At 41.8% G+C, this 61,142-nt stretch overlaps 2 protein-coding genes across 2 annotated transcripts in view; one reads left to right on the top strand and one right to left on the bottom strand.

Annotated features, from left to right (window-relative positions):
* The window catches only part of LOC110576030 (fibrous sheath-interacting protein 2-like), a gene marked incomplete at its 5' end in the record, with an annotated part of 73,291 nt that extends 44,365 nt beyond the window's left edge, over positions 1 to 28,926 (top strand). The window contains 7 exons of the mRNA XM_021685107.1: positions 1 to 1,332; positions 1,390 to 3,797; positions 4,938 to 14,290; positions 17,044 to 17,541; positions 18,564 to 18,751; positions 27,962 to 28,101; positions 28,733 to 28,926. The exon at positions 1 to 1,332 is cut by the window's left edge and continues 5,078 nt beyond it. Of these exons, the coding sequence (XP_021540782.1) occupies positions 1 to 1,332; positions 1,390 to 3,797; positions 4,938 to 14,290; positions 17,044 to 17,541; positions 18,564 to 18,751; positions 27,962 to 28,101; positions 28,733 to 28,926 (14,113 nt within the window). The remainder of the gene's footprint in view (positions 1,333 to 1,389; positions 3,798 to 4,937; positions 14,291 to 17,043; positions 17,542 to 18,563; positions 18,752 to 27,961; positions 28,102 to 28,732) is intronic.
* A 9,888-nt stretch (positions 28,927 to 38,814) lies between these two features.
* RBMX2 (RNA binding motif protein X-linked 2) lies at positions 38,815 to 57,441 on the bottom strand. Its single transcript, XM_021685689.2, has 9 exons — positions 57,432 to 57,441; positions 57,066 to 57,190; positions 49,768 to 49,934; positions 48,760 to 48,993; positions 48,451 to 48,566; positions 47,283 to 47,334; positions 42,069 to 42,198; positions 40,040 to 40,217; positions 38,815 to 39,581 (listed from the first exon to the last, which is right to left on the bottom strand). Exons 1-9 carry the CDS (start codon positions 57,439 to 57,441, stop codon positions 39,091 to 39,093), a joined length of 1,503 nt encoding a protein of 500 aa, XP_021541364.2. The 3' UTR covers positions 38,815 to 39,090.
* Between the last annotated feature and the right edge of the window lie 3,701 nt (positions 57,442 to 61,142).

The raw sequence follows: 61,142 nt of genomic DNA on the forward strand, positions 1-61,142 counted from the left end.
TACATTTGCAAGAAAGGGAAGAGATGTACAGCTGAAATCAGTTTATTCTGATGATAATCAGACAACTGTACTTAAAAAACAAGATGCCAAGAACTCTGCTTCCAACCCATGTGAGGAAAATGTTCACTTTATTACTAAAGCCATTTTGAATAGATTAAAATCTTTTGCCACAGAAAGAAGAGATTTGATACTTACTCTTGATACTAAGACTACAGAAAAAACATATGTTGGCCCAGAATTTACAAGTTGTAAACAAAACAACAGTGTATTTCTTGAAGCAAACCAAACGCCATCGGATGTGAATATCCTAGAAATCTCAACAGTTAGAACCGTTCTCAGTCAAGAGGTCACAGATTACACATTTGCTAATTACAGGGGAAAACATGGACCTGCAATTAATATATCACAAGCTAGTCTTAGGGAATATGCTGACATAATTGCCAATACCATTTTGATGCTTATAAAAAATGACATAGATTCAGAAATCCAAAAGATGTATTCGTATCCAAACAATACTTCATTCCAAGAAAACATAATTGTGAGTGAAACTGTCAACAACATCTTAAAGAGTTTACATGATAAAATATCTTTGAAGGCAAGTAGGTTTTACTCACAGCAGAATCCCAGCCTGTTTACACAACTAGCTGTACAAAATGAAATATTGCCGGGTCAAAGGAAGATGGAAGACAACTCTGAACTGTCTCTTTTTTCAAAATACTCATATCAAAACCAAATTATATCAGAAGCAGAAAACCTGAGAAGGGTTTTGGAAGAAATATTTAGAAATGGAGACTTTAGACAGGAAAAAACAACTGCCTTGTTAAGGGCGGTTAAGGAAATTTTAAAGAAGGTATGTCAGAGGGTAATGGAAGACATAGACCACTGGCCTCCATTTAATGAACCCCCCCACTCTACATCTGATTCTAAAATGAAAACAGCAGCAGCTTGGAAAAAAACCTTGCAGTCACATATAAGCAGTGTTGCAAATGACATAGTTGAAAGTGTTTTCAGAAAAATGTTCTCAATAGTCATGACATCCTTATATGAAAAGAATGAGACCAGGGGAGAATTGGAAGCATCTGGCCGTGATGAATTACTGGTGACCCCATCAAGCTTTCGGGAATCAAAACAAGCAGAACGAAGTGTCCCCCCTGAACCTGTGATACTGCGAGCTTATCCTTACACAGGCAGTATCAGTGTCACTTCATTGGAAAACACCTTACTGCAATTTTCTCCATTGCGAGTGGGCGAAGAATTGGTCCAAAAGGTTCTCCAAAAGATTACGAATTTTGTTTTGCTGAATCTAGAAGAGAATTTGTCCCTGAAAGATCAGTCTGATGGAATGCAGTCTCTGAGGCCACGCAGTTTTAATGCTAGTTCCAAAGGCAGCCCTAATGTAAGTTTTAAAACAGACTTCAAAGCAAAATCAAAAGTTATCTCTTTGCCTAAATTCGGAACAAAATCACAGCTAGGACCTAGTGGTGCTAAAGCCAAAAGTACGTCCAAGTTAAGTCCTAGAGGGAAGACTTTCAGAGGCAGTCAGTCCAGTACTGCCATTGGTCTGCCATACCTGCTATCCACAGGGGATGCCAAAAACTCCTTGGTGAGAATAAAACTCCCCACTGCAGAACTAAAAATGTATGCCAAGGATATAGTAAGCAATATTCTGGAAACAATTGTGAATGAATTTCAAAAGGTGAGGCAAAATAGACTAATGGTAAATGTAAACACTTTAACTTCTGATCAAATCATGACAGCAAGTAAAATAGTTAATGCAGTTTTGCAAGGATTATATGCTACAAAGAATGACAATTTGGCCGACCAGATAAAAGACTCATACTCACATGATCTCAAACTTTCACAGAGGAATTTTAAGACAATCTCTCTTGCAAATCCAGAAGTTCGTTTCTCTTTGGAGAATGTTTCTTCCCAGCTAGAGAAAATCTTCCCTAAAGAAGGTATTTTTAGTCAAATGTTTGATAAATGGCAAACGGAATCAAATGACATGGAAAATGAAAAATATAAGCTATTGATGATAGCTGAGACTGTTTTGAATGAAATTTCAATGAAAACAAAGGAATTAGAACAATCTGTTTCACTTTTAAATTTGTCACCTCTTGAGGCTTGTGAAAGCAGGTACCATAACTTTAAAAGCGCTGCTTCTGGAGCTGAGGGTTCCCAAGCACAAATTAATATATTTGGTCAGGAAATTGTTAAAAAGCTATTAGAAAAATTAGAGGTGTACTTCATGACTCAGAAGTTCATAACAGATGGTAAAGAAATGCTAGAAAGCAAGAAAGAAACTACTGCTAGAAGTCAATGTGGCTCCTTAAGAACAAACAAACTCAACAATGTACCAATCTATAACGCAAAGCTGAAAGACAAAATACACGGGGGCTCTAGCCACCAAATTGCTCAAGAGATCGTGGAAGGGGTTCTGAACACCTTAGAATCATTTGTAGACCTACAATTTAAACATATCTCTACATACGCTTTTTCTGAAATTGTGAAAATACCTATTGAAAACTTTTTTGCTGTCCAACAGAAACCATTCATGAAAACAATATTGCCCAAGCTACAACCACTGAGTAAGTTTCCTAATGGATCTAAATCAAGTAGTATGATTTCCCAGGAGAACATGCACAATACCCTTCGACAGCTTCACTCGTTCCATTCAGAACTGCTTACTTACGCTGCTAATACTGTCAGTTACATGCTTGGTATACTTAAGAACAAGTTAGACAAAGGAAAATGCCAAATGGAACCATCTTCAACAAGCATATTTGAAAAAAACATTGTGGCAAGTCAGATTATCAGCACACTGATGGACCAGTGTACTCATTTCTATGAGTCGATGATCAAAAGCCATCCAAAGGAAAATCTGCTCCAACTAGCTGAAAATGCCTGCACTGCCAATTGGCCCAGATTTGCAACTGGGACGGGAATGTTCACTTCAAAGTCAAAGGGAGTTAGCTGCAGGGATGATCTTCCACAAATCCCTGGCTTATTTTTTTATTCAGAGGAAGATAGTAAAGTAAAGGAGAAGGCTTCATCAAATCTACCTTCATATGTCAAATACTCTGCAGGAGATACACTTAAAACCACAGAGCCATTGGAAGGGCTCGAATCAGAACTTAAACTGTTATATTCTAGAAGTGAAGCCCAAGGCCTTAGCCATTTTGATCAAGCCCCCTTTCGCTCTCTCCCATTACAAAAACCACTTCAGAAATCCGGGGACTCTGTGCAAGCAGCACCAGAGCACCCCATGTCCTTCATAGAAATGGAAGAAGGTGAAAATCCAAAAGTTCTTCACTATGAGCTCCCCAAGCCAGTTATTAAGCCAAACCAAATACAGACAACCGTTTCTCCACTCAAAATAGGTATAGCTGCAGAAAATATTGTCAATACCATGCTGTTGAGTTATGGCCTTCCAAGCCAAACCCCATATACTAATGAAAGTATAGAAACAATGAAGCCATTTTTTGTATCACAGGAAGGGCCTTTGTCTGTGATGTCTGAAGAACAAAAGGATGAGAAAAGTTTGCTTAAAATATGGGAAAAAAGAATCAGCTCTAAAATCAAAGAAGAAAACCAAAGCCTTGCAGCAAGTGGAAAAGATTTCACTTTACTGGAAAAGTGGAAAGATAAGTACCCAAAGTTAGAGAAACCAGAACCTCCTGAAGAGGCTGAAGTCACTGCTTTTGCAGATCAGGAACTGGGACCACATGAAATCCACCTAGTAGCAAGATATGTTACTACAGCTGTGGTCACACATTTCAAGAACTTTGAAACCAGAGGTGAGTGAGGGATGACTTATAAAGAGTTGGCATCATTTTAGAGAAGAAAAGTCAATGAGTTTTGGCACTCTCACATCCAAGAAGCTGTATTCATTACTTCTCTGAAAATAGCCTTGGATTTGGGGTGGCTGATTAACTATGTGCTTTTAAACTGGTCAGTATGCTAAAAGAAAAAAATGTTGAGCACATTTACCTAATTGTTATTTGAAGGAGTATTGTTCAGTTTTTGCTATCAACAGATGAAATTAAATGGGCATAATTTAAAGTGAGTTATTTTGGGTGGGCATGAGTTATGACTATGACATGATGAAACCAGTTGTCTTGCTTGGGACATACAACTGCTCTAAAGGCAATTCCCAAATTGAAGTTCAAAGAGGGTTTTCTTTTTCATGTGCTTTTTAAAAAAATGACTTCTTAAAGTATAGTCAGACTTCATACATAGTTGACTGTAATGATCCAACTTCTTTTTGAGATATACAGTTAAAGTCTTTGCAGTTATTGATGATAGAGTTTATAAGAACAATGGCATTAAATTTCTTGTTCTGTTCATATTCCAGTGTTCTGACTTAAGTTCTTTTTAAGTACAGTACTCCAAACCCATGTTTACAAATAGGATATCTGCACTCTCTTTCTATGAATGCTTACATGCATATATTGGGTTGAACCATATGAAATAACCATTTTGTGTGTCAAAAACTGTCAAACATCAGTAGTTTCATCCAGTTCAATTTACTGTATACTATATAGTCCCAAACTAGATAATTAGATAAACAGCTGAAAATATTTTCAAGAATTATATGAGGTCTGTAGTCATCACTGGAATCACTCTAGGGCTTTGCAACCAAAGCTAAAAATCATTTCTCTGCCCTAGGATTTCCAGCTTTTAATTCCTTATACAAGGAAGAAACCAGCAGTTAGAGATCTGAATTCTATTAGGCTATATTCTTAACTTCATGGCCGAAGTAAGGTTCCACAGGTGGGAAATAGAGATTTGAAGACAACTCAGTTCCGAAATTTCTTGACTAGGTTTTTCTATTTCTTGAGTTAGGTAAAATTCATGTATAAAATATTGCTAGTATTTTGAATGCTCAACATTTTCCCTTAATGCATGTTAAAAATAGTAATGTTTTCTGTTTTAAGGTCCTCTTGATGAAAAAGTATTTGTTTCCACACCGTTAAGGAAAAAATATAAATCAAAACAGCCTCTAAGAAGCATTAACTCTGATACTTCACTTTATCAATTTTGTGAATATCTCACTGAATTGGTTATTTCCTATATAATGTCAAGCATTTGTGATTGTACTGAAGATGGTGGAACAAAACAGAAATCACTGGAAAACCAAGATGCAGCTTTTAGCAAGTTTATTTTAATTCATTCACAAGTATTTGTAAGTCGGTCAGTTTCTATCAGAGGACTTGCTTTAAGCATTTCTGAAATCATTATTCGAATCCTTTTTAATAGCGACATTTTAAAGGTAGACATTACACAAGAAATGGTTTCTGTGAAAACAAAATATATTTACTGCCCAAGAGTAGCTGTGGCTGACTTCGATGATCTCTTTCAGGATCTCTTAATAGGAGTGATCCATGTCCTGTCCAAGGAAATAGGAATAAAGCATCAGCCTGACAGGAGAGGAAGAAACAAACCACTCTCCAGGCTTAAAAGTCATAGTTTGCCCATTCGCAACGAAACCAAAACTATGAAAAGACAGACAGGCTCCAGAGGTTGGAAATTATCTACTCACCGAATTAATCAACTAGTACAGAAAAATAAACTAAATTCTCTGGCATGCAAATTAGGCACTCTGGTTGGTAGCCTAAAAACTCATGAATCCAAAGAAGTAGTCAATAAAATTTCTAATACTGTTTTCAATTTGGTTTTGCCAGATGAATGCCCAAACTGGAATATGGATTCTGGTAAAATACCACGAAAAAGGTTCCTATCTTCAAATAACCAGCAAAGTCATAGAATACCTAGAAATAACCCAGGGCTCTCCCCAAAATCAGTTTTTCTTCTGAACATTGTATGTGAGAAATTTATTAAAACACTTTTGGAAGAATGTACAGCCAACAACCTCCTTACAGATGGTGCTGTTTCTGGTGAAATACCAGCAGAAGGTCAACTGCCCAACATACTTCAAAACATAGAGAATTATTGCAGGGGAACAATGGACCGTGGCTCACCATTTGAAGAATATAACATGTCAGCCCTTTTGGAAAATCTGGCAGAAATAGATCAAGAATCTGTGCTTAGTATTACTTCCCATACCTTGGTAAAATCCTTAATGGAAAAACTGTCCTGTGGTATAAACCGACCTCCCAGAAGTCCACTTTTTGCAAACAAGCATTTAATGTATAGAAGAAGACAAAGACTCCCTGGTTTCCCAAAAAGAGAAAGGCCAAAATTAAAAGAATCAAGACCGGGTAAATGCTCTGCAAGATTCATGAATTATGACAGCAAGCCTTTGAGAGAACCACTGAATAATCTCACTGTGACTCATTCCAAAATACAAGCCCCATTTGGTAAGCAGTTTTCAGGAAAATTCCCTCCTCTACCTCCTCTTCGAAGACCAGGTAAAAAGGAAGAGAATGCAACAGCTATTCTTAACATGCAATATCCAGGAGGCATGAACACAGGAGTTTACTCTGACACATTTCTGGAGGAAATAATTGCAGACATTTTCCTTAATCTCTCCACCTCTTTGCAGGGCAAAAATGTAAACATCACTGAAGCTCAGCTCAATGAGATAAATATATTAGATGTCAACTCTGTGGTGAATGAGTTTAACAATGCTCGAGTCACTGTTTTACGAGATGTTGAAGAAAGGGTATGTTTTCCACCAATTGATAAAGAAACTGTTAGAAAGATTGTTGACTCAGTTAATAGTGCTGTTTCATGGGAATATGCATTACAAGTTACTGGTGGCAGTCATCTGACACATGCTGCCACCTCAATAGCAGAACAGATAACTAACGGCATATTGAGAGAGAGTGCAGACTACCAACTCCCACTGTGCTTTGTAGGAAAGCTCATGCCTAATTCATATTACCCTCTTAAAGCTGAAAATATACTGCGGAAACTTCAAAACAACCTGAGAGAACTTAATTACCAAGGTCAACATTCAACGGGCTATACTACCATGTTATCACACTCATTTTTAGAAGATGTCATCAGGAAGTTATTATCTCAGCTCATTTCTCCACCCTGCAAGCCTTCGTGCTTGGGAAAGAAGTATTTATTGACTTCAGATTTTAATGAGGTATCCACCTGTATAATAAATAAGATTTTGTCAGCCATTTCAAAGCATAAGATTTGGCTCACTAAATATGATTGTCAACATCTATATACAGAAAAAAGCCTTCAAAATATGGTGGAGTCTGTTTATAATAATGTTTTAGAGATGTCTGACTCTCTTGTGTCAGTCCAGAAAAGTATAGTAAGCCAAAGCCCAATTATGATTGACCGAATGGCCAGTCTCATTATTCAAGAGATTATTGAAAATCATCTTCAACCCTTTTTGTGTGGAGAGGGCTTACCATGTTCAATGACTTCACTAGATGAAATATCAGATATGGTTAAAGAGGTTCTCAGTGAGGTCACAGGGTCACATAGACCCCAGAAGCCATCATCACTAGGTATGGACTTTTATCCTAATGCATTTGTAGAAGATATTGTTGCCCGGCTATTATCAAAGATCTTCAATCCAATATATAACACTGAATGTGAACTGGATAAAATGACCCAAAAAATAGTAAACTCAATAAATAACCATTTTAACAAAGCTAAAATCTGCATTCTTCGTGATGACCAAGAGCAGTCTTTCCCCACTGTAGATCTAGACACTGTGGATGAACTCGTCAGTTCAGTTTATGAGAATGTTCTGCAACAGCATGGACTAACCACTGAGGTTGATAATGAAGAACTCAAAGACAGTGATATTTTTGCAGAAAATGTTATCAATTTAATTGTAGCCACTATTTCTGATTATCTTTTTCACCCACTGTTTTCTGGGGACTTGTCATCTTCCTCCTATGCTACTTTAACAGCAGAGAACATTATTCAGAACATCTTTAGCGGCAGCAGTGAATCCACCAAACCAAGCCAGCATTTATCTCCATATAACACCTTGCTGCCATACACACTTTTAGAAGACATAATTAGAGTGCTGTTATCTAGACTCTTTCCTTCTACATATAACATGGTTCCATACAGCAAAACTCCAAAAGGTAGATCAGGAATTAATTGTGATGAAATCTCTTCAAAGCTAGTCAGTGATATTAGGATGAAAATTTCCCAACATGAAATTCGATTTTCAAAAGATGAAGAAGAAACCAAATCTATTTATTCAGAGGATGATGTTCAGCATCTCGTTGATTCTGTATTTAGAAATATGTTGCAAAACTCTGGGTCTCAAGAAGCAGTTGAGCACAATATTACAAGCAGTAACAATGTTCTTATTGATAGAATAGCAGGTTTTATCATTAAAAATATCTGTCAACAGCATCTCCATCCATTTGTGTATGGAAAGTCATTACTTCCTCCATCATATACATACTTTGATGATGTGAGAAGGCAGCATTTTTTTGCCGGTGTTTACTCCTCAGCCTTTTTGGAAGATGTAATCTCTGGGGTTTTAAGCAAAATATTCCACAGAGTGTTAGGTATTGTGCAAACAAACTCATTAAGAGATTCAGGAAAAGAACTGTTGGAAACAGCTGAAAAACTCATATATTTGATAACGGAAGAATTCTCAAAAGCTCAAGTTAGCATCCTAGAAAATGCTAAGGAACAATTATGTTTGCCACCAGTGCATACAGAAGTAGTGATCGAAATTATTGACACGGTATATAGCAAAGTTTTACAAGAATATGAACTGGAACCTGGTAAAGACTTTCTCAATGATACAAAAACATTGGCTGAAAGGGTAACTAAAATTATCCTGGCTGAAGTTTTTGATTTCCAAATTCATCCAGATTTCATAGCAAAGCTGCCTTTTAAATCATATTCAAGACTCCATGCTGATGCTTTGATAAAGAGAGTTCATTATGCTATTAGTAAATCAAGACTCCAGAGACAGACTTATACACCATATACCACCATATTATCACATACACATTTGGAAAAAATCGTCACTCAGGTTTTATCTCAGATAAATCCATTGAACTGCAGTGCAGAAGACCCAGACATTTTGCAGTCAGACTTCCACAACACAGTTGTGAGGCTGATTGATGAGATCATGTCAATAATTTCTAAACATGCAATATGCATTATTAAACATGGAAATGAAAAACAAAATGTGATTTCAGAGAAAGATATCCAGGCTATGGTTGATGCCATTTATGCTGATATTTCTCACTCAAATCTATACCAGTCTCTTAAAAAAGATAAAAAAGGCATAAGTAATATACCTATTACGAAAATAGCAAGTTATATAATAAAAGAAATATTTAACCATCATCTTGAGTCATTTTTATCTGCAGATAAAACTCTTCCTTCAGGTACAGTGGGTCAAACTTATCAACAGAGAGCAACACATCCTCAACAAAGAGAATTGTTGTTTATTGTGAATTCAGCTGTCTTTTTAGAGGATGTAATTTCTGATCTTTTATGCAGAATCCTTTATGTATTCTCACATAATGTCTTGGCTGCCGAAAACCCATGTAAAGCAAAAACCAATGTAACTAAAATTGTTACAACATTAGTAAAATCAATTGTGCTGGAATTCACCACATCAGAAATTTTAGTTGCAGATCACTTGGATGAAAATCTGTATTTTTCAGAAGGATATAAAGAAATAGTCAAAAAAACTGTCAGCCTAATTTATGAAAAACTATTAGATGATTATAAATCTCTGATTCATATTTATAGAGCTATACAAAGTGATGCTGCCAGTTTTGGGCAAAAAATATGTTATTTGCTATTAGGAGAAATTTATGATTATCAAGTGGAGTCATTAGTTTTGGGAGAATTATCAACTTCTTCCTATTCCTCCCTCCAAGATGAAAACATCATCAGAAATGTGCTTGACAGCATCAACGATGATAGCCATGTCTTGCCGTCATGCATCACTGTATTGCCACGTTCCCTTTTAGAAGATATTACTTATAAGCTTCTAGCACATATATTCCCTTCATCTGAGACTGAAACTGAACTCAGTGAGAAAGAGGTGCCACCAGATTATGAGTTTGTGAATGCAGCTTCAAAACTGACAGATGAAATTATAACAGAAATTTCTGAACATGAAATTAGACTTGCCACAGCAGGGGAGCACGTGGAAAGTATGCAATTAGAGGCAAGTGAGAACTTTGTTAACTCCATATGTAATGGTATTATGAAAAAACTTAAATTAGAAAATGAAACAAAGAGTGATACATACAAAAAGGGAGGCTTGTTCCTCAGGAAAATAGCTGGTTTCATTATGAAAGAAATTGTGGACCACCATCTGCAGCCATTTTTACATGATGAAGAATCACCTCCCTGTGACTTACCCAAAAATGACCATATCATTGAACTCTTGAATCCTGATAAAGAAAAAATACTCACAGGCTTCCCACAGGCTTCTGTGTATTCTGCTACATTTTTGGAAGATGTCATAATTGACCTTGTTCGCAAATTTTATACTCTCCCAAGTATTGCTGAAAACCCTAAGAACAAAGAGATATCAGAAAAAGACCCCATGGGCATGGCTATAAAATTTGCAAATGCCCTGGTAGGAGAATTTAGGAAAAGTAAAATTAAAGTCCTAGCAAATTCTGGAGAAAGGTTTTCTTTTCCACCAATAGATAAAGAGACAGTCAATAACATATCTGATTCTGTGTATGATGAGGTCATAGAAATGTATGGATCTAACAATGTTCAGAAAGATGATAGAAGTAACATTGTTATAGAGATGATAGCTGCTTTAGCCAAAAAGGCAATCTCTGCTTTCAAGATTCAACCACTTTTTTCAGGAGACTGGTCTTCCACCTTCTTTTCATTTCTAAATGTGGATAACATCATCCAAAGAGTTCAACACCTACCATATAATACCTTTACAAAAATAAATAAAAGCTTGAAGGAGAACCCAGTTTCTTCACTAGAACAATTACCTACACTTACTCCTCTAACCTCAGGCCTGAAAGACATAACGGACACTTTGGAAATAGGTAGAGGAGCACTTCATGGAAAAGAGAATTTCAAAAAGGAGAAGACATTTATGAAGACAGGCAGCATCCAGGAGCCAATATGTACTGCTCTAACTAGCATTGTGAAGGGCGAATTAACTACCCTAGCATCAGGTTTAGTTGGAGGTGTGGCAGATAAAAAGAAAGGGGATGAAAAGAAAAAGGAAAGGTCAATTGGAAAAGAGAATGAGAAGGCATCAAAAGTTACTTTTCCAACAACTACTGTGGAAAGTGAAGATACTCGGGGACCAGATTTGAGTATGGCACCTAAAAAGAATGAAAGCAAGAAGAAAGACACTTTGGGTATAAAAGAGGAAAAAGGGCAAGGTGATGAGGTATACCAACATCTTTCATCAGCTACTGATGATACAAAAAACAAGAAGGTTGTCCTGGAACCAGCTTTAAAAATAGATAAAAAGAAAAGTGACAAGAAAAGAGGGAGTTCATTAGAAAAAGACAATAGACCTTCTGAATTACCATCTCTGAAATCCAAAGTGAGAAATAGAAAGATCCAAGAGAAGAGGAGAGATTCTCCAGCTTATGGAGTTACAGATGACAAAAAGACCTTGCGTCTTAAACGTGTCCAAAATTTCACTGAAAGCATTTACAGAAATGTTTTAGAATTGTCTCCTTTCCAAGAACCAGTAGATGATTCAAAATCCCCAAATCCCCTAGGTGATAAAGCGGTATATGTAACTCAAGCAGATGGCAAGGGTTTTGCCCAGCCTGACTCAACAAATCCAGCTAAACACAGTGCTCCTGCAAAAGAGGAAGAGAATAAAAAAAGTAAAGATAAAGAGATTAAAAGTAAACCTAGTAAACCAGACAATCCACCAGAAAATAACCGTGGGATTTTTCCTGCTAACTTTTTAGAAGATGTTCTCTCTGAAATAGTAAACAAATTGGTTTTTGATTCCTCACTGGGTACAGATGATGCACGTCAAAATGTAACCAAAAATGTAAATCCGACTGAGCTCTATGACACAGCTATGAAACTGATTGATTCCCTGTTAAAGGAGTTTTCAGATGCTCAAATTAAAGTACTGAACCTAGGTCAGGGAAGTCAGTTCCTCCCATCTACAGATAAAGTTTCATCAGTTCACAATGTACCTCTCAGGCAAAAAGAACCATCTGTGAATAAAGCACCTCGAGAGAAAAAAACGGCAGCTGCAACTAAGATAGATTCTTTAGATGAGGCACCTTCTATGGCTAACATACCATCAAGCGATAAAATGTTGGTCAACAAGATTGTCCACTCCTCTATATGCAATATTTTGCAGGAATATAGATCTCAAGACTCCATTTATAAAGACATAAATAGTAACGGTGAAAATTTAGCAAGAAAGCTAGCTAATGCAGTGATAGAAGAAATTTTTCAGCATCAGCTAAACTTGCTACTTTATGATGAAGTTCCGGCTGCAGCATGTTTGCCTCTAGAATCTAAGGAGGTTATGAAAAAGGTCCATAAGGTAGTCCAAACAGCCTGCAAAGAATGTCAAACATCATCGCCATATACCATAATGCTACCTTATGAATTTTTAGAAAGTGTAATTTCTTTTCTTTTATCAAAAATTTTCTCAACAGTAACCAATGCTAAAACAGAAATATCCGAAGATAATTTGCACGCAGAACTGGATTTCCTTCAAATGAAGTTAGTAAGTACAATTATGACAGAGATCTCCAAAGATAAAGACATGATTGTACAGTATGTAAAATCCTTACATCCTAATGATGATGAAATTATTCAATTAGTGGCTCAGACTATTTATAATAATCTCTTGCCACAATTTGGATCTCAAGAGCGCATACAAAATTGTGTCAGCAGTGGTTGCAAAATCCTTTCAGAAACCATAGTTAATTTAGTTGTACAGGAAGTGGCTGGCAACCAGTTGCAGAACTATTTTTCTGGAGAGCTAACGTCACATCAGTGTACAGAAGTTGACAGTGTTATTGAAAGTATCCTTAAAGATGTCATCCAAACCACTGAAGTTCCCCAGCCTCAGCCATCACGGGCTTACAAACTGCCTTTTTACATAATAGAAGAAATTGCTGTAAATTTTTTGTCAAAGCTTTTATCTATGTTTCCAAAAGTGGATAAGAAACAAAACAATTCTCTAAACGCTGAAATGCAAACAATAATCTCAAAAATCCTAAATTCATTCCAAGAATATCTCTCTAAAAGTCGAATTATAGTAGTGCCACAGGCCAAAGAATCACCCACGGTATCTTTCGCAGATAGTACAACTATCGAAAAAGTAGTTACTTCTGTTTATAACAGTGTTTTAAGGTGCTCTGGCTCCCATATTTCAGTGTATAAAGATTTAATGGGTAAGAGCAATGTCCTTTCTGATATAATAGGATTTTTAATGGTGAAGGAAATTTCCAATTCAGAACTTCATCCTCAAGTAGAAGAAGAAGCATCAAGTTCAGAGTTAGTTCTGGAAGCTGTCAAAATTATGGAAAAAGTGGTTAAGATCACTGATGACCTTAAGTCAGAGAAAAAGCCTTCAACCAAAAAAGAGACTGTGTTAGATGCTAGATTTTTAGAGGAAATGCTGGCCTTGTTCTTGGCTAAACTAGTAAAGTTGCCAAGTGCCTCAAGCAGAGATGTGAAAAACTTATCAAAGTCTGAGGTAAATAAAATTGCATGTCAATTGACAAAATCTGTGACAGCTGAAATTTCCAGAAATAACATTAGTGTTGTAGCTGATAAACCTGAAGAAACATTTTTAAGTCCAGAAAGTACAGAAATTATTTCTCAGATCGTCGATTCTGTTTATAATCAGGTACTACAACAATCTGGAACTCATGAAGAACTTTATTATGACATGAAAGGTACAAACAATGTCTTCCCTAAAGAGGTAGCTTCTTTACTCATCAGTAAAATTTCCAATTGTCCATTAGAAACACTTAGCCCAAAAGATTCACAGGCTGATCTCTTTGGCGATTTGGATCTTAGTCGAATTGTTGAAAAGGTGCATGAGCATGCTGTTAAAAGAGGGCCTGAGCTAGAGCAAAAAGAATTAGGTCAAGATTTAAGTGAAGAGGAACTTCCAATTAAAATAATTCCTCACCGTGGGAAACAACCAATCAATATCGATCCAGACATTGTGGCAGATCACCTAGGAGTCATTTCTATAAAAACACAACCTCTTGAGAAACTGCAGTTGGAGTGTTTAACTAGAACCGGATGCAGCATCAAGGAACTGAGAAGAGTGTCAGTGAGTGGGAGGAGTCACTCAATGGGCACACCTGATGCAGGAAAGCAAAAGCGAGAAAGACGCATCTCATTGGATGAGGTGGGACGACTGAATGTAAAACCATTAGAGGTAAGTGCTAAACGCAGTGGTGAAAAGAAATGAGTAGTTACTGAGACCTGGTTGTCCTGTGATTTCCTTCCTCGGGGAGGTCTATGGGAATGCATTTATAAAATATGGTCAATTTCCTCTTGCCCAGCACAGTAGAATTGGGACACTATGATTCAGCCACTTCTCTGCTTTCCTGGGACTCACCCATCAGCAGTGTGGCTCAGTGTAAAAGTGGCAGGCTATTTTCCATTAGCCAGTCAGACTAAACTGCCGTTTCTTGAAGAATGGAATACCGGGAAATACCCTTACCAGCAAACAGGACTGAATGGAACTGTAGTCCTCATTTGGCAACCCGAAAGAAATGCAAGTTTTATAGTCCCCACAGTTCTTTTTAATGGATATACATTATCATAGTATTATATGGGTCCAAAAGGGCCAGTTAGAATAACAGGTCAACCTGTTAAAGATTGAAATCCTCAAACTTAAGGCTCCACAGTAGTCTTGTTTTCACTTAGCAACATTCATCAACAAACATCAGACTGCAAGCTCTTTAGAGTTCATTTGCTTCTTCTTATTTCACTTCCATTACATAATACTCTCCCAGTTCCCTATACTCTTACATACTCAGGAGGGACCCAGTTTCTTTCCTAGTCTACCCTTGTTCTAGACCCAGCTGTCTTCATACTTCTATTTTTATGAACTAGTTTTTCTACAGTCTTATATTTGGGCTTTAAATATACTTTAAAGGGGCTTGAAATGCCAAAACACTGTCCTTGGTACAACATAACAATTGAAAAAGTAGTTCTGTTTACAGATCTTAGGGCACTAGGACATAGGGATGGTCTTTCCGGGAGATGGAGTTACACTAATCCAGTCCCACATTCTCACATAATACCAAAGTCTATCTGCATAAATGAGCCTCCTGCAAGGATGATGGTGTGCACTCACACTCAGTATATAGTCTGTGATTTACAAACTGAGCAAAGTTCTATAGAACCAGCCTGCTTAGAGCACAAGCCTAGGAGCATGTTTTCCTTAGCATTATTTTCCAGCCCACTGAACTAAGTCTCAGAGCTGGTGAATACATTACGGATCTTTTTTTTTTTTTTTTTAGTCTCAAATACTGAGATTGTCGTAGGCACTGATGGAGTCTCCTTGGTCCTTAGTTTCTTGGACCAGTTGAAGGTCCTTTCCAGTTCTAAAATGTCCTTTTCTCTCTATAGAACATTACCTCTAAGTGATTACCTCTTAATCACCTGTCAGTTTTGGCTACCTGCTTTCTTCTTTTACATCCTTTATCAGTACTTTAACTATCTCTTTATAGCCCACAGAAAGTTGGAAGAGAATAGCTAATCCAAAGAAACTACTGCTGCTACTCGTAAGGGAAGCAAAAGCTATCTCAGGGAAAGCAAACAGACTTAGCTAGCTCAGTTAAGACAGATGCTTTGCAGCTAGGTGGACAGTGGTGCCGTCCATCCCCAACATGGGCATGGAGGTTTCAGAAAGAACGGGAGATCAGTTTAAGGAATCCAGGCAACTCCCAGGCTAGTCCTCAGTCAGGAATCCATAAGCAGTGCTTCATTTGCTATTCTGAGGTACCAAAGCTTCCCAACACACCAGACAAACGCCTCTCAAAGATTCCTACAGTTACACATCCTGGAGCCATAGCGACGACTCCGAGCTTTTGAACCACTATTTCCCTCCCCCAGCACAGATCATCAAGACTGATCATGTTTCAGTTTCTTAGAGGAGTTCTTCTTTCATTTTGTTTTGCACAAAAGATACTACTGTAAAGGCAGCATTTATCTGAAACTCTGGGTTGCAGTTTTACAGAGATCTAAGATTGATAACCCAAATTAATGTAAAGGTTCTGTGGCATCATCAAAGGCTACAGAAATGAAAAAGTCATTTATGACTGTCTTTTCCTTGATCTGTCTTTACCATTGCAAAATGGAAAGTAACATTTGACCAGGGAGGTGAGCAGGAATGAAAAGTTACTCTCTGAAGCTCCCTTTGGAAAATATGTTCAAGGGTTAGAATGTGGAGGGTGAAAAGTGAACATGCAAAGTCTTTCACAATCATGTTTTAAAATCCAGGTCAGCCAATACCTTGTCTTTTGTTCATGAAAATATATACATTTAGATTGCTCTTATGATTGGCTCTCTCACTAAGAAGTTTAGAAAAACATGTCCTAAGTCTGTCACAGAACTTTCCAGGTAAATGATGAAAACAGAATGTAATTACAGTATTTGTGCATTTTGCATTTCTTGGCAAGTAAAAAGTAAAATTTGAAGCAAAAACAAAACTTACTAGGGTTCCCTTCTTTGGACTGGATAACATTATTCTTTTTTTTTAAGATTTTTTATTTTTTATTAGAGAGAGAGTACAAGCAGGGGGAGCGGCAGGCAGAGGGAGAGGGAGAAGCAGGCTCCCTGCTGAGCAGGGAGCCCGATGCGGGGCTCGATCCCAGGACCCCGGGATCATGACCTTAGCCGAAGGCAGACGCTTAACCATCTGAGCCACCCAGGTGGCCCAAGGATAACATTATTCTTGAATGCAAAAAAAGAATTACTGAAATGAGCAAATATTCCTTATGATTTTTATTTATTTCTTCTTTTAAATATATCACATATTATTACTCTACCAGTAAGTGGCATTTGAGGATAATTTTACTAAATTGAAACTGAAAACCATGTGAAAATTGCTTTATTACTATAGAACCATAGGAAAAATGACTGAGGCAATAGTTTTTAATATTTTCTCTTCAATTCCAGACTGCTAGTAGGAATTCATTTCAGAACTTAATAAAGCCTGACATCACCAAAGTGGAGCTTTTAAAAGATGTCCACAGCAAAAAAGATCTTATCATTCGTTTGGTAACTCATGATATTAATCAAGAAGTTTCAGAAAATAAAGTGGAAGAGGGCTTAACTTCTGATGAAGATGAAGTTGTTTTACAAGACGTTGAGAAAGAAGAACTTCCAGAAGGCCCTTTGGAAGATCAAGTAAAAGAAAACATAAAGCCCATTATAAGCACAGTGGCTTTTCCCAAGCCACTGAAGAGCAAGAGAAATCTGAAAAAATTTTTGTCACTAGGAAAATGTTGTCATTGCAAATCCACTGCAACTACAGCAAATACTGAAGCATCACCAAATCAATGGACAGAATCTGAGGAGACACAACGAAGAATTGTTTTTAATGCTGATATGACTACCTCCAAATCCTCGACTGGCACAGATTCTTCCTTTTGGGAGAGAAAGACACAACTAAGTGTAAGTGACAAATGGGACTCTCAGTGACCGGGTTTCTATAGAGAAGGTAGAGTTTCACAAACTTAGTCCAAGTAATTTACATTGGGTAGGAAGAAGAGGGCAAAAACTGAATCCAGGCAGTCTCTCCCAACTTTGATGATATTTACAACTACAGGGAAATGACTAACAGATGAAGTCAGAAGCCTCAATTGAAGAAAAATAGATCATGGAAAATGTCCTAGGTTAGTCAGAAGGACAAGAAAAACAGAAAAAGGAAACCAGTTAGGAGTAAAGCAGTCTAATTATTTAAAATCATATATTTAATTTTTCTTTGTACTCTGACCTATAAATAGTCACTGGAAGTTTTGTTTGCAGAAACTCCATGCCAGTGGGCAGGACCAGAAAATGGGCTGGAGGGGAGTAAAAAGATTCATGCAAATGAGGCCTATCTGGGTTTGAATTCTGGCTTTGCCACTTAGTAGCTATGTGACCTTTGGGCAAGTTACTCTCAAAAATTCCTTACCCAACTTGTTGAAACGTAGCAAGTTATTCAAAGTATGTTGAATATTCCTCAGTCCATAAGCCCCACTATCACTCTGACACACAGCTCCTGTCCCTGGTTCTGTATCATTCTAGTGACTGATCACTTATCATCCTCTTGGGTTAGCCCTACCAAAAAAAAAAAAAAAATTGCACTGTACATGCATTTGGAAGATACACATGATTTAGGATTTCCTGCTGAGACAATCCCCCTGTATTATCCATTTGCAATGATTTCCAGGTTAACCCAGAAACTACAAGAAAACACAGAGATACAACTCTGGCCAATTCAGAGGCTCACCAGGACAAAATAGCCTCAACACAAACTCACATCTGTTTATTAGGATCTATTTATTAGGAAGCCATGTGAGATTTTAGGGGCAAACATAGTGTGCCTGATCAGAATGCTGGCTACATAGATAACTAAGGAAACATTATAGTGTATTTTACTTAATTTATTACAAAATCTCCTTTTTATAATTACCTGACTTGTACTTTTCCAGAGAGAAGAAAGGAAAGCTAGTACTGAACCGGCATATTACTTCTTACATAGAATTATGAGTTCATCCTCATACAATGAAGAGGATCTGCCTTCATTTTCTAGGTACAGTCAATTAAAGCAATATGAGTTGGCTAAGAAAATAGAAATCCAAAATGAAAATTACATTAATGCGAAGCACGGGCCCCTCAAGTAAACATGTGAGAAAGCCAGTGTCTCTCCCCTCAAACTCCCCTCACTCCTTCCCCTCGTTCTCCTCTGTGGTTACTTCCTGGGCCTCCCCTTTCCATGTTCTCTCCTATTTCTATTTATCTGGTCTCTACTTCCTTCTTTCTAGCATAGTGGTCTAGTTAGTATAGTTAGATTAAGTCTTTAATGTGTTAGATTCTGGAACCTAAGAGGCCGTGGGTCAACAGTAGTTCCTGCACTAAGGGCTTCCTACTTAGTTTCCTTATGTACCTAAACACTCAACAGTGTGGCACTGACTGTCACAGGGATCCCCAAAATGGAGGGGTTATGTAAGTTGGAGCATTCAGGGAAGAATTCTCAAAAGCAGTGGAGTTTCAGTTGGGCCTTGAAGGATGGATGAGCTTTAGACAAGACCATCCAAATTGGGGAAGACTGTAAGAGAAAGGATGGACTCTGCAGTATTTATAGGAGACAAAGAGGAATAAAGTACACTGTAGACTTGAAGTCTGATTAACACTTTTTCTAGAATAGCCTAAACGTGCCTAAAATTGTTCCAGTGTTTATAAGAATATTCACAAACTGGGAAGGGTAGCATTTTGTATCATGGGAAAACTAGGGTATAAGGAGAAAAATCTACCTGATTGTAACTATATTCTTTTCTACTTGGCACTATGAAATTCAGGTGTCTTTTTGACCTGATGCCATTTTAGGACACCTACCCCTAGCCCACCATTGATCCTTTCTCCCTTCAAGATTGTTGTAACAGACCTAAGTAGTAAAGCAGGCGACTCTCAATTATTTGTGTCACCGGAGAAGATGAGAGGGCATATATAAAACCAAATAAAAGTCAATGTAGCAGTCATTTTCACTTGATTTGAGAACTCAGAGACATACCATTCTAGATTTACTTCTATATGAGTAATGATTTTGACATTGTTCTTTTACTTAACCAGTATTCCTTCATATATTAAATACATAGTAAATAAAATGTCTTTTACCTTTTTTTAGTGATGATGATGATCGTCCCTCATGTCCAAGTGCCAAAATAACAGAAGGTTGGATTGATTTTTTTTCTTAGATACTATTTAAAGGAGACTTTGTTCTTTGCATTGATAAAATTTCCTCTTATGAAACATGAAACTAACACTAAGTTTTCTAATAGGTTGACCTACTTTGGGGGAATAGTTAACATGAGCCAATGAGTTTGCTTTTTCGGAATCACCAAAATTTCATTAATAATTTTGGTATAAAGTACATGGTGTGATATTATGGGTTTAAAATTGCCATGCTTCTGTAGGAAATATCCAGAAAATATGGGTTTATCGCATCTAAATGTGGACTGGAGCTCATGCTGCGAGGATTTAATCTCTCTTTAAGAGTATATCCTTCCTTTGTAGGACTAGCTTAGCCCCAGTAAAATATATTTAAAAAGCTTTTATTTTTTTAAGATTTTACTTATTTATTTTTGAGAGAGAGCACTAGCATGGGGGAGAGGCAGAGGGAAAGGGAGAAGCAGACTCCCTGCTGAGCAGGGAGCCTGCCCTGGGGCTCAGTCCCAGAACCCTGGGATCATGACCTGAGCCAAAGGCAGACCCTTAACAAACTAAGCCACTCAGGTGCCCCCAAAAGCTTTTAAAGCTAAAAATTAAACCTAAATTTATTTATGTTAGAATCTGGCTAGGGTAGACTCCACTTTATCTTTTGTCTCTGTTAGAACTGACTCATTAAAATATTTACAACTTGAGTTCTTAGTCCCCTATTCTTTTTTTTTTTTCTGAGTACAATGTACTTCACAATACAAATTTAAAGAATTTTTTTTTTAAAGATTTTATTTATTTATTTGAGACAGAGAGAGTGAGAGGGAGGAGGGCCAGAGGGAGAAGCAGACTCCCTGCCGAGCAGGGAGCCCGATGCGGGACTCGATCCCGGGACTCCAGGATCATGACCTGAGCCGAAGGCAGTTGCTTAACCAACTGAGCCACCCAGGCGCCCAACAAATTTAAAGAATTTTTAAAGCATGAAATAATATACAGTTTTCAAATATTTATTTTCCCACGTGATGTGGCCATCTCCCAGGGGTTTTTTTTTTTAATTTTTTATTGTTATGTTAATCACCATACATTACATCATTAGTTTTTGATGTAGTGTTCCATGATTCATTGTTTGTGCATAACACCCAGTGCTCCATGCAGAACGTGCCCTCTTTAATACCCATCACCAGGCTAACCCATTCTCCCACCCCCCTCCCCTCTAGAACCCTCAGTTTGTTTTTCAGAGTCCATCGTCTCTCATGGTTCGTCTCCCCCTCCCGTTTCCCCCCCTTCATTCTTCCCCTCCTGCTATCTTCTTCTTTTTTTTTTCTTAACATATAATGTATTATTTGTTTCAGAGGTACAGATCTGTGAGTGCTGTGAATTGTGCAAGACTGTTGAATCCCAGGGGGTTTTTTTAAGGATTTTATTTATTTATTTGAGAGAGAGAGAGAGAGCATGAGAAGGGGGAGGGGCAGGGGGAGAGGGAGACACAAACTCCCCACTGAGCGGGGAGCCCGATGCGGGGCTGGATTCCAGGACCCTGGGATCATGACCTGAGCCAAAGGCCGAAGGTGGACGCTCAACGGACTGAGCCACCCAGGCGCCCCGGTCCCTTATTCTTTTAAACTGCAAAGGATCAATGGGTTCTCACAGTGGCAGCACTGGCCTAAAGTTGGGAGTGTAATGTTTACTATAAAGGTGGCCTTGAAATACAAACTGCAGGACTGGAGTTGACCTTGATTATTTCAAGCCTGCAACCCATTCAAAAGGTTACTCAAGAAAGCTATCCTCTCCATTTGTAAGTGGAAACATTTATTAAAAGATGAACCATAGAGTGTTGTTAAATTTGCCAGAATTCCATGGACAGGTCATAGTCAGAGGATGAGATAATGTATCAGTGGTGTGCAGCCTGCAGTATGGAATCATCATAGGCTGTTAGAGCCAGAAAGAAGCCATCTACTATAACCTCACTTTAAAGATGAAGAGCCTGAGGTTCAGAGTGGGGAAGTGACTTGTCCAAGGTCATACATTGAGTCAGAGTATAGAGCCTAAGTCTCCTAAACCTGAATCCATTTCATTGTTTTCCTCAACTTCATTGCACTACATTATGCTTAGTTCCTATATCCTTTGGTAATATTGCACCTGTCCAGTTGGCTCATTCAATCACGTTCAACAAAGATTCTCTGAGCACTTTCTTTGTGCTGGACACTGTTCTGAGTTCTGGAGATAAAGCCATGAGTAAGAGAGACAAAGTCCTTACCCTCATTCTAACTTGGGAGCCAGGGGGCAATATAAACACAATAAATCTAGATAAAAATAAGTACCCCCCCATCTCACACAGGGTAAAAGCCAGTGGCTTACAAGGCTCCACATGGTCTGGACAGCATTCCCCCCTCCCCATGACCTCTCTGACCACCTCTCCTATGATCCCCTCTTAATCACTCCACTCCAGCCACACACACCCTCAGACATGCCAGGCATTCTCCTTTCTCAGAACCTTTGCACTTACTGAGCTGCCGAAAACATTCTTTTCCCAGGTATCTGCATAGTTCACTTCTCACCTTCTTCAGATCTTTGCTTAAATATCATCTTCTAAGTAAAGCCACCTCTGAGCACCTTCTTTAAAATTGCAACCCCAGCACTCACGGCCACCCCAGCACTCCCTATCCTCCTGCCCTGCTTTAATTTGTTCCCTAGCATTTATACTATCTGATAGATTGTATGTTTTTGTTTGTTGACTGTCTCCTTCCCCTAGAATTTAGCTCCATGCGGGGAGGGATTTTTGTCTGTCCACTATATCTCCACATACCTAGAAAACAGGCACACAGTAGGCACTCAGTAAGTATTTGTGGAATTCGTGAGTGAATAAGAAGAAAAGAAAGAGAGTGGCTGGCTAGATTAGTCTGATCCAAGAAGTTCAGAAACATCAGACCTTAATGACAAAAGAAAGCAGCCACAGGAAGATCTGGAAGCAGAGGATCCCAGGCACAGGGTACAGTAAGTGCAAAGACCCTAGGATGGGATGAGCTTGGCATGTTAGAGGAAAAGAATAAAACCAGTACCTAGAGCCCAATGAGAAGGAAAGTGTTATGAGATGAGGTTAGAGAGATAGATAGCTAGGGGTCAGATCATGTTAGGGCCTTTTATAGACAGTGGAAATGAGCGTAGGTTACTTTTGGGTTGCTGTAGGAATCCTGTGGGGGATTTTAAGCAGAGAAGTGATATCATCTAATTTATGAATTTTTTTAAATAAATCCCTCTGACTACTATTTGGAGAGTGAACTAAGTAGAGATAGGATTAAAGCAGGGAGAACATTTAGGAGGCTTTCATAATAATCCAGCCAAGAAATAATGGTGGCCTGGACTAAGGGTATAGCCATGGAGGTGGTAAAAAGTGAACAGATACAGAATGTATTTTGAAGGTAGAATCAGCAGGAACTGCTAATGGAGTGGATGTGGGAAGTGAAGAAAACAGAAAAATCAAGGATGATTCCTACAATTTTGGCTTGAGCAACTAAGTGGCTTGTGGTACCATGTGGTGAGACAGGCAGGGAAGTGAAGGTGGAGGGAACAAGAATTCCATTTGGGCTGTGTGAGATTGAGGCCATTGGACACTCAAATGCACAGATCACATGAGCAGTTGGATAGTTAAGTCTAGAATTCAGTGGGGAGGTCAGGGCTGGCAATACAAATTCTTCGTTTCACAGAAGAGACAATAAAATCTCAACTTGACTCTGACCATCTGGAACTCTCAAGTACCTGGAATGTTTCCATTCCCTCTTTATCAAAACAACTTCTTAGATATATCTAGAAGGGATGCCATGCATTTAGCCTAGATGCTTGAAAATTATATTGGAATGATGGCCCGGATAAACCCAAATGGCCCCAATCACCAAAAAAAGTCAGTTCAAATATGTACAGTATACAAGACTTCCTAAAATAGGAAAGTACATTCAGACACTTTTGAACAACTAGCAACTGATAATAAAATTGAGTGGATATTCTGGTTAACCAATTTCATCAGATAATTCAAGTAATGGGATCTCTCTCATATTCAAGGTAACTGAGGTTTTACTGTATTTTTTCTAGAATCCTTGGCCCAAAGGTTAATCCAGAGAGAATCTTCTCATCTTGGTCCTTTATGATTACACATGTATAAAATGTATATCAAATACACATTACTTCACCTGGCCCTCTTGTGAGAAAGTAGTCACATCCCCATTGTACATATGAGGAAACAGAGTCAGAGAAGTTAGAACTCACCGTATTCACAGAGCTTTAGATAGTGAAGCTAAGATTCAAACACAGTTTTTCTGACTCCAAACAAGTCCATTGCCCCTTTTACTACTCGCTCCCTCCCTCGCTGTGGGTCTTTTGGAAACTTCCCTCTTGGTATCATATCCAGATCTGGAGAATGCAAGCAGTATTAAGGTAAATATTTTTCACTGGCCCCTTATTGTGGCTAGTGAAGCCCTTACAGAAATAAGGGACTCCCTTCAAATAAGGGACTGCTTGTGTGTCGTGCTTTGAGGGGCCTCAGGAACCTCAGTGTGATCCCAAGAAATTCCCCTTCCCTAAGGCGCTCTTAGGAAGTTTCCAATAATGGCTGAAGCCATAGATCTGCCTGGACCCTCTTCTCTGTTTTGTATCACTTTTGCTTTCCTCTAGGTTTACTCTAACCACTCCCCAGTGTGCGTGTACACACACCCTCTCATACACCCCTCATCGGTTTTCTAGACACTTCTCATTTAGCAATAGTAACATCTATTTGACAACCTCAGGCATCACTTAGAGGCCAGTCTGGAGGCCTGCTGACAGGCTTTTCCATTGCCAAGCTGATTCCCTGGCTCATTGTGACTCCTCTTACTGATTGTCCTTCTTGCTTGCTGAGTTTTTTCCCATTGTAAATTATAGTTAAAGGCCTGATCCATTAAGATATTCAGCATTCTTTATCGAGTAGCACAGAAATTCCTGCTTGGCATTCAGCTCCAGGTAAACATTAGTCACTGTACACATGAATACATACACTCTCCAGTGTCAAGACACAGAAAAAGAAGCCATCATGTTTCCCTTAATGCCAAAGGCCTTGCCGTAGTCTACAGGGCCCTATATGAGCTGCCCACCCTCTCTCTTCCCAACCCCCATTACCCGTATGTCACTCTGTTACCCCTCTGTCCACTCACTGTCACTCCTCCAGCCACACTGGCCTCCTTACTGCTCCCCTAAACTGCCAAGCAAGCTTCACCTCAGGGCCTTTGAACTTGCTCTTCCTTTGCCAGGGACACAACTATCCCCAGATAGCTGTATGTCTTCCTCCCCCATCTCCTTCCAGTCTTTGCTCAAAAGTCACCATCTCTGTGAGGCCTTCCATGACCACCCCATGTAAGATGGGCACACACACACTATCCTCCCTTACCCTGCTTTATTTTTCTTCACAGCACTTGAGTCACTATTCAGTCAACCATTCATTAACAATTTTTTATCAAGTGCCTACTATGTGCCAGGCACTGGAGATTCAGCAGTAAAGAAAGCAGACAAATATTCCTGTTCTCATCCTCTGGTAGACTTTATATTCACTTCAATATAAGCTTCATGATGGCAAGGGCTTTGTTTTGTTCATAACTGTATGCCCAACACCTAACACAGGACTGAAATATAGTAGAAGCCCAACAAACATTTTTTTGAAAGAACAGCCTTAGCCATCAGAACCAAATTTAATCTCCATGTTGAGAGTTCCCTAGCCCTCTCCCCATTAGTCAGATGTATAGCCATATTTGGGAACTACTACACAGAGCAGAGGTTCTCGATCCTGGCTGCACATTGGAATCATCTGGCAAACTTTAAAAGTGGATTCCCAGGCCTCAGCCCCAGAGATTCTGATTGGTCTGGGTTGCAGCCTGGGCCTGGGGAGTTCTAAAGGCTGCCCAGGTGATTTTAATGGATAGCCAACATTGCAAACCATTGACTCTACCTACTCATGTCAGGCCATTCAGAAGCACCCACCCCCCACCTTCCTTTAGATCAGGAGCGCTCAGCCTGGCTGCACGTTAGTCACCTGGATAACTTAGAAAACAGATAAATGCTTGCCCCACCCTCAGGGGTTCCTGTTCAATTGGGTTGGGGCCAAAGCATGCCTATTTTTAATATTTATCCAGATGGTTCTCTTGTGCTGCTAGTGTTGAGAACCAGTTCTTTAGATTGTCCCTGTCCTGGTTGATCCCTTTAAATATCCTATTTTGCAATGTCTTAATCCATAAGCTGCCTCGAATCCTCTTAGAAGAATTAGAGTCAACTTTTATAATAATACTCCACCCCATCAATATAAAACACAACTTCTCTCATCTTGCATGCATTTATGCCTCAGTTCATGGATTTGCTACTTCCTTTTTAACTGCTGCCACCATGGAGTGGCTACCCTGCAGCCTGTCCTTCTGGGATCAGGCCGCTTCTGCATCCTAGGTGGTGATAAAGGTCCATAGAGCAGAGCCAGCATCCGAGCCACTGTCCCTGCCCTACCACCTCCGTGCTCCTGCAGCCCCACACGGCCACTGACTTGCTCCACACCTCACAACTGTTAAGAACTATTTAAAGGAAGACTGGGGTAGTGAACTGGACATCCCTTTCCCCCCTTCTCCCCTAAAGAACCCCCCCACCATTATCTTCTCTCAGAGAAGTATCTAAAACATGTCATTTATTCCAAGCCCCAGAAGGGGACGGGGGCACGCATGGCTGGCATTTTTTGCAACCTGGGACACTTGAGCCCTTGAAATGATCCTAAAGGGGCAGTGCATGTCCAAGCCTGGGGCCAATCCTGGGTGTCATAATTGGCAAAAATCATGAGAAGTCATGCCTAGGAACAGCCAAAATCCCAGAGAATTAGTCTTCGAGACTGCAGAGCACCACCACTGGGGTGTACAAATGCCACGTGGTTGTGCTTTGTCCCTTGAGGGTTTCTAGGTACTTCTGGTGTTTGCTGTCCAACAAAGGACAGAGGCTTAAGCTAGTATTTCACCTCTGTCTTGGCAGTTTATCACCCTCTATCAATGCGAAAGTGCTCTGGCCGGCCTGTATTCTTCAAATGATGACACTTCAGGTACAACATATTTATGATTTTCTAATAAAGCTTTCAGTGATGTCATTCTAAATATATTCACTCCCCCTGCAGTGAGTGGCTCCTGCCTTGCACCCTCCTCTGCCACCAATATGGGGTTGCAATAATATTACTATGTATATAGATTGTGATTTGCAAATTGGTATGCAGTTCTCAGTTGAACCTCCCAGCAAAGGGGTGACAGTTCCTAGCAGTAACATTTATCAGGCATTCTGCTAAGTGCTTTTCTCACATCCACCCTGTGAAGCACCATGTCCCAGGGCAGTGTCCCAAAGTGTTGTTCAGTGACGGCTCGCTTGTGCCATGATCACCCAGGATGCTTACTATCAATACAGAATCCTGGCCCCTCCCCAGAGCAGCCCAGTTCGTATCTCTGGGAAATGGGATCCAGGCATCTGCATTCTTAACAAGATCTTCAGACTGCAAAAACAAATCTTCATCTTTCCCCTCCAGTGAGATTTCCAGAATATGGCCTTGTAGCACATGCCTCAATCCTGTAACTAAAAGTCGTTGGCTTGCTTTTTCAGACTGTAGATCTCTCCATTCAAGCCTTTGTCTTTGCCTCTGCAGATTTTGACTTTTTCCTGACTAATTTCTAGGTGGTTCTTATTTTGTCAACTACTAGCACAATCCAGTACTGCATTATTACTTTGAAAAGCTAAACTTTTTCCCCTTATTTGGGAGCAAATTTGCTGTCTCCTACCTTACTTTTAATCATAGATTCTTGAGATTCCCAAGGTTATGTGGCTGGAGATTAAAAGCTAGATAACTGCAAAAGCTAGAGGAGAACTTTGTCGTTTACTGGAAACAAGAAAGTCTGTGCTTTATTGCCCTGTGTCTTTTCATGACATCCTGTCATGATGCATCAGCAACACAGATAAATGCTCATTTCTGTCCTTATAGACAGAGTAATCATTCTGTTAACATAAACTATGAGATGATTTGCACAAAACAAGTGGTGCAGAAAAAATGGGTCCAAATGGAGACTCTTATTGGCCACACAAGTCCTTTATAGCTCACACAACAAACAGATCACTTGGGGTCAGTCAACTGAAAATTTACCCAAAGCAAGTCAGAAACGATAACCTTTTTTAATGCACTGCTGCTTTTACCTGGACATTCTGAAACGGATGCTCACGCTGTTGAGAACTGGAAGTTACCTTTTCGTGTGGAATCAGCTCCTCAGGCTGTTTTGGATGAGGGAGAAGGTACTGCTGAGCGGGCTCGAGAAGCGTCACGTGCAGGGAGCACAGAGCTGCGCACCAGCGCCTGGGCTCTAGTGCCGACTAAGGCATCTGACATGAGGCATCCAACCTCACTGAATGTCTCTGCTTTCCTTCCCAGGGGGCTCAGAAGGAGCAAATAAAGAGTGTGTTATCATGATGAGTACTGAGTAATATATAGAATTGTTGAATCACTATGCTGTATCCCTGAAAGTCATACGCCACTGTGTATTAACTACCCAGGAATGAAAATTAAAAACTTTTAAAAAGGGAGGGGGGGCACCTGGGTGGCTCAGTTGGTTAAGTGTCTGCCTTCAGCTCAGGTCATGATCCTGGAGTCCCAGGATCGAGTCCTGCATCGGGCTCCCTGCTCAGCAGGGAGTCTGCTTCTTCCTCTGACCCTCCCCCCCAATCATGCTTTCACTCTCTCTCTCAAATAAATAAAATCTTTTTTAAAAAAACTTTAAAAGAAGACTCTTTGTGAAAGCACTTTAAAACTCAAAAGTCATTATATAAATGCTTCTTTCTGAATCCTAAATCATCAACCCCAGCCTGACAGCCTTAATTGGAAAGCCCAATAATAAATGACCAGATTTCTCTTTTGGTTTGTTCACAGATGCTGATAAGCCCAGTACTTCCAAACAGGGTTCTGAAATGATGAAGAAGGTATCATCGGCTCTGTCCAAAGTATTTTCAAGATCTAATGCCAATGTTTCCAAATCTTCCTCACCCCCACACCCCCTCACCAGGACAGAAGCTGAGACTGCGACAGCTAACATCAATAAAGGTGCTGACCTTCCCCAAAACTAATAAATGGTTTTTAAAGCATGACATTGTGTCCTACACACTGATTCTTATAAATACTTTTAAATTCTTATAAATAAATAAGAGCAAAGAATGTACAAAAAGGCAGCTGGAAAAAAGAAGGATTTGATAAATGCTTCTGATAGGCATTTGGCACAAAAAGAAGGACTGTGCCTCCCATCGAGATACATCTGCCAGTGGGACTCAATCTCTGCTCTTCAGGGCACTGAAGCCTTGCTGGGAAGAGAAGACTAACTTAAAACCAAAAGGAACTGGAATTGAGGCAATCCTCAAAGGGCAGGTAGGTCTGGAAAGCACCAGGAAGGCTTTCACCTCTGGTCGCAGAGCTGCATATAAAGCCACCATGCCTGAATGATCTAATTCAGTGTTGTCCAATGGAATCTTCTATGATGATGGAAATGGCATACACACACACATAGATATATAGATATACTCCCTCTGGCTACATTTTCATTCCAGTACAGTAGCCGCTAGCTCCACATGGCTATTTAGTCACTAGTGTAAGTAAAGAACTGAATTTTTCATTTTATCTCCATTTAAATAGCCATGAGGAGCTAGCGGCTCCTTCCTTCGATAGTGTCAGTCTAGTTAGTACATGGCTTCATGGGCAGTAGCCCATTCAGATCAGGAGAAGCATTCCCTGAAAGTTCAGTTCCAAAGTCTATCCACAAATACCTAGGGCAAGGCAAGGATCTGACTCCTCAGAGGGGTTTTGAAGCCTCCAGTTACCCTCTTGGCCCCTTCAAGACACATGAACCACCGAAGTGGCCAGAGGGAGCTCATGCTTTCCAGTCATATCTCTGCTCCTGCACTTGCCAAAATTCCATTGATGGGGACACCTGGGTGTCTCAGTGGGTTGAGCGTCCGCCTTTGGCTCAGGTCATGATCCCAGGGTCCTGGGATCGAGTCCCGCATCAGACTCCCTGCTCAGTGAGGAGCCTGCTTCTCCCTCTACCTGCCGCTCCCCCTGCTTCTGATCTCTCTCTGACAAATAAATAAAATCTTAAAAAAAAAAAAAAAAACTCCATTGATGGAGAAAGGATAGGTCCCTTCTAGAACACCAAAGTCAAGGAATCACAAAGAGCAAATCAGAACCTGTACCTGCCAACTGGCTTCAAACACAGTGCTTGGCTAGAAACTGCTTCCATGAGACAGAAACACCACTCTGGTACTGAAACCACCACTCCGGCCTCCCTCTATGCAGTCAACAGGAAGAGGATCACTCAACTAGTCATTCTCATACCCCAACTTTATCCAAAAAGTTAGGTCAGAGGAAGGTCCCAGCCTTATCCAAAACTCCCTGGGGAAATATTTCCAGGCAAGTAAATTTCTTTTATGTTGTACCTATAGTCCATAAATGTTACGTTAACTGAACTTTTGCAAATAAAACGGCAGGCAGTTCTGCCCAGATATCACCTATTCCCAAGTTGGCCACCTTCATCTGTTCCCTCATTCCTTCCCCTACATACTGAAATTCATCACATGCAGCAGCCTAAGTTTTAAAGTCATTTTGTAATGGTTCACAATAATGACAAATACTAATCTTACATGGATTTAATTTGTCTTTACTAATAAGTAATACAAATCCAGTTTGGAAGTCAAAAGTACAAATGGTGCGGTGAAAAGTAAGCCTCTCCACCTCTGCTCTTCTAGCTGCTACCTGGCTCTGCTCTCCAGAAGCAATCTCTTTTATCAATGGATCCGTCCTAAAGGCAGAAAACAGAGAAAGGAAGAGGTGGAGGGAGGTGAGAAAGGAAGGAGAGAATGCAACCATGCTATTTGACAGATACTACTGCCTCAAGCCACTGATTTGGTCTGTTTCTACGGTTGCATTTGTAGCTTCAAATAAAGTCGGACCTCATTTTAAACAAATGTTTTTTGTCAAATGAGCTAAATGCCAAAAGGCGAGCCCCACAATGGGAGGAAAGATGCCTACCATAGTGATTCAAAGCCTGCTGGTCAAAATACACTAAGCATGTTTGAGCTAGTAGCTACACTCCTTGGAGATGGAATCATCTAAATGTAAAGAAATAGATGAAAGTACTAAAAGTAAAAATGCACAGCTTCACTTGCAATGAAAGAAAATGCAAATTAGAATAACCTGAAGTTATCACAATATACCTTCCAGAGAAGAAAAAAGGAAATGATAAATACCAGTGTTGTCCAGAATGTAGGGGAAAAATTATATTTGAACTCTACAGTGCTGATGGTTCCACAAATTTGATCTTTCTGGAAAGCAATCTAACAATAAGACAAGCTATGGTTCTGTCTGCACTTTTGGATCTGGTAACACCCCTTTGGGGAATGTGGTCCGAGGGAATAATACAAAAGGAAAAATTTAAAAAGGACTCTGTATAAAAATGTTCATAACAGTAGTATTAATCATGATGAAAAATTAAAACAATCCAAGTGGGGGGAACTGGACAGCCTATTAACAAGAAAGAATGCTATATAGACACTGAAAATGACAAGGATTAGTGACAACCTAAACAAACAGAAATGCACATTTGAAATAAGCAAAACCAGCCTGCAAAATAAGATGTGTGCTCTGACAACAACCAGAGTATACTTTATGATTTGGTAATCATATGGCATACTAATAAAAAATCCAAAGAAGTTAGAGATTTAATAATCATGAAGGTTTTTTGCTGTTGTTAGCTACTTGCTAATAAATGCCTTTCTCTTGAAGAAACATCATTGTATTCATCATCGACATCACTTCTTAAGCCACCTGTAACCCTCTTCTAAGCCAAATGGAATGATATCTAATACCTCAGTTTCTTATGAGGCATGACGAAAAGGAAAACATCAGTTCAGACTTTTTAAAATGGCTTCTTTAAAGAGGCTAGGTCATCTCCAATCATCCCCAAGGTACTCTTCTAAAGCCTAAGCTGGCAAAAGGTAGTCACATTTTTGACTGAAGTTCATTGTAGAGAATATACTGGCCTTAAATTGAATATACAATCACAACAGCCATATATCTGCATGATACACATATGTTTTATTTTTTAAATTTTTTTTTCACATATACTTTAGAGTAACAATTAACATATGTCATACAGTTTTGCCCCTTTATAGGACCTGGCACATCATCTCCGTAGTTTTAGTGATTTATTTAGAGACCAATGTATCTTTGATGACATACTATTGGTCATATTTAATTTATAGAATACCAAATGCTTATCGTAAATGTAATTGTTGATTATTTCCTACTGAAAACTGACCTGCTCTTATCTATTTTATGACGCAGTTTCCAGTAACACTTGCAGGAATCAGGAGCCACTTATTTAGTAAAGGAAGAATGCTAGGTTAAATCCTTCTAGTGCAAATAATCACACCCCAAATTATGTCTTCAAAGTTTACATTTTCAGATAAAATAAAAGACATCAGGAAACATTTAACTTTATTCTTTGGTCCTAACAGCACAGGGAAGAGCATTTTACACTTCACTAGAATCCCACTTAGATGATGACCAGGTTATTCCTTTCAAAGAGCTTCAAAACATGTTTACAGGAGGGATGTCCTGTACCAGATAAGGATTATCTCCAATTTTGGATTCAATGAGTCCATAAACCGCTGAGATAGATACTTATTAGGTACATGCCCCAATAGGTTAGAGGAAGCAAAAAGGGACAGACAGACAGACTAGGGTGTTAATTAGGCCACCATGAAAGAAAAGCTGATACGGCAAGAACCGAAAAATGTCCTTAAAGAGCACTTCATTCAACGTAGCTGTTTAGCCTTGAGATCACTGGGAATTTGCCCACCAATGAATTCCAACTGTCCTCTGTGAAGTGAATCCATTAAAGGAACAAGGAAACATTCACTGTTCCCAGCGATCCGCTAAAACCCGTTGCTGGCTGCTTGTGTCAGGCTTGGCTTGCTGCAGCGTGTACGTGCGCCTCTCAGATTTCTGACCGCAGGGGGCGCAGGTGATGAGCGGCTCCAGCTGCGGCCGCGGCAATCCGTTATCCCCGCGTTTCCACGAAGGCCAAGCTTCCGTCAGTGCCCGAATGTGGCAGGGACACTGAGACAGGCCATTCCTGTGAGACGTGGGGTTCCCTTCACAGGCGACTTGGGAGTCAGAGATGCTACCGGGGAAGAAGTCCAGCCTCACAAAGGACAGCAAGGACTAGACCTGTCACGTCACAGGGGCAGGAGGTAGACAGTGAGACTTACTGGCTTAGAACAAGATGGCGTATGACAGCACAGCAAACAGCAGCAGCAGGAGTACTGGCGTAGTTGTGCCGGTCCCCCTGTCCCAAGTCCCACAGGACAATGTAATGGGCTCAGGCGGATGCCACCCATGCAGTGGGTTGCATGGCAGCTGAGGAACCCGGGCTCAAGGGCCTGGGACATTTTGAGCAATGAGCAAACAAACCAGTGTCCCTCCCCTGGGAAGCAAGCAGTTAAACGGTAGTCACACTGTGCTCACCTTGCCCTACAGAAATGGCTCAGTATTTGGAGACCAATAAGCCTGGCTTTAAAAACCTTCACCAAGAATGTGCAAGGATGCTCACGACCCACAGTGGACTGCCTCTCCCAACAGACGCATTTGCTTTGCCAGATGTTCTTAGAACTGCACCGCACAGTCCAAGGTCTTCCCTACCCACCGCTCCGCCCTTCTTGCTCTCCTCCACAGGATTTAGACCTGCACCTAGTCTGTCCGGCAGCTCTCCTTGACTCCTCTGACATCAGGCATTGCCTGCTGGGCAGAATGGACACTGTCCTGAGGGGGACAGATGGTCCCAGGCACAGGACGGCAAATTATGTCTTTAAAGGGGGACAGATGGTCCCAGGCACAGGACGGCAGTCCAACTGCTCAGGATTTCTCCGGAGATAACCTGGGAACACTCGGAGAATGGCCTGGCAGATGTGGTGACTCAGATCTTCGAAATACACGAGAAGAATAACACCTAGAGAGACGGTGGAGATGGCTGGACACTGTGAAATTGTACTGGACGCCCTGCAGCCGGGGAACGGAAATGGAGGACAGTTAATAAGGAGCTAAAGACCAAGCGTGAGGGCCAGAGGGCTTCTGCCGGAGCTCACAAAGCCCCTTTCTCCTGCAGTGAAGGAGCAGACCAAGGGAGAACATAATGGAGTGGCCGAACTCAAAGGAGATCAAATACTCAATATTTAACATGTGGCATGTCTGCTTTGTGCCAGTCAGGGCCACATGATTCCATGTGGTTGGGAAATCCTGGGACCCTGAGACATGGAGTGGGAGCATCTGGCCAGACACTCCTCAGGGTGTTGGCTCTGTGGACACCCCCACCCAGGCTTCAGTTTGCAGAGGGGACCACTCTTCCCTCCTAACAGCTAGCATTTCCTCTGTGCTGGAAGATGCTGCAGAGCCTGTTCCCCGGACAAAGCCACTCGCGTCCCCCTCCAAGAAGTTGTGCCTGGCCCCTCTCCTGGTTACTAAGCTGATAACTAGGATTAAATCCCAGCATAACCTGGCCACGTTAGTCCTGAGCCTAATTAAGAGAAGAAAGTATACACCAAAGAGCTGCAAGAATTAGCTGACGGGTACTGACAGGAGCCACGGAAGCACTGGGGTTGGATTTCAAGGGTGCTATATCAAGAGGGGCAGAAAAGCAAAAATTCAGAGACTCGGGAGCACATTCTCAAAATAGAGATTTAATCCCCTGGCAAGGACCCACAGGGGATACAAAGTCTCTACTAAGTGGTTCTTAGAGGCCTGGAGAAAGTGATGGCTACCACTGAGCAAAGTAGAAATGCCTGAGCTGCCCTGACCAACGGCAAAAGAAAGAATGAAAAGGCAGAGGGAAGCACACATGATGCAGTGGATAAATTGCACGAGGTAAAAAACCCCGTGAGAGGGTAGTGTTCCACGGTGCGGGGTGGGGGGGCTCAGCGGGAGGCAGAGGACACCTCATTTACCAAGGTCATCAGGAAGGCTGTGGTAAAAGGGGCACCAGCATCACTACATTCAGAGGTGACCTCCTCTGTAGGCCAGGGATGGCGGTAAGAGACCATCACAGAGCTGGGGCCCAGAGTAAGAGAGACCAGGTGGAGGTGCTACCCACCAGAAGGCAGGAGGCCACAAATACCAAAACAAACCACAAGGCCTGAGGGGCAGCCAAGGAAGCTTTACCCTCAAGGAGTTGCAGAGATGGCAAATGGACTAAGTGTCCCTAGGAATAATACAGATGGACAGCCAGCAAGGGTACTGAGATCTACAAGCTGAAAAAGACAACAGTGGAGGCGCAGGGGTGTGAGGGAGCTTTCCCAATAAAAAGTCCTCTAATTCCTTGCTCCATTTCCAGACTTCAGCTGTTTTCTGACCTCGAAGAGGTAGCTGGGTCCCTAGAAGGAAGGACAATGACGAATATCCACCCCCCCAGTACTTCCCCTAACAGGACCTATAGCCACTAACTTCAGTGTATATACAAAGTGTACATAGTCGGACATTTGAGGAATACTGGGCTCAAGATCAAAGTTGACATTGATACCTAGAGACCTGAAGCATGACCACGGCCCAGTTAGACTGGGGGCTTCAGGGTTGAGTAATCACTGAAGTCCTGGCCTGAAACAAGACTCACAGGGGGCCAGCAGACCTACCTAGTGGTCATTTCCTACTCCTCAGGGGTGTAACTGGGATTGAGGTGGTGCTTGAGAGTAATGCCCACGGGGGCCCTGGGCCAGTAGGGCGAGAGCTGTCATGGTGAGGAAAGTCAAGTGGGAACCTCTGAAACTGATCCCCTCCCCAAGACACAACAATAAATTGAGATGGTTACTTTTCTGTGTCAACTTGGCTCAGGCTAAGTACTCAACTAGTCAATCAAACATCAATTTAGGTTTTGCTATGAAAGTATTTCATAGTTGTGATTAACATCTACCATTGGTTGATTTTAAGTAAAGGAGATTATCCTTGATAATCAGAGGGCCTTGTGCAATCAGTTGAAGAACTTAATAGCAGTTCCCTGAAGAAATTCTGCCTTGTGCAATCAGTTGAAGAACTTAATAGCAGTTCCCTGAAGAAATTCTGCCTGTGGACGACAGTTTCAGCTCCTGTCCAAGTGTTTCCAGCCTGCCGGCCTGCCCTACAAATTTCAGACTGGCCTAATCAGTCCCTACAACTGCATAATTCAGTTCCTTGCCCTACACACACACACACACACACACACACACACCTACCTCAGAGCTATTGGGGGTTCAGTTCCAGACCACAATAAAACAAGTCACTTGTATCTTTTCATTTCCCAGTGCATATAAAACTGATGTTTACACTATACTGTAGTCTATTAAGTGTGCAATAACATTATGTGTAAAAAAAAATGTGCATACCTTAATTTAAAAATACGTTATTGCTAAAAATTACTAACCATCTCTGGGCTTTCAATGAATCATAACCACTGATCACAGATCACCATAACAAATGTAATCATAATGAAAAAGTTTGAAATGTGATTACCAAAATCTGACAGAGAAACGAAGTGAGAAAATGCTGTTGGAAAAATGACACCAAGACTTGTTCGACACAGGGTTGCCACAAACCCTTAATTTGTATAAAAATAACCACAACAGTCATCGGTGAAGCACAACTAAGCAAAGCACAATAAAATGAGGTATGCCTGTAGGCTTTCTCATTAGGAATTGGCTTACAGCAGGATACATATATCCTACTGGTTGTTTTCCTGGTAAAACCCTAATTGATAGATAAATCAAAACAATATTACATCTCAGGGGAGACAGAGTAGATCAGTGCAACTATTAAGACCCTAAAAGACACAGAGAATGGTAGCCCCTATATCTTTGCACCTATAGCCAAATGGGGGTTCCTGTGTGACCAGCAGAGGCAGAAAACAGCTTGAGCTTGGTGTATAGGTGGGTCAGCTCAGTATGTGGGTACAAAGTGAAGATGAATGATATCTGCATTACAGCCACATTCAGGGGTGCAGAAGGAAAACTTTTCTAATGGACAGGACCTCAAGCAGTGCACCTGACTTGGTGTAAAAGAAGCGGCCTAACATGAGAATATTTATCGGATATGCAGACTCCTGGGCAGTGGCCAATGGCCTGGCCGTCTCGTTGGGGGACTGGAAGGACCAGGGCTGAAGATCAGAGACAAGGAGAGCTGGTGTGAAGACTGTGGACTGACACGTGGGAGGAGCAAAGTGTGACTAGTTCTGTATCCCATGCTAACAGCCATCAGAGCATCCACCATGGAAGAGGCACTGAACTGGCAAGCAGACACAGTGGCTAAGCCAGGCGCACGGGCCTTTGGTCAGCGGCCACCACACAACTGGCACAAAGGACACATAAACACAGAGCCACACAACTGACAAAGGCCCAAGAGCAAGGACTCCCGCTTCCCAAGGCTGATCTCGCGGGACTCCTCGTGACAGGTGCTCTGCCTCAAGGACTCACCGCATCATTGGTCTGGCTGACCCATTCTCAGAACTCCACAGCAGTGAGACTTTTCCTACCCAACCTTCCTTCTTGCCTTCCCTCTTCTCCAGAGGTTAGACCTCTATCAGAGTCTGACTGCTTTCCCAGACTCCTCCAACCTCCTTTCCCACTTTCTTTCATGGGCATTTTCCCCTTAAAAAAAAAAAAAAATCTCTCGCACATCTAGTCTTGGACCCAAACTAACATACCAGGTAAACTAATTAAATGTGCTCACTATTAAAGCTCTATTCCTTTGTTTTGCAGGGTCAGAAGTTCAATTTTAGTGATTCAGCAGCAGTATTAAGGTCCTGTGAATTAATTCCTACCTAACTCATAAGGGACTGATTGATAAAATAAAAGGACAAGATTCTCCAAATGAGAAAAAACTGCCAAGGAGACCAGAGAGATATGCAATGAAGCTGACAAAGTATTCCCATCTCAGCAATAACAGCTACTTGAAAAGGAAACTCAGCCCACAAGTAGCCTGGTAGGTCTGAAACTCGGAAAGGGAGCTGGCTAGCCAAAAGGTAGAAACAACCCACATGTCCATCCACTGAGGAATGGACAAACAAAAAAATGTGGTCTATCCATACAATGGGATATTATTCAGCCATAAAAAGGAACGAAGTCCTGGGACGCCTGGGTGGCTCAGTTGGTGAAGCGTCTGCCTTCGGCTCATGTCATGATCCCAGGGTCCGGGGATGGAGTCCCACATCGGGCTCCTTGCTCAGCGGGGAGCCTGCTTCTCCCTCTGCCTGCCGCTCCCCCTGCTTGTGCTCTCTTGCTCTGAAAAAATAAATTTTTAAAAATCTTAAAAATAAAAAGGAACAAAGTGCTGATCCATGCTACAACACAGATGAAGCTCAACAACATACTAAGTATGGCCCAGACACAAAAGGGCCACATGTTGTATGATTCCACTTATATAAAATGTCCAGAATAGGTAGTTCCACAGAAATGGAAAGCAGACTGGTAGTCGAAAGGGACGAGGAGGAGGGAATGGAGAGTAACTGCTTCATAGGCACAGGGTTTCATTCTGGGGTGATGGAAATGTTTTCGAACTACACAGGAGCGGTAGTTTGGCACACTATGAATGTACCAAATGCCACTGAATTGTTCCCTTCAAAATGGTTAATTTGATGTTATGTGAATTTCACCTCAATAAAAATAAATAAATAAATAAATAAATAGCAAGGAGGTGCGTGGATGTTAAAAAAGAGACATTTAAAAAATTTTTTAAAAAGAGGGTGGGGTGCAGAGGGAGCGGCCTGGCATTGAGAATCACTATCCCATTCACATCAAGCTGTCTAGACCTAGTTAAACCACCCTTCTCTACGCACGGCTGTACCTGCCAACTGGAAAGGTCACCTACACCTCTAGCACAAAGACTAGAATTCTAGAATTGCCTGCTATTTCCCCTTTCCTGGCAATTTCATCATACACTGGGGTCGTAAATTCAAGGACCACATTTATGAAACCAAATTTAGGATACCTCCTCTGGTAAGTACTGAGCATATTCCCAGGAACAATGGATTTCGCTCAAAAATCCAGGCCTATGAGGCTGTTAAAACTACAGCTCTCAATGACTCTAATACTCAAGGGATTGGAAGAATTCGGCCTCAGATATTTTACTTACAGTAACAGTAAAAGCATAACTGAGTACGATTGCATTTTAAAGACCAAGTTCATTTCCAGTTCCAGTTCTACCAGGAAGAGAGAGAGGCCGCAGCTTCAGTGGTGTCTGCGGTCACCGGGGTTAGAGGACTCCTGGTCCCACGAGTGCCGGGCCCTCTTCGGCCTGTGGGACCTCTCTCGGCTCCTACTTCTACTTCGCTGACTACGCCCCTCAGAACGCCCATTGGGCCGGCTGGAGTGTGTGTCTGAGCTTCGGCCCCGGTCTCTATCTCTGTTCTTTTCTTCTCTGGTTGAGGACCTATGTTCATGCTTCGGCTTCTCCTTCTTCGGCTCCCTCTCTCTGTCCCCTGCTCCACCGCGGCAGGTCGCCCTGACCTCGGGAGAGCTGGGCTGGTGCTTCCGCACCTCCCTGGGCTCTGACTTCTGACCCCACTCTGAGTTCTTGTTGCTATGCTTTTTAGAGCCACGGTCGTCCTTTTCCTTTACCATCTTGTTTCTGGGTGGCGAAGAGGGGGCTGGCTGCTCCGCCTGTACCTCCCGGTCAGGCTTCTCTTTGTCTTTCTTTCTTCTCTTTTTTTCCTTTTTGTCTGGAGGAAAAAAGGGGCACAACCAATGAGGAAAGGAAGATGGAGGAGGGGAGGGGATGCAAAAGGAAAGCACTGCTGGCAGTGGTGGCAAGCAGTCGTAATCGACACTTCCAGAAAGTGTCTCCGAGAAGCCAACTTGGATGTCTGTCCCCCTTGATATGTCAAGTTGCTGTATAAGGCAATTCTCACCCTTAATTACCTGTCTGAAGACGCTGCCTCCAAATACAGTCACATTCTGAGGCACTGCGGGATTAGGACTTCAACATATGAATTTGGAGGAGACAGAATTCAGCCCTTAATATTAGTCTTCCACTGACACCTCTCCTTTCCCAGTTAAAGTAAGGTTCCCCACACCTTTCCCCTTCATACGTGAGAAATGATTATCAACTCTCAGTGAACGCTAGGAAGAGCAAACACTAAGACTACCCAGAATCTTCTCTTGGGTCTTAACGCTTTACCTTTTTTGTGTTTTTTTGTGGGTTTGTCATCTTCAGAACCTTCAGATGAACTCACTGAGGGGGTGTGAGCCCCACAGCCCCTCTCCTGGAGTTCTTTGGACACATCATCTATTTCTTCAGAGTCCTTGGGAGCTCGATAGTTGGACACATGATCCACTCGAATAGTTCTTCCTTTGATCTAAGACAGACAGGCAGTGCTTCAGCAGAGATGGCCCTCCCATTGAACTATTTGAACCCAGCTGCAAAATGCCATAGTTTGAACCACACCCTTTACCTTCCTGCTAATTCTATTTCTGGGGAAATTACTCTAAAGGAGACCTGCCCAATTGATGTCACAGCACATATACCTAGATAATAATTTGCTCAGCCCTTGGGGCAGCCAGGTAGGGCCTGGGGCAGCTGGAGTCCCTGAGGCACTTGTACCAGACAGCCTCCTCAGTTTACCCCAGTGTGCCACAGAATAACCTTCATGTTCTACGTGTGCCATTAAGTGAAGAAAGGCTGGGCAGTACTGCCCCACAGCACAAGCAGCAGGGAGAAATGAGAATTTACATGCATAAACAATGAATTACCCTCAATCTGTAACATTTATTCACAGTAAATCATACTGTGGCCTGGCAGCTAGAAAGAATTCCTGAAATCAAGTGCAGTGCTGCAGCTGTTTTCTTGATACAGCAGTCAGGATGAGGCCAAGGAAGACCAATAGCTAGAAAGGGGGAAGGAAGCTTTTTTCTTAAGCCCTCACACCTTGCTCTACCCCCACCATAATGGACAACTGGCTCACACTGATATTTTTGCTGTGAATCACAACTCTCTGGGTGAACAACAAAAATTAACCCCTCACTTAAAAACATTCAGGCAGGGCACCTGGGTGGCTCAGTCAGTTGAGCGTCTGCCTTCAGCTCAGGTCACGATCCCAGACTCCCAGGATCGAGCCTCAGGGATCGAGCCCCAGGGATCGAGCCCCATGTCGGGCTCCTTGCTCAGCGGGAAGACTGCTTCCCCCTCTCCTCTCCCCCTCCCCCTGCTCCTTCTGTCTCTCTCTCTCTCTCTCAAATAAATAAAATCTTAAAAAAATTCAGGCAGATACAGACCTATTCTATAGGCAAAATCATCCAAAATTTTAAAAGTCTGGCTTTTATTGTTCCCACACAAGAGCAGATTTTTTTTCTTACCTTTAAGCCTGAGCAGTTGGTCATCTTTCCTATTCCCCTTTTGAAAACATTTTTGAAAACCTCCCTTTTATGGTGACTCCATTTGACTGCTGGCTCTCTTAAAAATCAAGCCTAGTACCTTGCTCCACCCTGTCCTATAGTCACCAGCTATTCCATACTGGTGCAATCAGTGACAAACTCTCCAAATCAAAAGTCACATCCCCCCCCCCCCCAGCTATGACAATGCTTAACCAACTGCAGTGCTTTTCCTAAATAAGCATCGGAACCAGGTAGAGCATACATAAGCCTGACTTGCCCATCACCTTCTCTCAGGCCAAGGGTGGAGTAAGAGCGAACAGAGGAGAAACAACTTCAGAATGAGTTACTTTTGTAGAATTTGTCATCAGACTTTTAACTAGAGAATTTCCAGGGCCCAGCAATGCTAAGTCAGTGGAGATATATGACAGACCCACAAAGCTATGTCTTAGAGCATGAAGCCATGAGAGAGCCCCAAATCCCCTGACAGAGCATAGCATGGAAGTCTCTTTGTTGCCCAATACATCAGAGATGAGAGTGGGGTTTGAGAATGGAAAGGTGAGAAACCAGAGGCTTGGGCGGGAGTGGGGGGCATGGTACCTATGCTCCTGGGAAGATGAACATGAGGAAAAGGAACAAGTGTTAGCAGGGTCATACGCCAATGAAATTATTTCCTGGGATCATTTCCTGGTCAGTATGTCCCCACACCTCTGCGACTCTCTCAACGCACCCAGGTGACCAGTACTGCCCTTGAACCTGTGGCAATCAGGTGGGAAATTAAACCGAACCCTTACATACAGGTAAAGTCCAGCCAAATCCTGCTTAGTGAACACACTCACCTTGATCCCATTAAAATTGTCAACAGCCAGAATTGTGCTCCTCTGGTCTTCATAGCAAAGGAAACAGAATCCTTTGGATTTCCCAGTCTTCTTGTCCCGCACCAGATTAATGTTAACAATCTCCCCATATCTATTTATTTTATAAAAGAGTAAGACACTATTGATTTAAAATGCAAAAACTTTCAGACTGAAAGACAAAACAAAATTCAAATAATATAATCTGTACAGGAGACACATCTAGAACAAGATAACATAAAAAGGTTAAAAATAAAAATTAGACAAGCACAGAGCAGGAACACCCAATTACAAAATGGGTGGTAATATTAAGATCAAAGATGAATTCAAGGCCAAAAAAGATATTTAAATGGGACTAAGAGAGCTCTTTTACACTGAAAAAGGTCCTGATATATTACAAAGATATGTCATGAACCTTTATGCATAAGCTCACAAATCAAAAATTTAATTAAAGAAACTATTAAAAATACAGAGAAACTGGTAACAAAGGTTATGAGATATTTTAACATACTACTTAAGTTTATAACACATAAAATTGGTAAAAATAAGGTCAGATGAATTAATATCAATATATAATTATATAACATAAATATAAATAAATAACAACTATGTTAACAAATATTAATGTCAAACCAGTGGATATATAGATATATTTGAATCTTACAAAAAGAGGACAATTTCTTCGCAAGAATCCATGAAATATGTATTAAAATTGACTACAAAATAAACCTCAATAACTTCTAAAAACAGAACAGAGTATGTTCTCCAATCACAATGCTCTCCAGCTGGAAATAATATTTTAAATAAAAAATACCCTACTAGCTAGAACTTGAAACCTACTCTCCTAGCTAACAACTGGATGAAAGTGAAATAAAGAAAAAAATCAACAGCAGATTACTTAAAAAATAACAAAAATGAGAAGAATATATACCAAAACTTATGGGATGCAGCTAAAACCACACTCAGAAAAATCTGTAACCTTAGAGAATTTTACTGTTAAAAAGGCAGAATGAATATAAAAGAAAACAAATCGAAGGAAAGCAGATGGGAGTTAATAAAGATAAAAGCAGAAATTAAGAGAAAATAGAAAAAAATTCAACCTTACTCCTTATACAAAGTTAAATTCCAGATAAGTTAAAGATTCATAAATTAAAAAGTAAAGTCATAAAAATAAAATAGGAATTGGTGGATACTTAATAACATGATCACATACATACATTCCGGCCAGATATCTAGCATCTTACCTAACAGAAAATACAGGTTTCTCCCGCTACCCGAATGTTCATTTTATGTCACTTCGCTTTTACAAAAGACCTACATTAGTACCTGTTTTCACTAACCGAAAGAAAGCTGAAGAGGATTTTCACTCTTATGACATGGTAACTGCTTCATCACTTTATGCCGTTTTAGCTTAGAAGGCTTTCACAGAACACTCTACCTCCGGATAGCAGGGGAAACCTGTACTGGAGCTGATTCAACTAAGGTCAGGAACTATTTAACACTATTTAACATTGTAGGTATAGGCCAGTGCAATTAGACAGGAGAAAACAGATGTAAAAAAATGAAAAAGTAAAACTATCTCTATTTGAAGATTTATATATAATAGTATGTATAGAAAACCCAAGAGAATTAATGACAAACAATGATAAAAACAAACAGTAGAATAATTCAGTAAGGTAACAGGATATAAAGTTAAAAAAATAAAACACTCTCTTACAAAAACAATAATCAGTTAGAAGATATAACCAAAGAGAAACCCCATTTGTATTAGCAACAAAAAACTTAAAATACTTAGAAATAAACTTAGCAACAAGCAATGTACAAAGTCTATATAGAGAAAAATTTTTAAAACTGAAAGACACACACACAGATTTGAACAAATATAAAGACATCCCCTGTTTTTGGATAGGATGACTCAACATCTTAAAGACAGCAACATCTTCCCCCAAGTTAATACTTAAATTTAATGTAGTACAAGTTGTGTTTTACTTTCCTGGAGCTGGATAAGTTGATTCTAAAGTTCTCATGGAAAAATGAACATGTAAGAGTAGATGGAAAAACTTTAAAAAAGGAACAATGAGGGAGAGTAACTCTCCCAGATACTAAACACACTGAAAACATTGTGATTAATTAGTGTGGTACTGGCACATGAAGAGACAGACAGACCAATAGAACAGAATAGAAAGCCAAGAAAGAGACTCAAGTATATATGGAAAAATTAGTAAGATGATATGGGTGACATCCCAATTTGCTGGGGGAAAATATGAACTTTTTTATAAATGTTGGGACAACTGGATAGCCATTGAAAAAACATGAAATTGGATCCGTGTCTCACACTATACATCAGAATAACTCTAAATGGATCAGAGATTCCAATGCATAAAATTGAAACCATACAAGTACTAGAAGGGAACACAGATGGGTGGGTGGGGAGAAATACTATCTAATTATGACTCAAAATCCAGAAGCAACAAAAAAAGACTGATAAATCTGACCATATAAAACACTAGAGTGTGAGACTATACAGGGTCTGCACAAAGGAGTTTTTGGGGGGGATGGAACTGTTCTTCATCCTAACTGTGGGGGTGACTACACAAATCTATACACATATTAAAGCTCACAGGACTGTACACTCCCTAAAAAAAGTCAATTTTACCATATAATTTAAACACATGAATAAATTTTTTTAAATTTTGCACAGCAAAAAAAAAAAAAACAAAAAAAACCCCACAACAAAGTCAAAAGACAAATGACAAAATAGGAGAAAATATTTACAACTCATATCACAGATAAAGGACCAGAAAGTAATTTTTTTCCTTTTTGCTATAAAGAACATCATCAGGACAACTGGTAAAGCTGAATAAAGTCTATGGATTAGATCAGTGTTAACTTCCTGAATTTAATCACCATACCGAGGTTAAACAAGAGAATGCTCTTGTTTTGGGGGGAAACAAATATTGAAGAATTTAGGGATAAATGGGCATCATGCCTGCAACTGACTCTCAAACGGTTCAGAAAAAAATAATAGGTATACGTAGGGAGAAATGACAAAGCAAATGTAGTAAAATGTTAACATCTGGGGATTCTAAGCGAAGGGGAAACAGGTATTCTTTACACTACTTTATAACTTTCCTATTTTAAGCCTGAGATTATTTCCAAATAAAAAGTAAAGAGAATATAGAAACTCGTTTAAATGGACTCCTACAGACCAAATTGGGACAATCTGAGCATCAAGAAATAATAATGATGGCAATGTAGTAAAACACATCAAATTAAGTAAAATAAGTCCACAGTAACACAATACATGACAAAGTGGTATAACAGAGTTGAAACCATTAAGAGCTTTTGTAAAATCACTAAGAATATGAGGAACACATCAACAGAAGAAAACAAGCAAAGGATATGAAAAGACAACTTACAAAAAAACAAGAAATAATGGCATGTAAATCTATGAAAAGATGTTCTACTTCACTGATAATTAAATAAAGGCAAAGTAAACTCATAATGAGAAACCATATGACAAATATTTTTTTAAAATAACCACTGCCAATTAGGATTCAGAAAAATGGGCATTCTAGTGAGAGTAGAAACTGATACAACCTTCTCAGAGAGCAATTTGGCCATATTTACAAAACATCTTAAAAATGCTGATCTAGTAATTTCACTAAGGAAATTATCAGCAATGCATACAAAGGATGTATATACTACAATGTATATACTAAATATGTATATACATATACTATAATGTATATACTGAATATATATATGTATACATATAGTGTGTGTGTATATATATATACACTAAAATGCAATACAATTTATAACAGCAAATAATGCCCAACATTAAAAAAAAAAAAAGATGATAAAGAAATACACCAAAATGTTAACAGTTTTTCCTTAAAGTACATTCTGGTTTCTTCTCTATGCTTTCCCTTTTTGCCAAATGTTCTATAGTGATTACACATTACCTTGATAATCAGAAAACAAAACATTTTTTGAAAACCACTGTTACCAACGGCAAAGGCAATCTTCATGGAGAGCAATGTGTACAGCCAGAAGAGAGAATTAGAATAAACAAACACACTAGCTGATCATCACTCAATGCAAATAAGACAAAAACAGCCTCTAGATGGAAGGCTGGACCAGGCAGAGGTATCATAAGGGGTGGAAATTACAGGCTGCACCCACTGTGACCTTCCAGCTCCCCAGAAGTAGGAGGAAACAGCCTCTGTCCCTTTCTGGGCGCTTTGCAGTGTGGGCTGCGGAGGCCCTCTCCCATGGCCTTCAATGTGTATTGCCCAATTGCGTTCCCATGGCCCTCTCCCCCATATGCTGCCCGACCACTCAGCCAGGGTCCTCCTCCTATCGGACGGCCCAACCATCCCCTGCCATGGCTGGCTGTGTTTGCTTCCCCAAACCCTTCCGCCGCGGTCCTCTGCCTGTACATGCTGTCCAACTTCTCTGCAACAGTCCTCTGCCCTCGGGGCCCCTCTGGCCTTACAGACTGTCTAACCACTCTGTGTAGCTCTGGGTTGGGCCCAGCCCCTCTCTACCAGCTGCCACAACCAGAGCAAGCTGCCAAGACGCTCTCCCACCCAATGCTGCTGCTTTCATCTCATAGCGGAATGAAGAATATATGGTTGACCTATTCATTCTTGTTCCTCAACAGCCTGTAATTCTCAGCTTCTGGGTAAAGAGACTGGCTCTGCTCAGTAACCTTATGCTCATCTAGAAACAAAGAAAACAAACTACTGCCTAAACCTTTTGCTTTTTCTCCCATTCTTCTGTGCTTTGCCCTAATCCTGCAACACCACACAGGTGTAAGCCAGAAGGGCTCTGTGATCATGGATAACCCTTAGTTTGCAGGAGCCCAAAGAGCCCAACATGGTAGCTTCCTGTGAGTTCCAGTCTGTTCTGGTGTTGGCCCAGGCTGAACAAGCCTCACTGAAGAAGCAATAAAAACAGACCAGAATCCCCAAGACAGCCTCCTAAATCATCCAACTTCTTGGATTGTCCATATTGGAAGAGTTCTACAACCATGTCCTGGGGCTCATCTAGACTAGAGCAGAAGCTCCAGCCCTCCCCATGCAGGGAGGCCAGTGAGCCTACAATAAAATAAATGGATTCTGTGATGCCACAAAATGCATTATGGAAGCATACTCTGGTGACCCAGAAGGCAGGAAATGAAAAAGAACTTACTGTGAGAACACACAGATGATGTCCCCTTCAGTCAGTTCATAAGGAAGCCCTCCTAGAAGAGAAAACCACATTTCAGTTCCACAAACATTTACCAAGCGTCTACTACATACCATGCACTAGGCCCGGCACTGGGGGGTGCAAAGAAGAGTAAGCCACAGAGCCTGCCCTCAAAGAACTCACAGTCTGATGACACAACAGAAGCATACATAAGGTGCAGCATTAGTGCAGCAAAAGGAGTGATTAACTTTGTGGAAAGGTTGGTGTCCCCACTAACCAAATACTCCTCACACCCAAAATCTTATGGACAAAGCAGATAGTTTCTGGCATAAAACTCTGCTTCGACAAACATATCTTGAACTCACCTGCTCTTTACCCACAAATTCACAGCTAAGATCCAAAAATCAGTTTAAATATGAAAATATTAACCCCACCTCACATAGACTAAGGAGTTTATAATCCTTAGTTGTCTTTATAGACAACTGTTCAGCATTTCATAGGAAATAAATTCCCCTGCAAATCTTTCCTTCCTCATCTGTAAAATGGGGACTTTGGTACTTACTTCACAGAATTGTAAGAATTAAATAAAACAATGGATATAAAGTGCTTAGCACAATATAACAGAACAAACTGTCAAATTACTGGAAGTGACACAAAGTGAATATAGAGATGACAATATGGCCATGGGCAGAAGGCAGGAGCTAATTAGATGAGGAAAATGAATTCTGATGGAAGGGGAAAGGGCAGGGGACTAGCAGTAATACAGGATCGTGCCTGAGACCATGAGTTCTAGAATCCCATAGTGCTGGTTGTCCCACTTACTAGCTATGTGACCTTACGTAAGTCCATTAACTTCCCTGCACCTGTTTCCTCAGCTCTGTAATAGGGGACGCGGTATAACAATGGTCTCTGAAACCAAGAAACCAAGTGGCAAGACTCTTACCACAGTGAATGGCAAAGGGTAACTATCACGGACACTGGTTTGGCAGGGGGAGCAGACTAAAAATGGGAGAGAAAAAAGATACGGAAAACGGATTTACGGGGCAGCCAGCAGAAGGAAATAAAAGTGCGTGATGAATGCCGGGAGGAATGAAAGGCGGGAATACTGAAAGGTTAGGAAGTAGGCCAGGAGAGGAGGAGGAGCCGTGCAGGGGAAAGATGTGGACCTCACCCAGGAAGATCCAGGCGCTGTCTTTGTACTCGGAGTGCCAGGACACCTTATCTGCCACCCCAAGCTGGACCTCACGCTCATTCAGCTCGTTGATCAGCTTCACTTTAGTTAAAGGGCTGCAGAGAGGGCGGAAAACCGGACCATAAGTGCGGCCTGGCCAGAGGTAAGGGTGAGCAAAACTAGGGGACTAGTTTCCAGTCTCCGCGCCTCTCCCGCCCCTCGGCCCGGCAGACGCTCTACCACCCCAGCCCTGGTGGGCCACCTCCCGCGGCCCATCCCTACTTCTTCAGAGGTAAACTGAGTCCTTACTTCATCTTCTCAGGTTCGCGCTCAGCCCCGAGACCCTGACTTCCGGGCGAGTCTGCACCGCGCGTGCGCAGCCCCGACGCAGCGCTCCCATTGGACTCCGCGGAGCTCGCGTCGCGCCGGAAGAGCTGGGCCGCGCCGGGGTGTGGCGCTTGCGCACTAGCGCGGAAAGGGACTCCTCGCTCTGCGTGTTTCGCTCCGCCAGAGAATTTTTGTCTAGTCCCTCGGTCCGTCCCTCTGTGGGACGGGGACGTGGGTGTGAGCCGGGTTTATTATAGGACCCTCAGCCCCTGCACGACGCCTGGCATTGATCGGGCTAGCTATAAATGTTTGCTGAATAAAGACTGAAAAATGTGCCCGTTATGGCGACTTAAGTCCCAGCCTTTGCTTGCTCTCAGTGCAAATCCCTACTGGGGCTTCATTCCCAGCCAATTGCTCACGCACACACACACCCATCAAAGCATCCCTGTTCAGGAATTACAGCAGAAAAGTGAAGAAGGTATGTGAGAGGGTAAATCTTTTTTTTTTCTTCCTCAAATTCAAATGCACAGGCAACTGACCAGTGTGCCTCCATAGGCTGAATTGAATACCCAGATTTGTGTTAAGAGCTGTTACCCTCAGCCACCCTTTTCCATTGTCTCGCTCCTACTTAAGCAGGAGGCAGAAAGAAATAGTGAAAAAGCTAATAATTGAGCAGATGCTAGATTGTGTGCTAAGAAATTCACATGTACTGGCCCTCCATCCTCACAACCACCCCCATAGAGTCTATACATACAATTACCCTCCTCATTTTACAGAGGAAGAAACTGAGATTCAAAGGAGTTAATTACTTAATTCAAAGGAGGTACTCTGCCTCTACCTATCAGGTCTGGTTGATTTAATCAGTTCTTACTGAGTATCTATATTTGTCCTATAAGGCATGTCTGTAGACAGGAATGTAAGGTGAGGTTCTCTGCCCGAAGGAGCTAATATCTTTGAGGAGACAAGATAAATTTGCTTGGTAGATTTCACTCCAGAAATAACCAGGAATCCATAGAAGAGATGGTGGCATATAATGTGTGATTTAAGCCATATTGAAGCTTTGACTCTGTCTCGCATGTGTCCTCATCAATAACTGGTATCAGACCATGCATGGTATAAAAGTGAAGTTCCAGAGCTGTGTAGTTCTCTTTGTAAGCCTAGCTCAGAACCCCAGAAATTAGGCACTTCACCAAGTACTCTGATGATGATGGTGATGATGACAACTCTACCCTCAATGACTCACCATCTACCCATGTCCTGCCAAAAAGCAGGAAACTCCCCACCAATGACAGTTTCTCTTCATTCATTCTGTGTTTGTGCCCCTCCCCGAGTCCAAACCAGCTATTCATTAACTTTGTGAAATTATCTTGGCAATGAAAACTAAACAGTGACAGATTGCATACAGGTTTCATCTGCTCCTGGGAATCTTAGGTTGCTTAGTTGTAGAGTTGAAGTAGCCACTGCAAAGTGGTAAACTAGCATGCAGCATTATCTGGCTGGATTCTTCAGGCAACTGTGAAATGAGAGAAATAGGGCTAAACCTGTGTCTTGGTCATCAGGAGGGTTCAAAAGGAAGCTGAAGTGAAAGAGGAGATTAAGACCAACCAAAGGGAAGGACAGTTTAGTTGGAGGAGGGCGTGGGAAGATTGCTACTATCTAGCTAGTAGGTTCAGCAGAGATATTCTGAACCCGGGAGAACTTAAAACCATCCCAGGTTACCCGGGACATCTCCATTAACAGGCTTCCAATTGGTAGGAATTGGTAGGTAAGATGATGCCCAGAGATATCCACAAGTGTAAGTGGAAAGGGGATGAGGATCGAGGGGACCCTCTGATCTTAGCATCTGAGAGGAGGACCAGGGTTTGCTATTCAAGGTGGCTACTAGTGATCTCCACCAGTAACATTGATTTAGCACCCACTGGATGGACAGCTCAGGTCTAGGTCCTCTGGGCAATGTTAAGGAAGCCAAAGGCAATCCTCACATTCAAGGCAAGGCCAAGCAACATGTCCAGCCAATTTCATCTCTTCACTTCCCACCACACCACATCCCAAAACAGCTTTCCCTCCTGACTTCCCTATTTCAAGCAATGCTATCACCATTTTCCTGGTTGCCCAGGTACAAAACAGGGGTTTCATATTTCAGTCATCCTTATTCCTCACCCAAAGATATCTATCAAATCACTAAGTCCTAATAATTGTGCTACTGCAGTGTCTATAAAATGCATCTCATCTAGTCACAGTTCTGTTTCTTTTTTTAAAAAGATTTTATTTATTTACTTATTTATTTGAGAGAGAGTGAGAGACAGAGCACGAGTGGAAGGGGAGGGGTGGAGGGAGAAGCAGGCTCCCTGCTGAGCAGGGAGCCAGACACGGGGCTCAATCCCAGGACCCCAGGATCATGACGTGAGATGAAGGCAGATGCCTAACCGACTGAGCCACCCAGGCGCCCCAACAGTTCTGTTCCTCCCACTTCTATCCATTTCCTCAGGGGCTCCTTTGATTTCCAACCTAGACACCCTGCTGGGAGAGCCCCACACCCCTGGACGGCTCTTCTCTCTCTGAAATCTGCCCAAGCTCCAAACCCCCATCCAGGCACCCCTTAAGCAGGAAACATTTCCTGACCTCATCAGTACACAGTGATGGTTCCCACTTCTGAACTCTGCAGCACATCATAACATTTTCATGTTATCTCCCCAGAAAGAGTGTGAGATCCTGGAAAAGAAAGGTTCTTTCTTTTTAAGCCCTCAGCACCTCAAACACCTTTCTGCACACATAGCAAGCAACCAATACAACTATTGGTTAATGAAATTGAAAACACACAGAGCTATGGTTACCTTTGGGGAAGCAGATGAGGAAAGGAGGAGAGAAGCTTTTACTTACCCTTTGTTTCTTTCTATACTGTTAGAATTTTCTTCCCTGGGCGCCTGGGTGGCTCAGATGGTTAAGCGTCTGCCTTCGGCTCAGGTCATGATCTCAGGGTCCTGGGATCGAGTCCCGCATCGGGTTCCCTGCTCAGTGCAGAGCCTGCTTCTCCCTCTCCCTCTGCCACTCCCTCTGCTTGTGCTCTTCTGTCTATCTCTCTGTCAAATAAATAAATAAAATCTAAAAAAAAAAAAGAAAAAGAAAAAAAGAATTTTCTTCCCTTTATCCAGATTATCACTTACATTTTTTATTTTTATTTTTTAAAAGATTTTACTTATTTTACTTGACAGAGAGCACACGCAGGGGGAGCGGCAGGCAGAGGAAGAAGGAGAAGCAGGCTCCCTGCTGAGCAGAGAGCCCAATGCAGGGCTTGATCCCAGAATCCTGGGATCATGACCTGAGCCAAAGGCAGACGCTTAACCAACTGAGCCACCCAGTTGCCCCATCACTTACATTTTTTATTGCCATGTTATCTTGGCAGACCTTTATTTTCTCACTTTTGTCTTTTGTCCATTCAACAAATATTTATTGAACAACTTTTACATGCTAGACACTGTTCTAGGTGCTAGGGTTATAACAATAAATAAGGCAAGGAGAGTTCCTTTCCTCATGGAGTTTACATTCTTGGGGAAGAAGGAAAATAAACATATAAATATACATCCAACGTTGAAAAGTGCTATAAAGGGTAAGGGGACAGAGAGTGACAAAGTTTTGCTATTTTAAAAAGGTGATGGGTCAAAGAAGCCCTCCCTGATAAGGTGACATGGAGGCAGAGACCTGCAAGAAGATGGGGAGCAAGTCATGGGGATGTTCAGGAGAGGAATTTTCAGGCAGCGTGAACAGTAAGTGCAAAGGTCCTGAGACAGGAGTGTGTTTGAGAAACAATAAGGAGGCCAGAGTGGCTAGAGAGGAGCAGGCAAGAAAGAGAATGACAGATTTTTGTTTATTTAACAAAATCTGATTTAATACCCACCATGTACCAGACATTGTTCTAGGTACTTTATATACATTAACACATTTACTTCTCACAACAATCCTATGTGGTAGATACTATGACCCCATGTTGCAGATGAGGAAATTGGGGCGCAGAGAGGTCATTTGCCCTATGTCACACAGCTGGTCAATGGTAGAGCCAGGATTTGAATCCAGGTGGTATGGCTCCAACCTCTGCACCCTTAGATAAGTGGGGTAAGAGGAACAGATCAGGCAGGGGCATGTTGGGTATCAACTTTAGATTTGACTCAGTGTGAGGTGAGAAGCCAAAAAAGCATTCTGATCTGGCTTACAATTTAGCAGGATGACCTTGGCTGCAAACTGTGGGTTGGAGAGAGTGCCTAGGGTAGAGTCAGGGAGACTAGGAAGCCTTGCAATAATTCAGGCAAGAGATGATGGTGGTTTGCCTCAGGGAGCAGCTAAGGAGAGGGTGGCCCATGTTGGTATTTTTTAAACTAAAAAATATATTTAAAAGAATAAAGAACACACATGACATCAACAGAAAGGTATATTATGTTTATGAGTGCTCGGGTGCTGGGCTAGATGCTGAGGATACTACAGTAAACAAGATCACAAGACCCAGTCCCTGCCCTTGAACAGCTCACAAAGTTGCCAGATAGTTGTATATGTGAATAAACATAATACAAAGGGATGAGGGTCAAAATGAAGGTGTGAGTGAAATGTCATTGGAACCAGTTGAGGAATCAATTAATTCTGACTACTGGGAGTCAGAGGGAGGTGGGGGTGGAAAGCAGAGTGTCAGGGAAAGCTACAGTGCAGCAGGGGACAGTTGAAAGGCAGGGAGGAAGACTGGGGTGGGAGAAAACAGATGAATTTGGTTGGCAAATTGTTGAGTTTAAAGCACCCAAGGAGCCAACAAAGGAGACCAAGGAGGAGGAGGACAGATGAAGATGAAGCAGCAGGAGAAAGTAGGATTCAAGAAGAGAGCAAAAAGGGGCGCCTGGGTGGCTCAGTCGTTAAGCGTCTGCCTTCAGCTCAGGTCATGGTCCCAGGGTCCTGGGATCGAGCCCCACATCGGGCTCCCTCTCCACGGGAAGCCTGCTTCTCCCTCTCCCACTCCTCCTGCTTGTGTTCCCTCTCTCGCTGTGTCTCTCTCTGTCAAATAAATAAATAAAATCTTTAAAAAAAAAAAAAAAGAGAGAGCAAAAGGTCAGCAGTGCTGTCAAACACCGCATAAAAGTTCTCGTGGTAGAAGCACCTCTAGGTTTTCAGTGTTTCTGCCTACTTATTTCAATCGGTCCAAAACAATGTCTGTTCCTTACTTATAGGTTGTCTGGAGGAATAGAGAATAAGAAATGATGGGTTGTGTTAATAGCATCTTACCATCTCTTCTGGGAATATTAACCTGAATCCATACACGGGCTTCAGTGAGTCTATAAGGACCCTGCATTTGTTTGTATGATGTCTATGTTACATGAACATGTGCATTTTTAAGGAGAAGGTCCATAGCTTCTAACAGATTCCAAAATGGTTCCATGGTTGGGAAAACAATAGCTAAGGACCACTGCCTTAGAGCATCTAAGCATTATCTGTGAATATCGTCATGTACAGATAATTCAGAGCAGTTTGCAAAGCTGTTGCAGGAGAACTGGCATGAGCTATGTGAGTCAGATATCGACCAATTGGAAGCACACCATACCCCCGCTGGCTCCCCCCAGGCTCAGCACAGCTGCTTGCTCCCAGCAATCTGACTCTTAGGTGTAGTCTTGAGGAGCTGGACAGAGAATCCCAAAATCTTGAGGAAGAGGAGGCCAAGTCACTTCCAGGGGTGAACATGCCTTCTAGAAGATACATGGCAGATGTCCTTTTATCACCTGCTTGTCGTTGTTCAACTTTTCTCCAGTGCCCAGGCCAAAGCAGTAGCTTTCCAAACCTCAAGCAACACAAATTTCAGAAGTGGCTAAGAATTCTGACGAGCTGACTTTAAAAACAGAATCCGGTTTCTAAAGAAGAAATTGCTGGGGCAGTAGATGGCTCTGATTCAAGTGGAGCCCACCTGTAATCACAAATTTACTCTCAATTCATGATGTGAAGTCCCCATTGGCATACAGGCCTAAGGACCATGTGAGCAGAATTGAACTGAATGGGATCATCGGACCAGGTGGGATGAGGAGTAGAGGTGGGCCAATCGTACTGGAGCTGAACAGAAAAGTATTTTTGAGGGATGGCAGGAGCCTGCCTAGAGTAGGAGTTCCTAAAAGGTCTTGGCACTGAAGCAGGTCAATCTCCAAGCCAATGACTAGTGAGTGCCCTACCCTCTAGTCTTCAAAATATTCCTTGCATTACCAGCTTTTATTGCCCTCTCCGTGATTCTCACTGTTTTGAGCCAGACTTCTTCTAGGGTGTTCTGTTGCTGAGCCACATCATAGGATGACATACTGAGACCAAGGGGGAAGAAGCCATTTAGCAGGGGTGCCAGGTGAAACACTGATCCAGAGGGTAGGAGACAGTCAGTAGATTAGGAAAAGGGGTAGGCGGCCACGTGGCTGAGCAGCCAGACAACTGAGACACATGCTTGTAGAGACTAGAGCAGATGGGTGATCAGAGGGACAAACTGAGAAGCAGGCAAAGCCCTCAGAGATGAGACACGGGACAGGCCTGTGTCTTGGCTCAAAACCCAGTGACATTGCAGGCAGGCTGACTGCCTTCCTCTTCTGCACGGTGGATGCTGGCATCTGTCACGAGGCTGGGCACAAGCTTTCAAAGCCATAGGGTGATGCCACACGGCTTTCACTCTGCCTCTGTTCAGCAACTTACACTTCTGTAACAACATTGCAATTCTGGAGAGACCGGCTGGCATAGTTAGATGAATATAGACTCCGAGACTCGGCAGGCCTGGGTTCAAATCCCACTTCTAGCACATGCTAGCCATGGAACTTCGGGGGATTTAATTAGCTTCGATTAACTTTATGTGCATTGGCGATAATATCACCTCACGGGCATATTGTGAGGATTAAATGAGTTCATGCATGGAAAGTGTGTGTGACAGATCTGTACCTCTGAAACAAATAATGCAATATATGTTAAGAAAAAAAAAAGAAGAAGATAGTAGGAGGGGAAGAATGAAGGGGGGAAATCGGAGGGGTAGACGAACCATGAGAGACTGTGGACTCTGAGAAACAAACTGAGGGTTCTAGAGGGGAAGGGCGTGGGAGGATAGGCTAGCCTGGTGACGGGTATTGAGGAGGGCACATTCTGCATGGAGCATGGGTGTTATGCACAAACAATGAATCATGGAACACTACATCAAAAACTAATGATGTAATGTATGGTGACTAACAATAAAAAAAAGAAAAAGAAATAAACCTTATTTGAAATAGATTGATCCCTCCCCAAACAGCTGATTACACATTGTGAAAGCATAATGATTTGAGGCATCATCAAATTAAAATTCCCATATTTTACAGAATGCCAACTTATATATCCACTTGGCCACGCTGTTTTCCTACTTGTAAGTTGAATTCCTGTTTTAAAACTGGGCCAACTCCTCGTGGGTGTTCTGGTGATGAAAACAACTTTCCTTAAGTTTTAGCCAAGACTTTTTCACTCTGGTATCTGATGAAAAAGGATGTGTGGGGGCACACACCACAATAACCAGGCAGGGGTGGGGGGAGAACTAATTTTTAGACAACTATTTTGATGTTTAAAATAAAAGGGGGACGAAAGGATGCATTAAAAATAATATGCTAATTAATTTTAATATATTCTGTGATTCCACATACACCAAGTTTACTGAATACTGAATTACTGATTTTTTTTAAAAAGCTGGATATGCTTGTTTAGAATATATTAGTGGGGCACCTGGGTGGCGCAGTCAGTTGAGCATCCAACTCTTGGCTTTGGCTCAGGTCGTGATCTCAGGGTCGTGAGATTGAGCCCCACATTGGGCTCCACGCTCAGTGCGGAGTCTGCTTGGGATTCTCTCTCTCCTTCTGCCCGCCCCCCGGGGAAATAAATAAATAAATCTTAGAACAAATACATTGTTGTATATGTAAACACATGCAAACAAATCAAACCAAAGAAAGAAGAACACAGAAAATGATAAGCTCAGGGAAATGTGCATGAACCGGATGAGAGCAGAAAGTCTGACGGCTCTGAAACGCTTCTAACCCAAGGATCAGTTGAAGCAGATACATGACTGCTCTCTCACCCGAAAACCATTCACCTCAAGAGATGAGACAGATCAGCTCTGCTACCCAGAGACCTCTACAGGAGATGCAGTGTCCCAAGTTCCTGGAACTTCTCCATCTGTATATGTGGTTCGGTAAGTCTTTTTTTAAAAAAATGTGACAATACCACAGTCTAGGAAAAAGTAGTAATACCACGATTGAGCTGAAAAGTGACCCACTCACCTGACTGATGGAGTTGGCAGTACAGGATGCAAGGCCTGTGCCCAGAGAAGTAAGCAGAAAGAGGGGCCAGTCAAAAGGTCCTGGGGCCAGTGCAAATCCGGCCGAAGTGGTGCTGACGACCAGAGCTGCAAGACAGAAAGAGAGTGGACATCTCATCACTGAAGCGCAGTCCGGACTATAAACGCCAAAAACCCAGCCCTCTTCCATACAGACCAATCCATTTCATCGGTGACACAAACTGCAGGCTAACCCTCTCTCATTAAAAAAATTAAAAAAATTTTTTCTGATTATCAAAAAAAAAGAAAGTGTGTGTGATAAGAGATATTATGAATATTAATAATAATCCTCTTCTCAGATTCCAAATACCTCCGGCCATTGTTACGATCCCTCCACCCCTTCTGCAACCCCCAAATCTTACCCCCAGATCTTCCTCGGGAGGAAGCTGGAAATGGCCATCTGAGAGCCAGAGGGCTGCAATATAAAACTAGGCTAGAATGGCCCCTTGAGTGCAGTCTTTCTTGAAAAATACCCTGAATAGCCTTCAAGACTTTCAATGAAAAAAAGCAAATGTTAATTGAATGTATACTTTCTCCCCTCACCCCAGCCCCACTGCACAAGCCATGGGAATGAACCAAAAGTATTTGTACCTCATTACCCAACTCCTAATCTGCAGGAGAGGGAAGGCTTTCCATGCTCTAGTCCCAACAATAAAAATAAATAAAAGGAGCAAGAAACTTCTGAGCCCTGGGTGGCAAATGAAAACATTTCTGTACTCGCCGTGCCCCTCTGGCCTGCATGAAGGCATAGCTAAGATGCAAAACAATCAGAGCAACCCAGAAGTGCCTAGAAGGAACTTTCTTCCTTTTAAAGACCCCTCCTCTGTATATAGCTAGATTGGAGCAAAGCTTTCCAAGGATTGCTTTCTCCCTGCAGAGTGCCTGCCCTCTGCTGGGCTTCATGGTCATTGGCATTTGGCACCTCAGTCCAGCAAGCTGCTCTTTCCTGGTAAGTAGAAATCTTCGTCGTATCACAACTAAATATCTCTCAGGCAGCAGGCGCTGCCAAGCAGCAATATAACCAGAACACAGTTTTTGAACTGTCTCCTCATATTAACCCTTTAGTTCAATGTATGAGTTTCCTATTGCTGATGTAACAAATCACCACAAACCTATGGCTTAAAACAACATGAAATTTATTACGTTACAGTTCTTGAGGTCAGGAGTCCGAAATCGGTTTCACGTCAAAGCATCAGCAGGGGGGAGCCTGGGTGGCTCAGTAGGTTAAGCGTCTGCCTTCGCCCCAGGTCATGATCCCAGGGTCCTGGGATTGAACCTCTTGTGTCGGGCTCCCTGCTCAGCGGGGAGCCTGCTTCTCCTTCTCCCTCTGCCTGCCGCTCCCCCTGTCTGTGCCCTCTCTCTCTCTCTCTCTCTCTCTCTCTCTCTCTCTGTGTCAAGTAAATAAATAAAATCTTAGGGGTGCCTGGGTGGCTCAGATGGTTAAGCGTCTGCCTTCGGCTCGGGTCATGATCCCAGGGTCCTGGGATCAAGCCCCACATCAGGCTCCTGGCTCAGCGGGGAGCCTGCTTCTCCCTCTCCCTCTGCCTCTCTCCCTGCTCATGCTCTCTCTCTCTCTCTGTATCTCTGTGTCTCAAATGAATAAAAAAAAAAAAAAAAAAAAACCTTTAAATAAAATCTTAAAAAAAAAAAAGCATCAGCAGGCCCAGTTCCTTCTGGAGACTCTAGGGGAGACTCTGTCCCCTTGCCTTCTCTAGCTTCTAGAGGCCTCTCACAATTTTTGTCTTGTGACCCCTTTCTGGCATCACTCCAACCTCTTGCTTCCATCTTCCCCAATATTACTCACTGATCTCCTGCCTTCTTCTTATAAGGACCCTTGGGATTATATCATTGGGCCCACCCAGAAACTCCAGGATAATCACCCCATCTCAAGATCCTTACTTAATCACATCAGCAAGTCCCTTTTGCCATGTAACGCAAGATATTCACAGGTTCCAGGGACTCAGACACAGACATCTTTGGGGGTCATTCTTCAGCCTACCACACCCAAGCTTCCACAGCCTGGAGGAGCAAAAAGCTAGTGGACAAAGAGTGATGAGAACTGGATGCCGCTCCCAGCTCTGCAGCCGCTTCCTGGCTGGGTAACCTCAGGCAGGTCCCTTGGCCTTTCCAAGCCTCAGCTTCTTCACTTGTAAGCTGGGGAGAATAATACCACCTGGCTCACAAGGTGTCATACACTTGAATGTATGAAAAGCTCTAAGCATAGTAGTGAGCACAGAGCAGGTGCTCCATGAACACGCTGGAAGGGGAAGTTAACATGGGGAAAGACAGGACGAGCATTTAGAAGGCTATGACCACAGGGCACCTGGGTGGCTCAGTTGGTTAAGCGACTGCCTTCGGCTCAGGTCATGATCCTGGAGTCCCGGATCGAGTCCCGCATCGGGCTCCCTGCTCAGCAGGGAGTCTGCTTCTCCCTCTGACCCTCCCCCCTCTCATGCTCTCTCTCTCTCATTGTCTCTCTCAAATAAATAAAATCTTTAAAAAAAAAAAACCAAAAAAAGAGAAATTAAAAAAAAAATAGAAGGCTATGACCACAACGCAGATGAAAGATAATAAAGTACTAGGGGCGCCTGGGTGGCTCAGTGGGTTAAGCATCTGCCTTTGGCTCAGGTCATGATCTCAGGGTCCTGGGATGGAGCCCCGCATCAGGCTCCCTGCTCAGTGGAGAACCTGCTTCTTCCTCTCCCTCTGCCCCCCCCCTCATGCTTGCGTGCTCTCTCTCTCAAATAAATAAATAAAATCTTTTTTAAAAAGAAAGACAATGAAGTGCTAAATGAGAGAGGCACTAGCAAGAATGGAAAGCAGGAGTGGGAAGATAAATGGAGAAGTATAAGTGAGTCCAGAATCCTATATTTCCTTGGGCTCGGTAAAAAATAATCCTCATTTTCCACAATCACTGGGCTTTAGTGACCAAAAAAGAGGGGAGGATCTTCTACTTAAGTTCAGCTCAAGCACCCGTGAAAAACCTAAAGCATAGACGTGTCAGCTTGAAGGCCTGAAGTCGTAGGATGGGCAAAGGCACAGAGGCACAAACTGGCAAGAAAAGGGGACAACATGTAGTCTCTATGGTTGACAAGAGCCAGGACAAACTCTCGGTGGCTGTTCCACACAGGTTTCTGACCTGTTTCCAACACCTGCTGCTTATGAGCTATGTGGCCTTGGGCAAATAAGTCAGCCTCTGCATGACTGGGTTTTCCCATCTGTAAAATTGAGGTATTACTAGTACCTACCTTATAGAATTTTTGTGATGATAAAAGGAGAAGATGCTCGGCATTTAAAGTACTCGGCATTTAAAGGCCCCATAAGGGATACCTGGGTGGCTCAGTCGGTTGGACGTCCGACTCTTGATTTCGGCTCCGGTCATGATCTCAGGGTCGTGGGATAGAGCCCTGCATTGGGCTCCACGCTGGGCGCAGAGTCTGCTTGTCCTTGTCCCTCTGCTTCTCCCCCTGCTCTCTCTCTCTCTCTCTCTCGTAAATAAATAAATAAAACCTTAAAAAAAATAAAATAAAGGTCCGGGGCGCCTGGGTGGCTCAGTTGGTAAAGCATCTCTCTGCCTTCAGCTCAGGTCATGATCCCAGGATCATGCTCAGCGGGGAGCCTGCTTCTCCCTCTGCCCCTCCCCCTGCTCATGCTCCCTCTCTCTCTCTCAAATAAATCAGAAAAATATTTTTAAAAAATAAAAAATAAAGGTCCCATAAATGTTAGCTTGTATCACTGCTACAAGGAGGCTCAGAAGCCCCAGAAACCTAGGGCAGTATCCTTCAAGTGCCTCCCACCCCACGAAGAGACTAAAGCCTCAAATACTGATTGATTTCTCCCCTGTTTTGCCCTGCCACTTCTCCCAATCCGCACACACACCTCCTTCTACAACTACAGCACAGGCAGGTAACAACACTATGAGCAAAACAAATACATTACTGTATATATTCATATATAAAATGTGTGTGTGTGCCACATACGTTTTTGTGCGGTCTGCAAAGGGCCTTGACAAAGTGGTGCT

The sequence above is a fragment of the Neomonachus schauinslandi genome, chromosome X (assembly GCF_002201575.2).
Source record: "Neomonachus schauinslandi chromosome X, ASM220157v2, whole genome shotgun sequence".
NCBI lineage: Eukaryota > Metazoa > Chordata > Mammalia > Carnivora > Phocidae > Neomonachus > Neomonachus schauinslandi.

Excerpts from the sequence above, each read along its gene's own strand:
- RBMX2 (XM_021685689.2), bottom strand. Across the intron at positions 42,199-47,282 it reads ATCATCTGTGTGTTCTCACA|ATATGGGGAGATTGTTAACA; the intron begins GTAAGTTCTTTT and ends TAAAATAAATAG. Across the intron at positions 40,218-42,068 it reads ACAATTTTAATGGGATCAAG|ATCAAAGGAAGAACTATTCG; the intron begins GTGAGTGTGTTC and ends TGTCTGTCTTAG.